This window comes from Protopterus annectens, chromosome 2.part0 (assembly GCF_019279795.1).
Source record: "Protopterus annectens isolate FY-2018-M chromosome 2.part0, PAN1.0, whole genome shotgun sequence".
NCBI classification, from domain to species: Eukaryota; Metazoa; Chordata; order Ceratodontiformes; family Protopteridae; genus Protopterus; species Protopterus annectens.
The window spans coordinates 1,353,092,210-1,353,164,298 of NC_056728.1; positions in this window are offsets into that span (position 1 = coordinate 1,353,092,210).

Here is a 72,089-nt window from a genome sequence, read left to right on the forward strand (position 1 = left end):
TCAGGTCTCCTATCGTCGCAATTGAATACCTCCCCTCCTTTCTTTGCATTCACATGCCTCCCCTATCCTGTTTTGCAGGTTTCTGCAAGCGTACTTGTCAGCTGCTGTCAATTGGCCTTCGTGGGTTAATTGGTGTTGATTGCTCATTAGTACTCCAATTACCCTACTTCCGCATTTCCTTTTCTTCCCCTGACCTTCCTGTTTCTGCTATTGTTTGCGGCGCATGCATCCGATTACTGGGTTTCGGGCATGTTTTCATCCTCGTACACATGCGCTTTTGGCCACCATGTGTGCTCTCAGCTAAACGATTCCTCCCCACCCCTACCCTGCAGCTTTGCTTAGCAACGGACAGGCCAGATTTGCAATGCTCCAATGTGCTTAGTGCTACAGTGGCACACCCCTCTGCTGATGTCATGTATCTCCTCTGAGCCACTCCTCGGTGTTATACCACTGCGCAGTATGGTACAACCTTCCTCCGGCGGGACATTTGCGATTCAGTATTATCTGCCTCATTTGCATGGCATTGACTACTAATTCATAGTTACTGCGCCGAACACTATTGCAAGCCCTTAGCAACCCTTGCACCTTGGTTGTGGTGTTCCATGCCTACCATTGTGTGTTATGCTGTAAATCTGATTTCTATTATGTTGCGATTTTATGACATTTTTATATTGTTTCTTTATGTTACAGCTTCCGCACACATGCCCTGCGGTTCTGCTGTGCGTTACTGTGGACATGACATTAAATGTTGTTATTTACATGTTGTGCATCTTTTCTTATGCCATTGGCTGTGTATTTTGCCATTAGCATGTGTTCACGTTGTGATACCTGGGTCTGGCCCTCTTCCATAGCTCCGATGTTATGTTTGGGATAATGTAAACCGTGTTTTTTGGTTTACATTTCCGTGGGCTTACGCTACGCCTGCACCACTTCACGAATCGCTATATGCCTTCATTTGCATGGTGCAACACTGCACATGGGGTGATTTGCATACCTACACCGGGGGCTGCGCAGATCTGGCGTACGCCGGTAGTGCACGTGGAATTAGATCGTACCTGAATCGCTCGGCGGCCATATTTGGCATTATAACGCCTACGCTATGCGTGCGCCTGGCGCAAGCTTCATGAATCCTGGGGATTGTTTTTTTTTTTCATAGAAGGCTTAATCTGACCAATTGTGTATTTACTGAAGAGGTTTATAGAATGTTGCTAGGTTTATAGAGCTGCACTCATCAAAGAACATGCAAACAAATTATAAATTTAACATTACTATCAATTCAACAAGTAAGAGTCTCAGATATACTACCAAACAATTCTTAGATTATGGAATAAGTTGCCACTTGAATTAAGTGCTATTGAGTAAGTAAAATTGTTCAACCAAACTTGATAGATGGATAGCTAACAAAAGATACACATTAGTGAGTCTGTTAGCTAGATAGCCTTGAAGACAGAGCATAGGACTCAAAATTATGAAACTAAGGAACTATGAATAATTTGTTCACTCTTAAAGGTTGGTTTCCGGTTGAAGAAATATTCACTATATTTCAAGGAACATTGAACATATCCTGCTAAATATTTTATTTTTAAGTATTTCCTTTTCAGAAAATTTCCTAATGGCTTAATTTGATCTCAGAGTGTAATCAGTGGCATGCACACTATGTGACTTTCATCAAAAAGTTGACTGTCAATATTTAGTCACATTTTGTGCATGAGTCATACATTTCTCTGCCAATTTTCATAAGAAGAATCAGCATTTACATCATCCTTTAATAATACAGACAGCAAGAAAGGTCCAATAGTCATTCAGAGTGTGTGTGTGTGTGTGTGTGTGTGTGGGGGGGGGGGGGTATTCTGGATGTCCAGCTGAGTAATGAAATTCACAGACTAATGACCACTCAACCTTACCTCATGTGGGAGACCTATATAACTTCACCAAGACTTAGTAGTTAGACTGTCACATGAAAGAAAGTGAAAAATAGTCTTGGTTACAAGACACAGATCTTTACAATGGTGATATATTTCCAAACACAACTCTAACTGATTTCAGTACTAGAAACTGACTAACGAGAAGAAAGCATCTTTTTTCAACAAAACACCAATCCAGGCACCGTGTTTTGTTATTTGTGAGTTTGGCACTGTAGCCTCTGGAATTCTACATTTGATCTTTTTTCAACAATTATAAGGGGCTCAGGACAGCAGGCTAAGTACAAAATGGTTCACAAAGGAAGAAAGGCAATAGAGACAAATGTATGTTCTGTAATGATGTACTGGACACAACTGTAAATTTTTCTGCTGACTGTTACAAACAAGAGTTTGCATGCTTAAGGACACAATAATATGGGAAAACAAATACCCTTTGTCTGTATGAATGAATAAAGACTTTAAACTTTTATTTTAATAAATCCAAAAGTCCCTGATGTCCTGATACTCCAGCCTTTCATGGAGACAAACAGAATTCTCAGTTAAGACAATTCTTACATGATCAATATAAATTACTTTTGACTGGCCTTTCACATTCATTGAACGATAAAGCACACAATAAGAAAAATGATTTCTAGTTGCAGTCAAAATGTCTAGATATGTTTAATATTTTAGAAGAAAATCACTTTCCTTATATAATAACCACTGTTTTAAATCTTGTGTCAAGAAGTAAAGTTTTTGTAAAAGTACCCTACGTTTTCAGTAATGTATTTCATGGATCATTTCTATTAAATGGCTTGTTAGGGGACTGTTCTGTTGCTGGTTCCTTATGTCCCCCTAGATAATATTAAAGGTTTATATAAGTAGAATAAATACAAACATAACAAGGCAGCAGTATGTACAAGAGACAAATTATGGAAAATGAAGTAATCGTACAGATTATACAAAACCTAATGTTAAGAAAACAGGAACCACAAAGCTGTATAGCGTAGTTGAAAAAGTCTGTTGTTTACTGAAACAGCCTTGCCTAATAATGACAGTGTCCTTCACACTGTGACACATAAAAGAGCAAAATATAAAGACATCCAAGTAGAAACCAGGGCACTGTGGATAAAGGTGACACAATATTTCTAGTAGTTCTGGGGAAAAAGGGATTTATAAAAATAATTTCCAAGAACCATTAAATGTGCTGTGCTACAGGTATCTCCTTGCAAATTACTAATGGAGGCAATCTTGAATATTGACAGTACAGTCAGTCAGCATTATTGCCTCACAGCACTTGGCTCTGCTGTTGGGTTTTCATCAGGATTACTTTCTGTGTAGAGTATTCATGTGTCTTTTCTTTTCATGTACTTTTTCACCAGGGTCTGTGTTTTTTATCCCACATCATAAAGGTACGCCAGTATAGTAACAGGCACTGCATTAAAACTACCCATAAGTCTAAAGGAAGAACTCAGTACCTATCTGTCCCAAAGCACTTGTTGATCCAGTGGCAGTGACACCACTACAGTATGCTGGAGGTTTAGGGTTTGAGTCCCAAATGAGATCTTATGTTATCTTTTAACGTCTCTGATTCAAACAGTGCCTAAGCAGGAGTTTTTCACTTGTATTCATGTATGTTTGTAACTTGACTTTGATCATCACGCTGGGGGGTTTTACAGCTGCAAGAACAAAGCTCTAAAGGGAAAACTCAATACCTCTCTGTTATAAGCTCTTGGTTGAGTCCCAAATGAGAGCTATTCATAGGTCTGTGCTGTGCATGACAATGTTTGGGTAGAATTCAGAGAATTTCTGCACAGTTCAAGCATGTTTATCAGTTGTTGTGCAATGTTAAAATCACTAATTTTAGATGTTTATCTAACTGGCTAAAACTACTGAGCAATCATACACTTTCAGTTCTGATTTACTGAGCAGTGTTATAAGAGAAAAACTGAGGCAAACTGCATGAGTCTCACAGTATGTAGAAGATCAGTAAGAAAATGTGGGTTCAGACACTCCTGGACAGCATATCTTAGCACACACAGAACATTCTTCTTGCAATATAAAAGCATATGATCTTGTGAATGTGATATAAGAAGTTAGGATTTTTTAAGTACTACAAGTACTGATATGTTTGCCCATTGTGGTGTTTCATGCAAAAAGTCACAGAGACATGCAAGCACAGTGTCAGAATAATCATTCTTGGGTGGCCAAAAGCATGCAGCTTCAACTATAGCATAAAAATGAAAAACTGGTTTGGAAAAGTGCATCTAGAATAGTATGGAAGAAGGTGAGAGCAAACTGAGAGAAACATACAAGGTGAAGACATGAAAGTGCAAGGGGCAAGGAGGTAAGGAAAGGTACATTTTTGTGGTTGTAGAGCCATTAAAAAAAACAGAGCAGGAATAAGATATACAAGGGAAAACTGGGTATGGAAAGAAGGTATATGGTAGTTTACAGGGGAAGCACACACACACACACACACACACACACACACACACACACACACACACACACTCGCATGCACACACACATACACACACACACACACACACACACACACACACACACACACACACACACACACACACACACACACACACATATACACACACACACTAATTATGGAGTATGACACACTAGAAAGGATTTCAGATATCACAGGGGATAGGAAGGAGTGCTGGTAGCAGGTGGGGTGTCAGCCAGGTGCAGGGGCAACCTACTCAGAATACTGACTATGTACCCCAGTGCAGCTGATGGTATTGGTCAGGTCACCCTCTGCTGGTCTGTTGTAAGAGGCTTATTGTGCTAGTGAATCTGCTATTTCCTATCGAAAGACCTTGATGTGGTGAAAGCATTGCTCACCTTAATGCTCCACTACGTCCTCAACCAGCTGGTACAGCTGTGACTGATCTATCTAACAGAAACCTTCCTTATGCAACTGTGATGCAACTAAATCCCTGGCATTAGGCTATAAGCTGCATCACTGGGCACCTGCGATGAAGCTCCCCAGGCCTCTTCTTCCTTTTCTTCCTCATGTTGATCTGCATAGTGGAGCCACAGTGTGAAAATTGTCATGCATGAACTTTTACTGAAATAAAATCAATTAGAAATCTGATAGCAATTTTTTGCACCCTGCCTTACTGCAAGCTTTTCCTGCCTCTAGTGATGGGTCTACCTCAAAGTATTGAATTACCACTTTTTTGAATCCCACATCATTGAGACGACATTGCCAAAACTGTAGAACATTGAACACCCAGAGCATCGAAAACTTTCCATTGGAAAAGAATCTCTTGACCACCATGGTGAACTTTTCCCTTTCCCCACCATAGTGTGATCTCTGACTTGGTATATTTAGTAAGGGGGGTGGAGGGGCTTTGCCTCTCACATCAGTGGGTTTGATTTGCTTTGTTTTTTTTTTTTTTGTTATGTTGGGTTAGTGGTTGTTTTCTTGGGGGTTAGTATTCAATGTTCCGGGTGTTCGATGTTCTGCAGTTTTGGCGATGTCATCTTGATGATGTGGGATTTGATGAAGTGATAATTTGATACTTTGAAATAGACTCCTTGTGACATCCCACCTGGTTGAGATTCATTTCTTCATGAGCTGAAAGATAGAAATGCATAAAGTAAAATTACCTGGTGTTCACTTAGCAAGAATGCATCTCTTTGCATCTCTGATTCCCACTCCTGCAGCAGCTCAGGCTATCAATGCTAGAATATGTCATATTTATGCCTCTTCTGCAGGCTGTGGAATGCCTGTAGCACTACCTAGCTAGAGGCCTAAGTTATCATGGTCATCCACTTTTTGGGAGGGTCCATTACAGTGACACACAGGCTGAAGTCTATGTGTAGTAGTTAAAGATATACCTGCACCCCTTTCAGACACCATGGAAAAGTTCTATCCTCGGAGGTGATAGATGTCATCTTTTCCAAGCAGAATACCAAAGTCAAGGTACAGCAAAATGGCAGATGGTGCATATGTAAGCCAATTTCTAAATCCCATTCTGTGCAATCGTTCACTGCTCAGTTGCATGACCAAACACATCTCTCATACACTATACTGGACATTGCTTCACATGATGCAGCTATCAGGTATGGGCTGTATATTAAAATGTAATGCACAGAAACATTGTTAAGCTTCAGAGGCATTCATGCTACAAGCCTTTATCTACCTATGTAATCCACAAAGTAGTATGAAATTATGGAGTTAGGGTCATTACTACTAATTTGTTCACCTTCAATTTGCAAGATGTACAATACTGCGCATTGATTTTCTAACAGTTTTCTAGCAGTATGTTTGGATTCCACTGGTAAGGTGTATATCTGATATTCTGAAAGTGGTCTCAGATAACAGGGTCACAAAAGAAATGTAGGCATATTTCCTAGGTCTAGTTGTATGTGTTAACAAAATGGTTTCTTATGTTTGCCCTGATTGTCTAAGCATTTTACTGACTACAGCTGCACTTTATGTGATGGGGGGCATTACTATCTATGTTCGTAGACTGTTTTGCAGGCTACCCTCTGGTAAGAAGTGTTATGTTGTGCTCTAGCATGTATTATAGGGCCTGCATACTGTGAATATGTGCCTCTGTGGAATAGTTGCAGTCTTTGTACATGTGCACATATCCTTAGCACTATGCAGTCATCTATTTTCTCTGTCCAAGCAGAAGTTAGCATGTCTATGGAACAAAGCAATTAGCAATGCAAAAAAATTGCATCATGTTGCAGGCCCTTTGACAGCATGTCTTGTAGCTAATGGGTAGAAGGAATGCAGACTGGGCATTGAGGGATCAGGTGAGGCAGCCCCTTTTACAGGACAACAGTGTGTTGGGTGGGCACAACTGCACATTGGGCCACTGTGCTTGTCACATGACTGACATGAGCAGCCATGCTAAGCAAAAGATCAATAAGCTTGAAACTGAAAGATCCACCACAGAGGTTAGTGCTGCAGGGTACATGAGATGGGTAGAGATGGAGAAGTTCCTGGTGTCCCTGAGAGGCATACATGTAGCACAATTGAACCCTTGCCATGGTGTGGAACTCACTGCCAGGATGGCCATCCCATCCATATCTCATTGTGTAATATAACAGGTTAGTAGCATGTAGCAGAGGTTTGCATGTGCAATTATTACACATACAGGGTGCGTTCTATCTATGTAGGGACAATATACATTTCTTTCCACAAGTACATCAAAACTACGACAGGGTGCTGCTGCCATAAAAGGTGGAGTTGAGTAACAAATAATTTGATACATTTACACCTTTGTTGTGCATTTTAAATGGGCAACCTTATAGCTTTTGTCATTATGTCCACAATTTTGTTCTGCACACTATGCATTTACAGGTAGAACTGGTGATGGGTAACACATAGATGTGGCTGAGGGTGCATTAGGTGCTGTTGTTCACATCCAGGCACAATCTGCTGCTACACCATACACAACAGGGCAGGAATTGTCTTATGTGGCATTTATAGGAATATTACCCAGCACCATCATCAGGTCTTTGAGAAAACATTATGACATGACAGGGCTAATGAGACCTGTGATGGCATGCACAACCTAATTTAGCACCTCCATGCTTATATTTGATAGTGTCATCAGATCTGCCTAGACTGGCAGTGTTATCCATGGATTAGGTATAGTTATGTACCCAGGATGGATATGTAAATGGGTCTTTGTAGGGGTGGCAACAATTACCTACCGCCACGTCTGGGTCACATCGTGTACAAACACCATCCAGGTCCAAGACTTGCAGTAGCACACTATTCCTGCCACATGAAGTCTGAAGCCCTGCCCCCCCACCAGTACTGAGACTTCAGTAATGTCATGTAGTGACACCCCATCCCCATTACAAGAGGAAATGATCACTGACACCATTTATCATTCCAGCCAGTGCAGCTCCCTGCACGGGAGCCTTGTAATATGTTTCCCTCATCCAGTTTGTATTGACAGTCTTGTGTCATTGTCTGCCATGTCCCCTGTTTAAATGATATTGACAGTCTAGTGTCATTGTGTGTCATGTCCCCAGTTTAAATGATGTTGACTGTGATCCACAGAGCATTCCCTTCTGCACTGTATTTAAGTGATGTCTGGTGCACAGTGTGAACAGATCAAGCAATGACCAGCATAGTCTGATAGCAAAACTGCTACTGTTTTGTGCACAGATTGATGCCTAGTGGGGGATATCTCTACTCATACATTGACCATCTTTTGATAAGTGTACTGCCTTCTGTCATCACTGCTGCTGTGGGGTTTGGCATCTGTTGTACCACAGCAGCATACTCAGTATTTCAGTCTTCCATCTTAATAATCATTTTATGCAGCATGGTACATATTGAAAACATCTGGTGGGACTGTGCCTTCCTCTGCCCAAAGACATGTTCAACTATATTGCATTTCTGTGTATGTGCAGTGTTATATTGCTCTTCTTCAATGATTTTGAGTTTGTTCACTGGGGTTTTGAGTCAGGGTTCAAGGGGATAGCCAGCACCACCTGCAAAATACAACACTGAAAAATCTTTTTGGCTACATGCACAGTTTGAGTATGTCAGCATTTATTTCATGCACTGTGATAGAGATTTGCTTACTAGATGACCCTGTCTGGAATCACCAGCCTCCAAGCAAACACATAGGTCATAGGTATACCATATATGATAATCATGTGAACTACCAAGGTGCACACACACACACACACACACACACACACACACACACACACACACACACACACACACACACACACACACACACATACGCACACACGCACACACACACACACACACACACACACACACACACACACACACACACACACACACACACACACACACACACACACACACACACACACAATCACACACACAGGAAATAATACCTGTGGATTGTTTATTGCCTAGCAGTTTAAGGAATAGTAGCTTTTCCTGTTTACATACCTGTATTATAGTGTGCCAAAGGCAATCTTTATTGCCACATGATTGCAACCTATGACAGCAGACTTCCTCATTTAAGGAGCCATGCATAATGCAGGCAGTTTCCAATACAGTCCTGGGGAGTCACATATGTTCTTCAACATGCATTAACGTGATGTCTAGGAGCTAACTAAGGATTCATGAGATGGATGCTTGGGTCTATATTATGTGCTTGAAAGATGTGTTCATCCTTTGTGTCAATATAATCGGATTTATGTGCCAGATTCAGAGCCCAAGGGTACAGGGTTGGTGACATCCATGTGGCCAATCAGTATGCGGAATCACAGGATAGATCTGAATTATTAAGATATAAGGAACAGGTTTCTGTTCAGGGGTCACAGACTAGGCTAGTTACTACTTATGGCAAAAATATCAAATCCTTTATGGATATTATTTCTAGACACTGGAACATTTTTTGGGGGGGGTCCCTTTATGGACATCTTGGACTATAAATATGCTTTTTCTTTTCGTAGGGGCAGATTCTTGGGGTCTTTGTTTAGCCATTATAAAAGGGCTCAGTGAGATAAAATATTGGCACAAAGGACCATCACTGGGCAGAAGTTAGTAGGTTGTCATCCGTGTGGTCATTGCTCAAGTTGCTCACACATATATAAAACCACTTGTTTTTCTAGTAAAAACACTTCAAAGGTTTATGACATACATGTTTTTGGCAATTGCAGCTCATCTTGGATTATTTACTTGGCTAGTTACTCTTGTCAGGCTTTTTATGTGGGACAAACTTCTAGGCCTTTCAGGCTTAGAATTAATGACCACTTGAGTGACATCCGGATACACAAGCAAACTAGTGCACTATATAAGCAGATTTGTAATCATCAGACTGGTTCGTTTAAATTTATTATTATTGATTTATTGTGCATAAAAACAATGATCTAGTTAGTTTACATCAAGTTTTAGACATCAAAGAAAAAAAGTGGATTGTTAAACTGAGTGGGCTTTTTCCTCCAGGTTTAAATGAACAGTTTTGATTATTTAATTTGTGTATTATTTTCATTGGTCTCTGTCTTAATTGTATGCCTATATATTTATGAGCTGCTTCTGAATGCAATGGTCTTTATTATTTTTGTTTCACTGAGGAAGGCTGTTTAGCTGAAACCGGTCTGTGTAATTTGTTTTTTTGCATATGTATATGCAGTCTGCTATTATGGTGTATATTATGTGTATTTTTTAATACACTAATTTTCCAACAGGATTTGTGCTGGCGCTTCTTTTTTTGGTTTGGTTCTATTGGTTTGAGCCACGCACTTGCCATACATGCGGGTGCTTTACTGTCTTTGGGTACTTCCTGTCATTGACAGGCATCCATTCCATGAATGTCTCCCTGACTTACATCCACCATTTGCTTGGATAGCCCCTGAATTGGATGAAACTGGTATCAGGAATGAGTGAATGGAAGAATGAATGAATGAGTGAATACCAGGAACTTTGATGTTTTCAAAAGAGCTCTTCTGAGCATTAACAAAAACTGAATCAATACTGATTTTATCTACTTTAAACATAACATAACTATGAAACGAGGTCCTTTCCTGCTATGTCACTCAAAATGACAAACATCTGAAGACATTAAATCAGACAAAAGTGATTGTTACTTGTGCAGAAAGTCAAGAAAGTTGAATGCTGTCAGGAATGGTCACTATGATGCTCATTCCTCAAGCTTTGAAAAAATAAACAGTTTTTAGAATATTAAATCCCTGCAAATTTAAAAAAAAATGCTGTTGGGGGTGTTGATGACATGTCATATCCATCAGCTAGTTAAATTCATGTGAATCTGAATGACAGGCGGGATCACATTGGTCTTTCTCCACCAAACTCAGGACATTGAATGGAGGAAGTAAAATTCATCAAAAGAAGCAGCCATATTCAGTAGAATCAAAGTCCATGTATATCCAATAGGGCCAAAAACAAATTAAGAGATACCCAATAGGATGGTTTACTCAAGAGCAAAAAGATGAATATGAGAGGAAGTAAAAATCAAAATAATTCAACTTGGTCAGATTTTGTTATGAAATCTCTCCAAATAGAACGACTGAAGAAATGTCAGAGAATGCAGATTACTTTAGCAGCACATGGTCTGTATGTCACCCACTGATAATGAAGGGCTGAGAGAAAAAGATGTTGATAATTTTACCATTTTTATCAATCTCAGAACTAACACTTAAAAGACACTAATTTTTCTGATGCAAAAGATTATCCTGTCAGAAAAACATGTCTAGTTCAGCCACATTAATGGATCAAAGGTAAACCTATTTTTCGTTCTAAAATTATCCATACCCCCAGCAGAGTATGGCAATACTATGCATATCAGCATAAATATTTAAAGGTTCCATATGTAGCAAACTTAGGATAAAGTTAAAACACTTCCACAAGTTTATATCTTTTCATCTTAAGATTCACCAGCTGGCACTGACATGTTCTCTAGAAATAAACTTTAGTGATTAAAAATGCTGTGATTCAGTAGCTTTCAGATTCACAGAGTGCTGCTAGCAGTGTCAAGTACACCTGCATATATAAACTCTGCTAAAAAATCTATATGCCATGAGACATGAAGTATTTAATATCAAATGAGTGAGTGTGGACTCTGGTGACTCAGTATGTAGGTTACATGTTGTTCAGTGAAGCCTTTGATACGATCCCGCACAGGCCGGTACTACTGCAGGGGTTAAGGTTATGGCTGACACAGAGTGACTGGGTTATAACATGGTTGGAGTATATGGCACAGAGGCTTGTTATGAACACTTCATTATCAAGAATAAAGGAAGTGATTAGTAGGGTACTTTAGGGGTTAATTCAGGGCCCAGTAATCTTCAATGTGTTCACTTATTCATATGAAAGAGGAATAGAGAACTGCATCTGACTCTTTGTGAATGACCTGAAGGCAGGTAGGGCAATGGAGAATTGTGGGAAAAAAAATCTAAAGATAAAATACAAAAGTTGTTTGTTTAGGTGGACAGAAGGAAGGCAGATGACCTGTTGTAGACAAATTTAATGCACAATTCTGTAGTGAAATAGTAGTTATGAGAGTTGAGTGGAACTAATAGTGAAAGAGCAGAAAGAGGTCCATATTTAGAATGGGCCATCAGTAATAGAGTGTTATGAACACAGCAATCAGAATGCTGGGCTCTAGGCAACTAGAATCCAGAAAAAAGTGATAAATCACAAAAGAGAAAACAAAACAAAACAAGAAAAATTTGTGGAAGAATGCTGACTTGCTTTTATGCAGTGAAATTATTTCGAAAAAGTATAATTTTTCTTAACTAATATTGTATAATAGCAATACTCAAGTTCTCTGAGTAGGTAATGCAGGATTTACCCACAGTTGGCTTTGTTTAATCACTCGAACTTCACCTTCATGATCAAACCGCAACATTTGTGGGTAAATTCTACATTACCCACGCTCATTCATGGACTATTACTAAAAATTCATATGTACATGTGAAATATATGCCAAGTATCAGATTGCACACTGATAGAATGAGAAAAGTTTCTTAAATGTATCTTATTATTTATGATATGTGATGGTAAGTAACCTAACCATTGTCATAGGAGCATTGGCAGATAGATTCAGTAAAGAGATGATCTATAAGTGCATCGTTGAAGCTTTAAATGGTTTCTAGATTTTTGATGTCTTCAGGCAGCTCATTGCAGATAGCAGGTCCCAGTCTATAGAAAGTTTTCTCACTTACAGCAGTTTTAAATGGGGGTGTACTAGAGAGAAATTGTTGTCCCCTATATTTCTGAGTACATAAGGGCTGTCTTGTAAAGGTAGTTTCACTCTTAAGGGCACAGTGGCTTGTTTTGGAACCTTGTAAATTAGAGAACTTAGAAGACAAGTGTCTCTGTGAGGCAATAAAAGGCAAATGGAATGTTTTTAGCAAATTGCAGTGATGCATCTGGGGTCTGCTAATAGAACAAATCTGCAAATTTTATTCTCAGAAGTCTATATTCTTTGAGTATTATGGGCTGTATGCATAATAATAAAAGGAAGGCCATGTTCAAGTTTTGATGTTAAAATATTTTTAACAATGGCACTGAGAGCAGTAGATGAAAGGAAGGGACATTAACTGAGTACAGACTTTATGAGTCACAACATCTATATGTGTGGAAAAGGAAACGGTAGGAACAAGTATTATGGCCAGTTGCATCACTGCTGAATTAAAAAAAAATACAGCAAGAGCTATGTGTACTGCAGGTAACCCTGATCCACACCTTTCCATTTCCCCTACACAATGATGCTGCGAAGCTGTCACAGTACCAAAGTCCCTACCTCTGCCGTCATACCTAATGAATGTAACTCTTTTATGAATCACATTTAGTCAGAATGGCAGAGTGTCTCCCTATAATAAGGTATATTATACCTTATTACATTGCTCTTCTCTGCTGGGTGTTATAGTACTGTCATGTTACACTGTACTCCCCCGCCCATCTGGAGTAATGATGCACATACTACACCACTGTGCACTGTGCACACCTCTAACTTATTCACAGACGATGGCAATCATATGCATCCACTGCTCATTACCATGACCCAAATCTAAGAATTGTGGCAGTGAATGGCAACATACTAAATAAAGTACACAAAATGCTGCTCACAGTGTTTATGAATATCCTGGACTGAGAGGAATACAGATTACAGATTCAGAATTAGAACATTTCAGCTGTCTGTAATGATACCATTGATAAGATAGATACCTGATGACATTATGGTGACTATGATTGTACCCTTCCCCAACCCTAACCCTACACCTTAACATCATTAAAACCTTCCTGTAACACTGCCACTATTCAGACAAATTGGAGGTTTGTGTTACTGTAATTTTAATACTGGGAGAGGAAATAGTTTTCCTCTCTCGATATTGTTTCTGATGTTTTTTTTTCACTATTGTGCAAGTTACTTTGTCAGTGTTTTACATTCAACATTAGGGCGGTTCAGTCATGCAGAATAGATGTGTGTGTGTGTGTGTGTGTGTGTGTGTGTGTGTGTGTGTGTATGTGTGTGAGTGTGTATGTGTGGATTGAAAGTTAGGGAAATGTGCTCAAGGTCTTCATTTATTATTTTGCTTTATAGAATATGTTACAGGCATCTTGGAGTTCCTCCATTAAGATAATTTCAGCAATGCAACTAGCCTTAATAGCTATGGGGGTGGGGAGAGAAACTAAGAAAGGAGACCAGTGATGGAGCCTACCTGAAACTAATGAGATGTGGAAAGAATCATGTAATTAGAAGTACCCTTTAACTAATTAATTTCCTGTGACATTATCTACATAAACTGTTATCAGCTGATGTTAATTAGTATGAGATGACATTTTAATCAGAACAGGACAGACAAAGCACATAGTTATCATGTGACTCAGATATTTAATACTAAAAGTCTGTTTACTATGCCTGTCAAATGCTGTTTTTTAAATAGTTAAGAATGGGACAATTCCTTAGGTGCAGCTCACTTCAGAGGTGTTAAGAGTGTAGCATATGGCTACCTAAAGAGTGCACACGTTGTCATCGTTTATTTTTGAAAATCATATATTTATTTAATTACAGATATTTTACACAGCCCAAAGATTTCACTGCATTTACTGCCATGTACAGTGTGTCTGTGGGTGAATGACCGTGAGGTTAATACCATAGTGTACAGTGTGTCTGTGGGTGAATGACCGGGAGGTTAATACCATAGTGTACAGTGTGTCTGTGGGTGAATGACCGTGAGGTTAATACCATAATGTACAGTGTGTCTGTGGGTGAATGACCGGGAGGTTAATACCATAATGTACAGTGTGTCTGTGGGTGAATGACCGGGAGGTTAATACCATAATGTACAGTTTGTCTGTGGGTGAATGACCGTGAGGTTAATACCATAATGTACAGTGTGTCTGTGGGTGAATGACCGTGAGGTTAATACCATAATGTACAGTGTGTCTGTGGGTGAATGACCGGGAGGTTAATACCATAATGTACAGTGTGTCTGTGGGTGAATGACCATGAGGTTAATACCATAATGTACAGTGTGTCTGTGGGTGAATGACCGTGAGGTTAATACCATAATGTACAGTGTGTCTGTGGGTGAATGACCGTGAGGTTAATACCATAATGTACAGTGTGCCTGTGGGTGAATGACCGTGAGGTTAATACCATAGTGCACAGTGTGTCTGTGGGTGAATGACCGTGAGGTTAATACCATAATGTACAGTGTGTCTGTGGGTGAATGACCGTGAGGTTAATACCATAGTGTACAGTGTGTCTGTGGTTGAATGACCGTGAGGTTAATACCATAGTGTACAGTGTGTCTGTGGGTGAATGACCATGAGGTTAATACCATAGTGTACAGTGTGTCTGTGGGAGAATGACCGTGACGTTAATACCATAGTGTACAGTGTGTCAGTGGGTGAATGACCATGAGGTTAATACCATAGTGTACAGTGTGTCTGTGGGTGAATGACCGTGAGGTTAATACCATAGTATACGGTGTGTCTGTGGGTGAATGACCCTGAGGTTAATACCATAGTATACAGTGTGTCTGTGGGTGAATGACCCTGAGGTTAATACCATAGTGTACAGTGTGTCTCTGGGTGAATGACCGTGAGATTAATACCATAGTGTACAGTTTGTCTGTGGGTGAATGACCGTGAGGTTAATACCATAGTGTACAGTGTGTCTGTGGGTGAATGACCGTGAGGTTAATACCATAGTGTTCTATCTAGCAGCTTTCCTTTTCTACAGCTGCTTTGTAGAAGATTTGAAGAGTAGGCTAAGAAAACAAGATGAAGTTAGAAAATATGACCAATATCATGCGTTCTAGAAAGATCTTGCTTATTTCCTGCAAAATGAGCATTTGCACTTTGTGTCAAGGACAAGGTGCCCCTTTCTTATGGGAGATCCAGCAAGCATACACTTAAAGCAGAAAACTCAGAAACAAAACATGCAAAGCAAAGTGAAAGGTGAAAGTTGAAAAGAAGGAAATGCTGGGCATCACAGAAATCATAAAAGTAAAGTGTGTTCAGTTAGAAACAAAAGTATGCATAAGGTGAAAGGAAAAAGATGACTTTACCAGATTAAAAAATGTCTATAGGTTAAGAGTTAAAGGGTTAAATTCTGTTTATACACAAGATAGGATAAGGTAAAATAAATCAGAGAGAAGGCACAAGCTGAGGTGAGTATTTTGGTTACATGAGAGGTAGGTACCAAAGCAGTAGTTTGTGCATAGGCATTAAACAAATAAAGGGACTGAGGAAGCATGAAAAGGTTAAAGGTAGAGAAAGCAGGGCACATTCTTTTAGGTGAAGCTCACTGTAGTGTCAGTAATGATTTGCTTTCATCCTCAAATAGTAACTGCCCCATCTGTAAGGTTATGTCTATACTGAAAATGTGTAGGCATTCATGGTCTACTGAAAGGAACCAGGGATGCCCTTCTACATGACTGGGCAGTAAGGAAAGGGCTCCTTCCTTGCTGAGGCACTGGCACATGCAGAAATGAATGCTGAAAGGGGCATGATGGCATGCAAAACCCAGAAGACTAGTTCAGTGCAAACTGTACAAAAAGCATTTGTTAGTCATAAGTGGGTACACTGCTATCTGTACCAAAACAATACTGAGGTATCTGGGAGATATAATGAAACCAACACTGCTATCTGTGCTGAAGATGGGCCACCTCAAGTTAACTTCTAAATGGTGCACACCGAGGAAAAGGACTGTGGTAGAACAAAAGAGGATGGTTTGTATATGAAAAAGTTGTAGATGGACAGTGGATGTTTGAAGGGAGCTGTACTATAATATCTGTCACTGCTTATGGGGATTGGATGCACCATAACATAGGGTATGGGGATTAGAAACAGAGGTAAAGAGACTAGGTGGGAATGGAACCTTGAAGTCTGGAAATGTTTGGGACAGTAATATATGGTATCACATAGTGATTCTGCCAAGTATTAGAAACACAGAAAATGAGATACGGAATTTAAATGGCAGAAGCAAAGGCGCAACAGCCATAAACAGGATGGATGTGTGATGAAATGAGCTTGCACTTCTCAGTTGGTAAACTTTTCACTTAGTGATGATTTCCAGCTTAGAGATAAACAAAATAGGCAGATACTTTTTCAGTTATGAGTTTTATTTGATATGTATCTTACAAACAACTCCAATAAAGAAAATAATCACATAAACCCATATATGCGAAAATAGCAGTATAAATATAATATTATGAAAAATATTAGGAAAAAAACATAAATTGTGATATTAGTATACTATTGCTTTACATGAGGGCTGTACTTTTTTGTGTACACCACACCTCCATATATTGGATATGCAAACTCTGTGGTTGTACTGCCTTGAAAATAAACAGAACATTTGGTTTTAAAGAAAAAGCAACAATTCCCTTTTCAATGAGACTGCACAGAGGTGTATTATACTTCCAGTTCAGGAGTGTGAGGATATAACCCCCATATGGAATACAGGGTGTAACCCATACACAAATGATGCAAAGTGCTAAATTATTGTCCTGTTACTCACTTGTCTATCATGTTTCGCTTATAGCAGTATCTTTCTCCATCTGAATTTATGAAGTTAAAAATTAAGTTTAAAGGCACAAAACACATTTTGTTTTTAAAACAAAAAAGTGTTCGTGTTCGCTTGCATCTTTATGCAAGCAAACATTTTTTTGAATGAAAAGAAAATGAAGTTTAAAAGATTGCTAGAAGGCAAAGTGGCCTGACCATGTTTACAGCATGAATATTCATGAGTGGGCAGAAGGTGCTTACTTCACTTTGGGTTCCAGTTCTGCAACAAAAAACGCTGCTGGATCCACTTGCACAAACTCAAACCAGATAACACATAATTTATAGCCTTGGTCAAAACGATGAAGGCAATAGCCACAGAACTTGAAACTGTTAAAAAAAATGTATATTTAATAAAGGTAAAAAACAGATTTAGCTCTTTTGTTCTTTAACCTGTAAGTTCATCAGAATCTGAACCATAATTACATCATTTCCTTAAATACAGCATTCTTAAAGGCACACCTATATTTTGTTCTAATAGATAATATGTTCATTCACATTATATAAAAATGAATAAAACATAGAAATATGTAAATATATATGTGTGTGTGTGTGTGTGTGTGTGTGTGTGTGTGTGTGTGTGTGTGTGTGTGTATATGAAAGTGTATATATATAAAATCATATCTAAATAAATCAGCATAAAAAAAATCCACTAAAATTATATATATATATATATATATATATATATATATATATATATATATATATATATATATGTATATATATCTAGGGACACTGATATTACATAATCTGCATCCCATGTAAAAGTATCGCTTAACTAAATTTTTAAAGATGTATTGATTGCAGTCTTAAGGCAGAGTGCATGGAAACTATCTCATTTAAGCCCGGTAGATTAATCACATTTAACTTAAGTTGCCATATTAGTTCTCTTAACTCCAATTTAGTTTCCCAATCTCTGCCCCTAGGATTATTTGGAACTCTTTCTAATATACCAAATTTGAATTTATATAAACCTCTGAAGGAATGTATAAACAATGTGTTATTAATATGTCTAACTTTAATATCATACATGTGCTCATAAAGTCTTTTACATAAAGCATGCTTCATCTGTCCTATGTAAAAACTGAAACAGCCTTCACAGATGGCAATATAAATCACCCCTAGTATTTTACAGTTACTTCATCAATCTTAACGACACTATTTAAGCCATTATCTAAGGTGATTAGTTCTTTGACTAAAATATGCGGGCATTGCTTACATGCACCACATCTACCAGTACCTCAGCACATAGGAATCCCTCCTTGTTTTTTGTTATTCCATTCTAGGATTTGTTTAAAATTAGACATTTTAAATACAAATAATGGTCTAATGCCTAAAGTGTCCATTAATAACAGGCACATCTAATAAGGTTCCAGTTTATATTAATAATACCTTTAATTTTTGTGCACATTTCATTATATTCTATAATAAGAGCTCTGTTGTATCCCAGCAATGCAATTGATGAAATATCCCTCCCATTGACCACTGATATTTGTTTCTGTCAAAAGAATCTACACCCAATAAAGGTTTATACTTAGAACCCCATATTTCTAAAATGGAATTACTGATGTCCCCTCTTTACATGAACATTTGTTCCAAATTTTTAAATTAATTCCTACCCTTATGTGAGGTGATATGGTCTACACAAATGTATTGAAGCACAAAAAACACACCAAGCACCAAAGGGTGATAGAACTACTCCAATTTAATGTGGAAGTTACAGCAAATGGTATAAAATTTAAACTGTGTAAGCAGACCAGTTTCAGCAAAAAAAATAGCCTTCCTCAGTGCAATAACAATAGAAAGCGCACACAAAACATTTAAATAATCATCCTAATCACAAAACAAGCATCTCATTGGATGAGCAACTTAACTCATTAAGGCCAGGTTTGAACAAAGCCCCCAACCTAATAATCCAACTGGATTCTTTTTTATTTATTTTTTATTTTATTTATTTTATTTATTTTTATTTTACATTTGTTGACCGAGCTAGTCTAGCTGGATACATGTCCTTTTTCAGTAGAGGCCTGGGGAGAAAAGCTCCAGAAGAAAAGAAGGTACATATCATATACAAGCATAAGTAAATGTTATTAACATAAGGATATAGAAACAATTGGCTTTACATACTGTTTAAAACAGGTACAAAGCTTATGTAGATAGTCTAACATGGTTACATTGTGAAACCTTAAGGGAAGAAAGATCACTCTGGGTTGGGTAGAGGCTTAGGTGGTCCTGGACATTTGGTGTTAGTCTGGTTTAGTACAGGGGCATAGCCAGTGGGACTTAAGGAATTCTTTGAGGTGATTTTTGAATTGATTAAGAGAGGTCATGAGTCTTAGGCTGTTTGGGAGAGAATTCCAGAGTTTTCCAATGGAATTGGCATAGAGAGCTTCACCTCCCGAGTTGTTAGATTTAATGGTCTGTACCTGGAGACTTTTAGATGATCTGAGGCAAGTTAGGTTGGAGTAGGGGGTAAGTATTCTGCTCAGTGAGGGGGTTTTGTCTGGTTGGTTGATTATTTTAAATGCCTCAGTGAGTTGGTTGAGTTTGAGAATATTGGGCAATTCTAACCATTCAAGTGTCCTTAGGTTTAGGCAGTGGTGGGTTCGATAAGGCATACCCGTTATAAATCTGGCTATATGGTTATAGGCTGTAGAGAGTTTATTGAGCTCTCTCTTGTTGAGGAAGGAAAGTATCGGGGAGGCATATAGGAGGGTGGAGAGGAGGTGGGTGCGAGCGATAGTTAGTTTGGTGTGTGGGGTTAAGAAGTTCTTTATTCTATACATGGACCCGAGTTTCTTGTTTACAGACTTAATGGTCAGGCTGACGTGCATATCAAATTTAAGCTTGTGGTCAATGGTCACACCTAGTAGTTTGGTGTGGGAGACAGGTTCTATAATGGTGGAGTTTTAATTCTGAGAACCATTTTTCGACTATGGTAAAGCAGTTCTGGGTTGTAGCTTGGAGTTTGGTGAGAGAGACGTCAGAGCAGATCAGGGTGGAGTCATCTGCATATTGAATGCAGGTGGCTTTGGGAATGACTGAGTGAAGATCATTTATAAAGACAGAGAAGAGAAGGGGACCGAGTATAGAGCCCTGGGGAACACCAATATTATTGGGGAGTAGGTCCGATAGCCTGTTTTGCCACTGAACAGCTTGTTTTCTACCAGAGAGGTAAGCATTAAACCAACTTATGGTTAAGTTGCTAAGATGTAGGATTTCCAGGGTATGGAGCAGCTGCTGGTGATTGACCATGTCAAAGGCTTTCGAAAGGTCAAGAAAGAGAGCGGAGGATATTAATTTATTATTGCGGTTGTTATTGACTGAGTCAACAAAGGAGAGAAGATCAGTGGTTGTGCTATGATGGGGGCGAAAACCATGCTGGGTGTTAGACAAGAGGCTATTAAGGGTAAGTTGGTTTATGAGTTGTTTGTGAACACACCGTTCCATAATTTTGGCTAGTGGAGACAGTATTGCTATGGGTCTATAGTTGGATGTATCCGTGGGGGTCCCTCCTTTGTGGAGAGGGATGATATAAGAGATTTTCCAAATTGAGGGAATGGTAGCTTCAGTTATGGTTCGGTTAATCAAGATTGAAACGGGATATGCTATGACATCAGATGCTATTTGTAAGTATTCGGCTGGGAGTTGGTCAGCCGCTAGGGTGGTTGGTTTGAGTTTTTTCAAGAGAGTACGAATATAGGAGGTAGATGTTGGTTGTAAGTTAAAGGAGGGGTGAGTAGGGTCTTTAGTTAAAGTTACAGGTGAGGGAGTAGAGGTAAGCTGACTGGCTAGGGACTGAATGGTCTCGGTAAAAAAAGAGTTAAAGGTGTTGGCTATTTCTTCTGGATCTTTCCCTATGAGTTTCTCAGGGGTGGGGGTGGTAGATTTGCCTGGATGAAGGAGGTTATTAAATCCAGCCCAAAATTTCTTAGGGTTATGCTTGTGTTTATCCTGGAGGTGACAGAAATATTGTTTTTTATCTGAAGTAATGGCTGCTTTTGTTGAGTTTCTAAGCTGTAGAAACTTGGTGCGATCTAGGGGAGTTTTAGTAGCTCTCCATTTGTTCCAGGCCTGGTCTCGGAGTTTAATTTTGGTTTTAGTATCTCTTGTTAGCCAAGGTGCGATTCGTTCCTTAGTTCTGATTAGTCACTTTGGGGCATGGGAGTCAAGTATCTTGAGGAATGTGTCATTAAAGTATGACACATTCTCATCTAGGGGTAAAGTTTTTAGGATGGGCCAATTACACGATTTGAGTTCTGCAAGAAATTGGTCTGGGACAAATTTCTTACTATTTCTAACTAGTCTGGTTGGGGGGGGTTAGTAGGTGGACATTTATGTTTTATAATAAAGGTAATAAGGTGGTCACTAAGGTCATTGGGAAGGGTCCCTGTGGTATAGTTATTTGTACCCTTGTTCGTAAGAATCCAGTCAATGATGCTCTCTTTTTGTTGAGCATTTCCAATTCTAGTGGGAGATAGAATATTTTGGGAGAAACCATGTAGGTTGATGGGGTGAGGATTTGTGTGCTCGGAGCAGAGGGACCAGTCAATGTTGAAGTCCCCTAGTACTATGGTTTCTTGAGGGTAGTTGGTGGCAAACCAGCTGAGAGTTTGCTTTAGGTTTTCTAAGTTCTTGCCTGGTGGTATATAGATTACTATAAGATTGATACTTTTTTGGCTGTTTAGGCATAGCTTTAGGGCAATCAGTTCTAGGTTAGAGACTTTAGGAGGTTGGAGTGGATTCCTTATGATACTCAATGAATTCTTGAACATGACAGCTATTCCCCCGCCCTTTCTAGTTGTCCGATCAGCCCTAAGGATATTATACCCGGGTGGGATAATTTCTTCATCCTTAGTGCTTGGTTTGAGCCATGTTTCAGATAGACACATGATGTCAGGGGAATGGGTAGCTAGCATAGCATGTAAGTTGTGAACCTTGTTATTAATGCTTCTTAGATTGAGGTGGAACATAAGGAGGGAGCCAGCAGAGCTTCCAGCGGATTTTGAGGAGTTAGGGCCTGGGACAGTGTTAGGACCTGGGTTGGGGTGGATGTCGCCATCTTTTGTGATACATTTTTTCAGGTGGTCTAGTAGTTTTTGGAGTTTAATTAGTAATTTAAGATTAGCTTTAGTTATGGTTGCCTTAGGGTGGCAGAGGGTAGGATGTATTATCTTGGAGCCCGGGTTATTAGCAGGGTAGAGAGAGGGAGAGATAAGATTGGAGGGATGGTTAGAATGTAGGGAGGTGTGACCCCTGGGGAGGTGAGCTCCTGAGAGGGCTAGAGTTTCATATCTGGTTAGAAGATAAGGAATAAGAAGGAGTAGTACTATGAAGGGGATGATAGAATATGAGTTTCTATCCATGGTATAGTGAGAGGCTAGTGGGTGTAAGGACTAGGAGAATTTCCTTGGTAGAATGGGAGGGCAGGATGTGGGAGGGGGAAGTGACAGAGTGGAGATGGAGAGAGGTTGGTGGGTGGGAGGACTAGGAGAGTAACCTTAGTAGTATTGAAAGTCAGAAAAGTGGGAGGGAGAAGTGTCAGAGTGAGGGACAGTTGTGATTGGTCGGTGGCAAGTGGGATGGGCTGGGCGACCTAATAAATGTAGAGGTAGTGGGGGCGGGTGGGATAAGGGGGTGGGTGGAGCGCGGAGTGAGCCCGAGCGAAGCGAGGGTGAAGCGGAGCGGGGAATACACCACAAGGAGTTTTGCTGGATCTTAAAGGTAACCGGCTATAGTTTCAGCAGACAAAGATTTAGAGTAAATGCTTGCCGTTTTTGCTGGACGTAAATCTTAGCAGTATAGTAACAGAGCCTGATTTTTAGGGAAGATACTGTCTGATTCCTGCCAACGGAACGCTTCCAGACTAACAAACTTTAGCTAGGATGTATATTTTACCCTGAGTCACTTTGGGTGTTACACTTGAATTACATTTATTAATTGGAAGCTGGTCTGTGCATTCGCACTAGGAGGGAGTCCTTCAGTTCAGCGACGATAACCTGGGTGCCACGCGGTGAGCAGTTAGCATAGGGGGCTATCCTGAGTCACTTTGGGTGTTACACTTGAATTATAGTTATTAATTGGAAGCTGGTCTGTGCATTCGCACTAGGAGGGAGTCCTTCAGTTCAGCGACGATAACCTGGGTGCCACGCGGTGAGCAGTTAGCATAGGGGGCTATCCTGAGTCACTTTGGGTGTTACACTTGAATTACAGTTATTAATTGGAAGCTGGTCTGTGCATTCACACTAGGAGGGAGTCCTTCATTTCAGTGACGATAACCTGGGTGCCACGCGGTGAGCAGTTAGCATAGGGGGCTATCTAGAGGCAAGGAGATGCGACCGGGCAGGAGGGCAGGGCAGTACCTGTACTTTCCGTTGATCAGGAAAAGGAAAACATAGTATGCCAGCCTGTCTGGAACATTCTTTTCCCTGTGACCTTGTCAATAATGATAAATTTAAACTGAGCAGTGATATGGGTCATTGTATGTTTAAATAATGAACTGGACATTCTTTTATTTCTTATGTCACTGAAATGCTCGAAAGTACGGACCCTCAGTGACCTAGAGGTTTGCTCCACATAGAAGGCAGAGCAAGAACTACATATATGACCCAGTCAGTGCAACAGTTCCCAAAACACAAAACATCATATACCTTGGATGTGTTGCTGCTTGTAAATTGTTTACTCTTAAGTATGTGACTGCATGCTGAACAGTGAATGCAGGGTATGCACCCCACCAGTTTGTCCACAAGTAATATAAAGTGCTGTGTATTGGAAGGCATCTTATGTTCATAATGATTAAAATAGGAGCCCAAACTGGGACCCCGTTGATAAGAAAAAAGACATTTTGGAGAAAGAAGTTTAGAAAGTTTATCATTATCCATAAGAATGTCCCAATGCTGATCAATAATTTGCCTTAAGGTGTTGATGTTTCACCCAAAAGTGGTGACAAAATGGACCAGATCAACTCAGTTATTATCCCTAGAAGTATGCTGATATTGCAATAATATTATCAATGTCATATTCTTTGTTAAGAAACCTGTTTTTCATATTTTGTTCATAATGATAATATGAGTTATCTGCGGAACATATACACCTTATCCTGAGAAATTGGGATTTGGGGATGTTGTGGATGATGTGTCATGGGTGGTGACTGCTGGCATGAAGTAAGGTGTTATATTGTGGATGTTTACAGAAAACCTCAGTCCTGAGGGTATGGTCTAACTCTCTAATAATAGTGACATCCAAGAATGTAATCTGATTGATATGAAAATTTAACGTAAACTGGATGCCCCACTTATTCTCATTAAGATGCTGGACAATTTCCTGTACATATGTGTCATCCCCCCTCCACACCATCCAGCAATCATCCAGATAATGCCACCAGATGTCAATCTCATCAAGATATAAATTATGGCCAGCATCATAAATAATCTGTTCCTCCATATAACCCATAAAAAGCTCAGCATAAATGAGGCAAAAGAAGCCCCCATAGTGGTGCCTTTCATCATGGAAATAAAACACGTTCTTGGTTAACACATGTTTGGTCAGACAGACAAGTAGGGTATTAAAGCCTGGTGAATATATGTTGGCCTTATCCAGCCAAAATCAGATAACCTCTAACCCAGCCCAATGGGGGATATTAGTGTAAAGGGCAGTCACATCCAATGTGCACATTAGCCAACTAGGATCCAACTGTGTATCCATCATAATGTGTAAAACTTGAGTAGTGTCCTGAATCCTGGCCTGACCATTGGTAATAATTGCCAATAAATTAATAACCCGAAAACTCAGAACCACAACATAAAACCCCTCTGGATCCACTTGCATGAACTCAAATGAGCTAAGAAATAATTTAGAGCTTTGATCAAAACAATGAAGACAATAGCCACAGATCTAGAAACTGTAAAAAATATGTATGCTTAATAAAGGTAAAAAACAGATTTGTAAACTCAAAAGACAGGCATAGCAGATCAGCAAGAGATGTTTATTTTCACTCCATGAACAAACCTTTCTCCTGACAGATTTGTTTGCTTTTCAATTGAATTGTACAGGTTCTAGGTCACGTTAAAGGCGGGAAAAGTTTTGCAATGATTTATTGTGGTCTAATTTTTTATATCACAAAAAGCTGGCATTTTAACAGGGGTGTGTACACTTTTTATATCCACTGTATATAGTGATCCCACATGTATTCCCTTCCTCTGCTTGCTTTCTCTCCTCCTTGACCCATAAAGCTATTTTATTATTATAAATGTGACACATGACTTTAGCCCTCACAAAACAAGCCTTGGCTGCAATTTGTAATTGCTCAAATTTCAACCAGTTGCCATTTTGGGTATCATAAGTTTTCGCAAAATCTCTATGTTCCCTCAAATATCAATGACCATGTTCCACCACTTCCTTCTTTAAAAATGTCTTCTCACTAAAGACCCTCCCCTTTCTATTGTTTCTAATTCATCTTCCCTTTGATTTTTATCTCCAGGTTATTCCATAAATCCATGTCAAATAACTCATATAGAAAGTCCCTCTTTGATCCACTTATTGTTCAGAAACGTCATGCTGTTTTCCTTTGCTCCTCTCCTTCCTGAGACTAATGCATCTCTCCCAGAAGAAATGAGGCAGATGCTGCTACTGTATATATCTTAAAAGTGAAATTACCTTATACTGTTCATCTGCAACCTAACCACATTCTTTCTTTATTTTGCAGTTCTGCTACCTTCAACCTGCCCCCCCAAACACACACACACACACACACACACACACACACACACACACACACACACACACACACACACACACACACACACACACTTGTCACAACATAACTGGATCTTTTGATCCACTCATCACCAATGACTATTGGTAAACTTCTGTAAAGATATAAAATCCTGGGTAAAATTGTCATTTGTATTATATGCTTTTTCTCTCTCTGCCATCCCATTGGCCTCATAAATCTATCTGTTTAATAAGATGTAAATCTGATGCACCACTACCACACCCCCCTTCGTGGAGGCTCTCAATAAAAATCTACCCAAACAGCAGAGACCTCCAAGGCAGAAACACACTCACCCACCACAATACAACACTAATCACAAGGCACATAACTCTCCTAAACAGTGTGCCACTCAACCAAAGCCCCTAAGGCAAAACATCATGCCCAGCACACTAGTCATAGGTGACTTGATAGTGAGGCACACTGATGTTCCACTCACTAGGTTGAATAAGGAGAAAGTAACAGTCAGCTGCCTGTCAGGTGCCAGGATCCACCACATAACGCATGCACTCAGGTCCCTCAACAATAGATACAGATATGACTCTGTCATGGTGAACATCGACATTTGTGCTGCAACAGACACCTGGTTCAAGGCAGCAGAAAGCAGCCCTGCACTACCAGGCTATAACTCATTCTACACCTTTCGGCCCCAGAACTTGGACCGAAGCTCCAAAGGTGGTGGTGTTTCCATATTCATAAAGGATGCGCATACCTCCAGACTGGTAGCCCAACATAACACATCAGAGATACTTCACGTGCAGCTAACATTGGGTAAGACAGTGATTCAGGTCATAGCCTGTTATAGGTCCCAAACCATGTCCCAAGACTCACACTCCATGTTCCTAAGCACCCTGGAGAATATTAGGGTCCAACCTAACATTCTCATACTGGGCAACTTCCACTATCCCTCCATTAACTGGGAAAACTACTCATGTAAAAATACACTTGTCAAATATTTCCTGGAATTCATTAATTCCAATGCCCTGGACCAGCTCATTATTACCCCTACTAGAGTTAGCAACAACCTTGACTTGGTCATTACTAACATGGGCGACCGTTGCTCTACACCAATAGTCAGTTCCTCCCTGGTGACCACAAACTAATCACCTTGGAAATCTACATCCCTCCCACAAAGGTAACCACCATAAAAAACTTCTCCAAAGCTAACTTTCAGGTCCTAAAAACAGAGGTGGCTAACTTCACGGCACCCATGCAAATAGAGAATAGTTGCATGACCACCGAATCATACACCAATGCACTGTATGGACACGTACACAAATGCATGGATCTCGCCATATCCAATAGAACCAAGATGCTCTCCTCCAAAAAAAAGAAGCCAATCTGGTGGTTCCCTGCCATAAACAAACTCTACAACAAAAGGAGGAAACTGATGCGGAATAAGGTGAAGTCCCAAGACTGGAAAAACTCCATTATCAGCCTCAACAAAAAGTTGAGATCCCTCATCAAATCCTCTTAAGCTAGCTATGAAAACAGAATTGCAGCAGATAGTAAAGACAACCACAAGGCCTTCTATAGTTATGTAAAGAATCTCCATGACAATATCCAGATATGCTCTGAGCTACTGCACAATGGTGCCTCCTATACCAAACGAAAAGAAAGAGCCATCACAAATGCTGTGCACTTGCCGTACATGCGAGTGCTTTTGTGTTTGGGTGCCTCCTATACCAAGCCAACAGATATTGCAATATACTGACCGACAGATTTAGTGCCAACTTTGCCCCCCCAAAGGACCAATCACAATACCAGTAGATTGCCAGGCACCCAGTATTACTGCTACACAGGTTAAAACAGCATTGTCCAAGGCCAAGAATACAGCTTCTATGGGACCTGACAATATCCCTGGCTGTGTTCTACATGAACTACAGAGTGAACTGGCACCTCACCTGTGTGCCCTGTTCAATTACAGCCTCACTTCAGGCTTTGTCCCTACTGAATGGCGCACTGCTATAGTCATCCCTCTCCACAAAGGAGGAGCAACTACAGACCCTGGGAACTATCACCCCATTAGCCTGACAAGTCTGATATGGAAAGCTATGGAATGCATCATCATGGATATAATAAACAAGGATATAGGGAATCTCCAATCTCTGGATCTCACACAGTATGGTTTTGTGAAGGGTAGATCATTCCGGTTCAACTTGGTCGACTTCTTTGAGTCAGTCACCAGAGCTGTGGATGAAGGCAAAGTGGTTCATACAGCCTACCTTGATCTGGCCAAGGCCTTTGATACCATTTCCCACTTAGGAATCATAGAAAAACTCACTAAGCTAGGCATCAACCCCTATATCACTAGGTGGGTTGCAAACTGGCTCACAGATAGAACCCACAGTGTGAAAGTAGCTGGCTCCAAGTCAGACTGCTGACCAGTCATGAGTGGAGTCCCACAGGGATCGGTCCTAAGTCCTCTCCTGTTTGGTATCTACTTCTCAGAAGTCCAGGCTAACAAGAAGGTACTCTGGCTGACTAGCGTTCGCAGATGATTGCAAGTTTGGAACCATTATTAACCCCCTAAGTGATGTTGACATCCTACAGAAAGGCCCCACTGACACCAATGACTGGTGTTAGAACCATGGCCTTAAGCTCAATGCCAAAAATGTGTCATCATCCCCTTTGGGAAAAACCCAGTTCCCATGAATTACCACATTGATGGTAATCCATTGAACAAAGAAGGCGTTATAAGAGATATGGGAACACAGGTTGACAGTGACTTCTCTTTTGACCACCACATTGCCACTGTGGTCAGAAAGTCCTTCTATGTGGCACATCTCATTACTAAGGGTTTTGCATCCAGGAAGAAAGAGGTCATTGTCTCCCTCTACTCTTCCCTCATTAGGCCAGTCATCGAGTACAATGCCCCATTTGGCATGTACCTCACTAGACACCTGCAACAACTGGAAAGGGCACAAAAGTACCTCACAAAGAGGATCCTAGGACTTAAACCCTTGTCCTATATGGACAGACTCAAAAAACTCTAACTATTCTCTGTCTCACATCACCTACTTAGAGGCGATCTCTGCTTGACTTACAAAGCCATGTCTGACCTAGCTCTGTTAGAAATGCTACATCTAAAGAAATCCCAGTCCCTCTACACCCACACCACATGCTCCAGAGACCTCAACCTCATTATCACAATCAACAGAACATGCTGGAGGGACAGGTTCATAACCCAGAGACTGCCCATGCTATGGAATAGACTTCCCATACATGTCAAGCAGAGCACCTCACTTGGCCTCTTTAAGAGATATCTTGATGAGTGGATGGGAAATAGATTTCACCCCAGGGATCACTGAAGTGGCTCTACTCGACAGAGGCACCGGGAACTAAGGTCAAGTGGCATGATGCCAGGGTAATCCTATGGACTAGGCTTGTAAAGGCTCCAGGGCCATTACCTGGTACACACCTATGAACCTATGAACCTATGCAATAATGTCATATAGTTGGACCTGATAATTGCATCCATGTTTTCTCACATCTTAATACCAATACAAATCATATTTCTTCTACCAATTAAATCTTCCTTTATTCTTCCCAGCAGCAGATCTTCTCTCAGCTGTGTTGTTTTGGACCAATTACTATCAAACACTGAATCCTTCTTGAAACTATCAAAAATATCCAGCATCCCCTTAATTCCCAACTAAAATCTATACAAAATTGGCATAAAGTCATCTGCAAACAGCTTTAAAAGTCTCCCTTTACTTAGTGTAGAAGATGGAAATGCAGTTACCTTCTGTATAATAACCTCTATTGCCAACAGAAATAGACTGAGGGAAAAGGGACAGCCTTACCTCATCCCTTTATCAGCTTATGCCTTTTTTGTTAGTTCCTCATTAACTATCAATTTCCCCTTAGGTACATTGCATAGGCCAAATATCTAACCCCTAAATCTTGTACCACCCCCAAGCTCTGCCAAGAGTTATATAAGAGCTTTTACTCTGCTCTATCAAATGTTTGTTTTATGTCAAACATAGTGCAACCTGTTCCCATCCATCCCTGTCAGCTACTTTTATGAAGATCTTCAATGCCCAAACGCTTCCTTCTGTTGTTCTCCCTTGTAAAAAACTCTCAATGACATTTACCAACTCTGTCCTTTTAGCTAACACCATTGCAAGGATTTTTGCATCCGCAATAACAACAGATATAGTACTATAATTCATAGGGTTTCATGCATCCTGATTATTCTTTGGAACTCCCTTGATTTAGTAAAATTTTTTGACTAAGGCCATGTCTTGACCCCTTAATTATGCACCTCACATACATACTGCCCCACAACCTGTCGCACCTTCTTGTAAAAATCCCTAATAAAACAATCCTCTCCAGGTGATTTCCCCCTTTTAACTCTTAAACTGCCTCCAAAACTTATTTAAATAATTTGTAAATTCTCCATAATTTCACAAACCCTTCCTTCCATAACCTGGCTTCTTCCTCTCTACCTTTTCTAGCTAGATATTGTATCTGAGCAGTCCTACATATCCATCCATCCATTCACAATCCATTTTTCCCACTTTTGAACACGGGGTCAGGAGGAGTGTAACTTCTACAGTGACAATCATAGATGCACCTACAAAAATCTTCCAAAACTCTCTTAATTCCTTTTATGACCCTGTATGTCTCATGGTTATTTGCTCTCAGATGTAAGATATATTCCATTATCTTTTCTTCCTCAGTTTGATTGTGAAAGAAACTTGTCAGACCTATTTAATTGCATCCACCAACTATGCTGTTTACTGATGATACACCTTCCAGCTATCATATATTCAGTCACTTCAATCTGCACGTTAAGGGTCAATACCTGAAACTTTCATTCATCTTCCTCATGACTCCATCACTATGTGCTTCCATTTCAATCATTTTTAATTTCTTTTCCAGTCCTTAATAAGCCTTTGTCCTGCACTTTTCAAAAATTCTTCTTGTCCTATTAGATTATCATTTTGTTCATATTTTATTGGACTGCACTGTGTCCTTGCTTCTTCACCATCCCTTTTCATATTCTCATATACTAGTTTCTCCATTATATTCTGCCTTTCTTTCTTTTCCCTTCCCTTTCTTCTCACAACCGAAGTCATAGTGTTGGGTTCCATCATATTTCCTCCACTTCTTGTCCCACCCTAATTAAAGGTTTTATGTGGGGAGTGATCAGAGAGACACCTCTCCCCACCTGATATCCATGCTACCTCCAGTCCTCTGTGAATCTGTGTAGTCAGTTCACCTGCCAATCCATGCCTATTAAAAATGTGCATACCCTCAGAATGGGGTACCTTACCCAGCATGCAACCCCCCTTCCTTCTGTCCTGCTGTAACAAAACCTCCATAATTTATATATGTGCCTCTCTCCTTTATGTTGTGTATAGATTCACTTACATATGTAAATGCCATGTTATTAACTCAAGCTTTGTGTGAAGACCCTTCCGTTGCCAAACTTCATAAAAATTGTGGAAAATCCTGGGTTATCTTCATTCAGTTCATACAGAAAACCTATCTTCTGACTTTTCACCCCCCTGTCTACTCCAACAATCACCCACCATCTCATTTTTCCTCCACAAATTCAACCTTGTTCTTAATGTCCTCTGTATTATTATTAGTGCTGTTGTCTTCCTATCTCTCTAAGCTGTATTATGACCCAGGCTTGATTCTCCCCCCATTTTTAACACTTCATTCTATTTAATTTAGTCTCTTGCAATAAAATAATGTTTCTGATCTATTTCGTTTTCTTTTAAATTTTCCCATCTTCTATGAGTGACAAAGCTCGCCTATATGCTCTTATATAACAGTGAAAACTTTGACCTTAGGTTTACTCTTCCTCCATCCATTACCCTCTCTTGCTCCCTTCACCTCTTGGCTCTTCCTTATTCTCCCCAAAGACTGGGTCCATTATGACTTTAGAACCTGTTAATGATCTACACCCAGCCTCAAGAGACCCTCAGTACATAGGGGTGTGTAGTTCTGACGGCTTGCAGAACAGCATATATCCTTGTCCTTCTACCCTATAGTGGGAACACCTACACGGGTAAATAGTAGTTTGCTCTTTCATGTTAAGAGGGTCTTAACCAAGATGTGTAAACTGTTAAATATACAGAAAAATCTGGTGCTTCCATCTTTAGATATAGAGTTTTAGGTTGTATAGAACCCTTTATAATCTTTTCAACTAATTCAGCTTAGATTTATAATAAGATCTGGGAACTTTATTAAATTAGTAATGTTTGCACAAAAGCACATCATAACCATATTTACCTAGTATGACAGGATGATAATAAACAGAACACCATAACAAATAATTCTAGTTTAGAGTATCATATCCATTAACTTGGTTATCCCCACCTTACCAGATTGCAACAGACTGCCCTAGCATTGTAAGCATTGCATCCATTTAACACGTACTACTCAGCATTTCTAAATATCATTTTGATAAATCTTTTCATTTTTTTTTGAGGGATCAGTTCCCTTAGCAGAACATATATCCACTGTTTTTATGTCACAGAGTAGTAATCTTTCTTCCACATGGCCACTACATCTGTATTCACATGTTATCCAGTCCCCCCATTGTTACATCTGTAACTCACTTAAAACATGCAGCCAAAAACAGACGCTTCATTAAACATTGCAAAATTGTCGATAAACAACTTTCCAAGCTACAAAACATTTTAATAATTGTCTAAAGAGTAAATATATCCATCAGTACTATAGTCCATTGAAATATTTACTATTAAGAAGGTCAGTATTGAAATGATACATCTGATACATACGTGCACTAACACTTTATCATGTAATTGATGTTTACTGCCCATAAAATCCTTCTCAAGCCTGTAAGACAACTACCATTTCATTATGATGTCCCCTTGACTTTATATGTTTGGCCTAATTGCTATCACTTTCAATCAAAGGTTACACAGCTGCGAACTGAACTGACAGTTAAAAATATCTATGACTTTAAATTCAATATCCCCAAAAGTGCACACTTTCATATCTCTGGCTATCTCATACTGACCTCAAGAGAGTGTGAGGAGGTTATACTACTTATGTTTGTCTTGTTGAGCTACTGTCATAAAGTCACTAATCTTTTTCTAGGACTGGCATCAGTACAAAAACATCCACTTCTGTATTTATACTTACCCACTGCTCTTTCATGGCCCTGCTAAGAAGACCCCAGGTCTGTTCTCTGTAATGAAAGAACTGATACTGTCAGTCCATCTCCTACAAATGTGCTCCTTGTGACTGATATGCCACTGCCATACTAAACTAAAGTCTTTACCTCTTCTGTCTCTTCTGAAGGTTCCAGTGGCACTATTCATCTCTCTTTGAGATGGGCACGTCTCAACAGGCTCGATCTCTTCTAGCAACTTGCTAGGACCTTCTCTGGGCCATTCAGGTACTGCACGTCATGTACCTTTTTTAATTAAAAGAAGTGGTAGCTTGCATTATTTCTTTGTTGCTCTTCATCCTGTGATTGGATTACTAGTCCATGCTCTCTTTGAGACTTCTTGGCAATTTACGGGTGAAAATAGACAGCCCTTCTCCGACAACACTGTGGGGTACTGTCTGGCATTCTAGGACTGGTGTCTAAGTCCAGCAGCAATGAACATTCTTTGTGCGGGTTTCCAGTCTCCTATGCCCCTAGACTACTAATACCAATGCCGCATGGTAAACAATCCAGGATATCAACGAAGTTGTTTGCACTTGCAGAGATCCTCACCATGAACTACACATCTCTGAAAGAATCTTTGAGAGTCATTCTGAGAGATTTTTTACTACAAAGGCTTACATTCTATCAACAGAAAGCAGGTATAAATGATTTAACAACCAATCTTTTGCTGTGTGAGACTGCAGCTTACAAATGTCTTATCTAAGATTCTGCTGTTCGGACATTTCTACCCCATTCTCTGCAGTCCATTAATTTCTGAGTCTAAGTCTCTTGTGTCATTAATAGCTGTAAGAAACGCCATACAGATCAGTCTTTATTTTCCCTGGAACTCCTATCAGTCATATGTACTGCTTTCTCTATCAGTTCTCCAAATCATCAACGTTACTTTTAAATGAATATAGTTCTTCTTCCAAGGTTTTATTTTTATTTATTTATTTCAGTTTTATAAACAAGTAAGTGGACTGGTTGACATACTCTTTTTAACCATGGCCCAAGAACCAAGGTGTAAGACACAAAAAAGAAAATTATACATAGAATACAGAATACATTTTAAATACACAGCTTGTGTTCTTGTACTACCAAATCTTGTTTTTTTTTAATCTTGATATGCATATGGTGCACCTCTGACTTCAGAGTGAGGACAACATTTCTTACTGGTTCCTCAGCCAAGTTTGGAGACCCTTGGTCTCCAGTGAAACAGCTTCTCTCATTCTCATCATTTTTCTGTCATTTCCCCCTTCCCCCAGTGGCACATGGTCCTCTGGAGGAGGTGTACACTTTCTAGAGTATTCTCCACTGCTCTTCATACTGAAAAAAATCTACATTTGGATGAAGGAGAGTTAAAGGCATTTACTCCTCTATATTAGGCTCTATCTAAAGAGGTGTTTTTTTTCTGTGATAGGCCACTAGCTACATTCCCAACCAACATTTGTTTTATTTTGTGGGAATGGAGAAGAAACTGAATGACCCAGAAAAACACACACAGACACAGGCAGAGTGTACAAGCTATACCCAGCTAGTAACTAGAAGTCAGTATTGACCCCCAGACTCCGCAGAGATCTTACTTCTGAACCAACATGTTTTTACATAACGTTGGTGATGCAGTGAGGTCAAATGAAAGGATATGTGGTATTTGTCAGGCATGGTATTGTCCCTTACTTCACACCCATTACAATTAGTTGAGCAATCTTCTAATTAAAGAAGTGAAATAGGAAGTAGTTAAGATATGTGTAGCGGTACACATCTACTTCTAAAACCAGACTATAGTTCTTAAGAAGAGCACCTGTCTCCTTAAAGTAAGTTGTTCAGGTTAAATTCATTGTCTGCATTTTGATGCACAGCGTTTTGTTACCTGGTGAGATCTGCTAGCTGATGATGCATTTATTAATGGTTTTGGAGTAGAACAGCAATTGTTCTAATGCGTATTACATTTTTATAATAGATGAGATTGTTCATACTTTTAACATGTATCTTCTGCATGGCTTGTAAGTATGTGGTAAAGTCCTGACAGTTAGTAAATGCAGTATTTTTTCAAACTGTACTGTTTAGAACTCATCCTACTAGTACAAATAAATATGCAGAATTCAGTGGCTGATCTTATTACCAAGTGCAGGCAAATATCTGTTTGGAAGTCAGTGTAAGTGAGTTTACTATGTAAGCATTAGTCATTCAGTACTCCTGGCATCTGCCCAGTTTTTATCATTTCACATACAGTGTAATGCCAGTTTTTTGCTAACGTTTGGAGTAGAAAAAGTAGTCTCTGAATGAGACATGTTCTGGCAGTTAATTTGTAATGGCACTAGGGGAGGGTGGAGCTAATGAGCACATCAAAGCAATTATTATATCATCTTCAGCTGTTTAGATTTCTACCTTAGCTGATGTCTGTCACTGCTGCTTGCCCCAGAGCTGAATTTATTCCAAGCTGTGAATCTGAAGAAACAGTACCTGCCAACTATTTAACTGCTTAACAGAAAATAGACTGCAGCTGATGGAAAACATGTTTCTGTGATTCTACTTTTCTCCATTTTCACTCTATATACAGACTCTTTGACACAATAGTTGGCATTCCCAAAATTCATGATTAAGTTATTAAAACAAAAATGCCTCAAACTAAACACAGTTAGCATTTTCAAAACCAAATGCTATGCTGTGTGTGTGTGTGTGTGTGTGTGTGTGTGTGTGTGTGTGTGTGTGTGTGTGTGTGTGTGTGTGTGTGAACATATGACTGACAGGAGGTCCAGAGAAAACAGAGAACTATGATCTGTATGGCTTTCCTAGAATAACCCCCAGATTGATTTGTAATATTTTTAACTCACTGTAATTTTTTTATGTAAGATTTGTTTATTTTTATATGCATGTTTGTATGTAACTATGAAATATTTTGCCTGACACATGTTTTGCCTAATTATCCTGCTGTGTCAGTTATAATGCACTTAAGAATATTTTATGTTATGGGGCTTTTCTCACTGGGCCTCCATTGAAAATGGGTCTTGCATAGCCAAGTCAGACAATCCTGGTAAACAAATGCAATAAGTAAATAAAAAAGTTCTACAAACCATATCTGACAGACTGAGTAATGATAACTTCAGTGAAATCATTTCCAGAGCCAGCTTCACGAGCATAGTGGCTCGTTACTAGTAATCAAGGCACCAGAGTGAGACCTCACCAGAGTAATAAATGCAAGCACCAAACTGCCCAAATCCCATGGCAAAGAAAAGAGGAAAACAAGTCACCCTGCTGCATGGAAATACATGATTTTTTTTGTATACATATACACATAAATGCACATGCAAGTACAAATACAAGCATGCATGCACACACACAAACACACACACACACACACACACACACACACACACACACACACACACACACACACACACACACACACACACACACACACACACCACAGCATTTGATTATAAAAATCCTAACTTTTTGTTTGGGTTAAGGCATTTTTGTGTCAATAACTTGCCATGTCATATTCTTCCGGCTGGCATAGTTAAACAAATTAAACAATATATACCAATCATGCTTGAGTTCAGTATGTCTGCAAGGCTGTAAATTAGGTCACAATGCACAGAAGTTGAAACAATGTTGAATGTTTTATTCTCTGTTCTGTAAAAAAGTGTGCATAGATCAACTGGCATTGGTGGGTTATTAGTTTGGCAGCTAGCACAGAGGGTTAAGGCTATAAGCTTATAACGAGCTGCTTCCTGAGGTACATGGTGTGTGATTCCCTCAAACTGAGCAACTTTGAGAAAGTCACCTAACCAAACAATGCTTTGGAGCAATTGGGAAATTATGTTAGGCTCCTCAACAGTATCCTGGTATGCATGCCTAGCAACTGCCTATGAAGAAGGTGTGGGTTGATATATTTTGTTTCCTACACATGGGGGGAAAGGGGTACATGTGAGTTTCAAACATGTCCCTATCTTTTGTTTTATGTAACTAACAGCATTGTTGAAAATAATAGTTAATGTACACTAAATGTTTAATTCACTGCTGCAAACTAGTGTTGCTCTATTGTCTGTAAGATATGTTTTGGTTAAGAGCCCTGATCTGTCAAATGTACATGTTCTCTCTGAAACAGTTACATTAAGACTGTCCCTCTTCATAAGACACCAGTCCAAATAAACAAGACAGGCAGGTATCAAGGCGGGTTTATGGATGATCAAGGAGGGGATGTAAGATTTAGCTAATTGCAGACAGTTGTAGTGGAAATCAGAATTAATAAGTAAGTAAGTATGTAAATAAATAAATAAATCCACAAATAAGAGTTGGAGACAGTATTATGTTCTGTAAATGTGCTGTTTGAGAGAAAGACAAAAGGCACGGTAGTCCAGAAGCGAGGAAGACCAAGGCACTAGTAATATTCTTTTCTTAACGCAAATTTAATCAAGACAGTAATAAAAAAGTTACAGCGTTTTCGCTACTGACACTTCAGTAGCTTCATCAGAGTGATACAAAGTGGCGCCAAATGTAGTTTAAATACTATGAAGTGATGTCACAAATGCAAATGCCAGTACAAACGTAACTTCCTTTTTAAAAGACTATCTACCACAGCATGAAATTACATTAAATAAAAAAGTACATAAACAAAGAATGCATTAAGTAAAAAACTTTAAAATAAAACATTATTCCAGTTCTCCAATAGTCTTAATGTTTGTACAAATTAACAGGAGAATAAAGGTGTATATATATCAATTTACTAGACCTATAATAACAGTGACATCTCACTATAATTAACTGTTTAGGACACCAGTAATTAAGTTAAAAACATTTCAGAATCAAGGTATAAGAATGTAAAAATATAATAATATTTTATAAGTTTTATAATGTTATGAAATACCTGTGTCTGCATGTAATTCTTAGATATCTATTACTATAATCTAAGTAATCTATTTAAAATAAGTAATATATTTATTTATTAACCAATTATTTAAATAATTGTTTGAGTGTATTATACCAATTTTAATTTGTGTAAATGTATTAAAAATAAAAATAAAAATAATAAAGATTAGAAAATTGTTGCATTACAGCTAATAGTTATCTCATGTAACTTTTAAGTTTCAGGAGACAGGAGATGTTACACTGTTCATTTAAGCCAGGACTGTTAAACGCCTCCAGTTTTATTTGCCATTCAAGTTCCTTATTTTCTAAAATCAGTGCACTAGGGCCTCCCCTGATGTTATGTGGAACATGGTCTATGGCCATAAAGTGAAAATTGTCTCCCTCATAATTAATGATATGCTTAGCTAGAGCGTTGTCATTTTTCTTTTTTCTAATAGCATAACAATGCTGGTAAATTCTATCTTTGAACTTTTGGTCCGTTTTACCAACATAGTATGCTGGACAACAATCACAGAAGGCTAAATAGACTATTGATCTAGTGTCACAATTCATTTTGTGGTAAATGTTGTATTTTCTACCCCTAATTTGGAATGTAGAACCTGTCCTTAAATATTTACACCAGTTACAATGACTGCATGTAAAAGTGCCCTTCCGTTTAGAAAAAAAGTCATTGTTGTTGTTTCTCTCCAGGAGACTTTTCAGGTTATTGCCTCTTCTGTAAACTATTAAAGGTTTACTACCTAATTTCTCAAAAAGTTGGAAGTTGCTGGTAATAAAATACCAGTTCTTGTAAATAATAGATCGTATTAAAATGGAGTCTGTATTGAAAGTAGTAATAAAGCTAGTAGTGAACTTGGAACTCGTGTCAGTTCTATTACCACTATCACTGTTTTCAAACATACTTAAACAAGTCTCAGAAGTGTCCAAGGCATCATTTGTGTCTAAAACACTACTGTTTAACAGGGGGGCATATAAACCTGAGTCTCTTTTATTTCTGACTTCATGTATTAATTCTATTATTAATGAGTCAGGGTAATCCCGGCTAGAAAACATTCCAGCCAATGTGAGACATTCTTCTTCAAAGCTTTCAGTTGTACTACACATTTTGGCAGCCCTAATAAGCTGTCCTTTCACTATTGATCGTTTTTGTTTGTAAGGGTGCAAGCTCGAAAAGTGAAGAAATGAATTACAGTAGGTTGGTTTCCTGTAAATAGATGACAGGAATAAACCCTTTGTAGTATCCTTTTCGAGCTTAACATCCAAATAGTCAATCCCTGTAGTCGAGAACTGATAGGTGAACTTAAAGAAGCTGGTGGTACTATTCAAATATTCTACCAAAGCCGCAGCCTCCCCAGTATTTCCTTTAAATAAAATGAAGATGTCGTCCAGGTATCTGGTATAATACATTACCTGGTGGTTGAAATCGCTGTTATGTAAAATAAATTGTTTCTCCCAGTGTGTAACAAATACATTTGCTACACTGGAACCACATGGTGACCCCATTGCAATACCTTGTGTTTGAAGGTTATATTGTTGGTCAAAAATAAAAAAATTAGACGATAAAATAATGTCTAATAACTCAGAAATAGTGTCAATTTCAATCGATGGGGCACCCAAGTCAGCAAGTGTGTTACTTACACACTCTATAGCCTCAGTATGTGGAATTGAGGTATAGAGGTCAACGACACCTATAGTGAGGAAGTTGCAAGCTTGGTCGAATAAAATGTTGTTAATGTCTCGAAGAAATGACCAGGAATCTTTGCAAATATGAGGAATAAGCTTCAAATATTTACTCAAAATTTTGTCCACTAACCGTGCACAGGGGTGGGTCATAGATGATCTACCATCCACCAAAGCCCTCATAGGGGGGTTAAGTAGATTTTTGTGAATTTTTGGGATTCCAAAAATCACTGGTATCTTGGGGAACGTGATATCAATATAATGGTAGGTGTCTAGATCAATTTTGCCAGAAAGGAATAAGCCTCTGAAGTAACCTCTATTTCTGGAATAAACTGTGTTCATTTCATTTTTAGATGACAGGGTGTATGCTGAATTGTCCAAAACAGATGCCATTTTGTCTTTATAATCATTGATGTCTAAGATAACTAGGCCACCTCCTTTGTCTGGTTTCAGTACTCTGACTGGCAGACTACAGAGATTTTTCAACAAGGACATTTGTTCCTTAGACGTATTGTTTTTCTTAAACCCTGAATAAAGCTTATAGTTCTTGTTTAAATGTCTAAAGTCTGCCTCACAGGCTCTTTCAAACAAAGCAAGATCCGGGTGTAAAACTGGGTTAAACACACTAGGCAATTTAAGGTTACAGGGTTGTTGTAATAGGGGGGTAGGAAACAAGATGTCTAGGTTCAATTTACGCACAAAGCTTTTTAAATCTATTATAGTTCTAGTTAAGTTAAAGTTTTGACTAGGCACAAAGGTGTTACCAAAAGCTAGAAGGTCTGTTAAGTCTTGGTCAAGTGTAATACTAGAAAAGTTATAAACTTTAAAATCCCCTCTACTGTTAAAGGTAATCTTTAGGTTGTTATCATCAAGTTGATCAAGATCAATGTTGAAACTCAGTTCTGATGCTTGCTCCAGTTCCTCGTCTTGCGATTGAACTGGCGGTTGTTGTTCTGATACCCTAAAAAATTACTGTTGTTACTATTACATTGGTTAGCGTCTCCTTCTCATCGATTGTGCGAAATAGGATTAAAGTTATTATTTCTATTTGCTTTTATTCTACTGCTCCGTCTAGGCCCCTGACCAAGTTCAGTGTCATGTTCTTCCATGATGTTGTCTAAGTTAGAAACACTATGATGACCAGGGACTTCTTCATTTCTGGTAGTCATACCTTGGATACCCAAAGTGTCAGTACAAAACCTAGGTAATGTTAACTTAGGATAGGCTTTTTCTTGCTGGTACAAAAGTCTGTCTCTACTAAGTTTCTTGGATTTATTGGCCTTAAGTTTGACCAATAAAGCATCTATACTGTTAAATATACAAGTGTAGTCATACTTGTATCTGATAAAATCAAGGTCAAGTTTAATCAGATTGTCCAGTTGATTAATCTCACCTGTGAGAGTTGTTATACACAGTGAGTAATGTTTAATTATAAGTTCAAGTAACTGTGTCCCTTGTTTATCAAAAAGAGTCTTTAACTCAGTTAAAAATGCTTCATCCATGAATAACCCTGTAGGGACAAAATTACTTTGAAGACCTTTAGGTATAATGTTATCTTGTAAGCATTGTTTGAAATAGCACACCTCCAATTGTAGTTTTTTAAGTTTAACAAGTTTGAAGTCTAGTACCTTTAAATTGTCCGCTATGTTGTTGGTTCTCATAGTAGAGATGCCCGTTCTCGTTGCCGGTGGTTCCTGCAGTTGTTGTTGAGTGAAAGTAAATGTGTCCATTTCTCCAATCCACTCGTTAAGTATAGGAACTCCAATAAGCACTGAGTTCGGGTTATCTGTTGAGATGTGAGCTGCTGCTGAAGTATTGCCCAAAATAGCTGTCTGGTTTACATTCGCGGAGGCAGGTGCTGTAGTTTTAAAAGTTGGATTAGGTAGTACAGGTTGCCCTGCTGGTATCAAAAAACAACTGGAACCATTAGAAAGCAAGGGTTCACCTTGCTGTGAAGGTGCTTTATCACTCTGTAATTGGACCGGTCTGTTGGAAATTCTTTCGTCCAAGGAGTCCAAGCGTTTATTAAGAGAGTCAAGGCGCTGTGAGATAGTCAAAAACAATGCCGACATATCGCAGTTGTCTGAAGAGCCGGTAGGGTTAACAAAACCCAAAATGTTTGGGCTCCCTGGGCTAACCAGACCTCCCGTAGCCATGAGAAAAAACTGACAAACTGAAGCTTGTCACATGATTCTTAGTATAGAACTGGGCTGAATAATTTAACCCAAAAACAACCTGGGTGGTTTAGATTCAGGTTGCATTTTGTATATGTTGGCATGCAAACATAAGATGTACAAATGGCCCATTTGAACTCACTCTGGGATATCTATCTTTAGATTTTTAAAAGTTCATTGTTCAATCTGTGAACCACTGGGGTTCAAAAATTGAAAACTGCTCATCTTGAACTCCTGGAATTAGTCTAGATATCATTCTTATCAGACAGTTAAAATAATAACAAAATTAAATTTGCAAGAAGGGATAACCGAGGCTATGTAGGGTAAATAGAAAATAACCAACTTGGTTTTCCTGCAGATAGAACATGCTTTTCTAGAGTGCTCTGAAGAGAATGTGCTCCTGTTAAGTGTCCCGCAGTGGACACCCAGCTTGGAGACTGGGAAATTCTATATTATTTTATTTATTTTTATTTGTTAACTGGGTGAGGAAGCAACTCCAAAAAACTTTTTCAGTCATGACCTGAACCTGTTAGGCAAGAGTACAGATAGTTGAACTTGACACCAGAGTTCAGGGCTGGCTTTTTGGGGGCACCCAGCAAGTGTCAAGTTGGGGGCCCGCAAACACTTTCCATCTATGCATTGCCCTGTCACTGCCAACCCCCAAGCAACTTTTTAGTTCATGTAGCAAACTTTTAGCAGTAGTATACACAGAATGACCTGTAGCTTCAGTGCTCTTATATTACAATAGGCCTGTGTACCACGCTATGTTGGTCCGTCTCACAAAGGGACATTCACAGTTACTGGCATTTAGTTGCAACGATGACTTCATTGCAATAACTCTGGGTACAGCTCTCCTTAGGTGAAATTCCACCCTAGGCACTTCCTACTGTTTCAGCACCATCCCCTACACTCACACACACACACACACACACACACACGCACACACACACACGCACACACGCACACACACACACACACACACACACACACACACACACACACACACACACACACACACACACACACACACACACCCTCCAGTGCTTCCCTCTGTTACCCCCCCCCCATCTTAGGCACCCCATTCTATGCACATTACTTTTTTCTTCTTTTTCTCACATTTTGCCTTACTCTTCAGCTTTTTTAAGAAGCCATAACTTTCTATCTGCTCTGATGTGCGTTTTAAGTTTTTTTTGATTTTTGCACAATCTTTTCATCCAACGATTGCTTGAATGAAAATGATGATAAAGGAAGGAAATTCAGTGTGTTTCAGTTTTAGTTTTCCATGCATTCTTTCAACACAACTTTCTTGACCAAGACAGAACAGTAATAACTATTTAGGAAATAACTCAATTAAGCTGGTGCACGCAGAAGCTATAGGGGGTATAGATCCTCTGGGGTGCAGTTTAGAACATTTTCCCAACCTTTTAGTCCAACATTGGTCTAAAGAAAACTCATGAGTAAGAAAAGAATTTCACTCTTGACCTAAGTTGTGCCCAGGGCTTAACATTCAAAGCTGTCAAAATAGGAGCTCACAATAAACTAACAAGACAACGGCTGTGAGGATATACAGGACCTTTCTTGGAATACAGCTTGCCTCCTTAACCCCCACCCCTCCAAAAAAAAGACAGTAAATGTGCATGCATCCCTCTGATGTTAGATTGGGACTCCGAGAAGAGGTAAGTGTCCAAATATTCTGTGATATATTTTATGCCTTACTGTTGAAATGTAATTACTTTTTAGCTGACTTCTTTACTGATACTCAGAAAAATAATGTGTGTCTCAGCATTACTAGATGTGTGCACAAGGAAAAATCTGTGATATTTTTACATACACACACACACACACACACACACACACACACACACACACACACACACACACGCACACGCACTCACACACACACACACACACACACACACACACACACACACACACACACACACACACACACACACACACGCATAAGCCATAGTAATACTAGTTTTGTACTTATTTCAGCAAATAGCAATATATTGTGTAACACTAGTACAGGAACACCAGATCAGTGACTGCCATTTAGCAGTCACAAAACAGCAGCAGGGATAAGTCACTTTTATTTACCTCACTGAGGAGTAATGCAGACCTGTAACTCTCCCTGATTTCAGAGATCTTCCCTGATTTTGCCTCATAATTTTGCTCTGTCTTTCTTAAAAAGACTGATTTATTGGTAAAGCATTGAGGATTACAGACAGCAAATAAATTCAGATATGAGAGTTTTATATATCTTATTATCCCAAAAAGCATGTTGATGCAAAAAGTGTTTTTCTGCTAAAATTTGAGGTGAATTAGAGTAATTCTTAAAACGTGTTGCTGATTTTGAGCCTTTATTCTGCTATTATTTTTTGGCATTGCACAGAATTCTTCAGCAAAGAACTTGAACGCTAAAGTATCTTGTGTTCTGCTGGTATTTATAAAACTCCCTGAAAGAGAAAACCATCCTTGAAGATCAGAAGCATCAGCTCTTCTAAAAATCCAAGGTTTGCATTGAGATCATTCACTCTGGGCTGTTGATCTCTCTAGTGCTTACCTTGCTCAGGTTCATTACCAGCTTTATCTTAAAAGGGTCGTATCACAGCCCTGTTAAGGTAAAAGAGCATAATCAGGAAATTAGTACATTTTTATCCTCATTTTTCCACAACCAGCAGCAGTTTTTGTGGGGCCCCCACACAGTCAAGGATGATTAAGGGGGGCCATGCATCCACGTGTACTGCAGGTACCTGAAGCTGGCTATGTTGTTAACTTTAGTGGACAGAATGTCCACCAGCGGAGTTTAACTAAGCTAGTGCCACTACATCAGTGTTACAATATTTCATGGAATTGTGAAGCCTGTTACTTGACAAAATGCTGTTACTGTAACCAGAATATTTTTGAATTTTAAAGGAGATATAAATAAGAGTTATTATTGCCCACCTGGTTTAGTAAGTATACTGGATTGCTGTACTAGCTTTTGTTGATTTGACTGGCATGTTATAAAATATCAGTTTAAGATCACTTGCTCTGGTTGGGGGCCCCAGTAACAGGCGGCCCCCAGCAACTACAGGGTTCGCTGGTACATAAAGCCAGCTGTACCGGAGTTATATAGATATACACTTGTTTAAATTATACAACAGAGTTTTTAGAACTGAAATTTTGAGTACAAATCATATTCACATGAGAGTAATAAGACTGACATCACAGTTAACTACACTGAGATAAGAGTGGGGTACAGATCATGTTAACATAATGTTGTACAGAGCAATTTAAGCATTACTAGTAATGCCTAAGACCTCTATACATTGCTACATACATTATATAGCTGATGTGTGGAGCTTAAGAACTGTATATATTATACAGGTAATATGTGATATTCATATACTTACTACTGCAGCCATTCATTCATGAAGCAAAATATCCTTTCAGCTTCATAAATCAATGTCAGTGGTGGACACAAGCAGCACCAGCACCTGTTGATCATATCTTCTTGTACCCAGCAGCACCCCTGTTTGTCCTGCCCTGCTCTAGTAATAGGTTTGCATTTCAGAGTGGAGCTTTTATTCCCTGAATCTCCAGTGAAAAGGGGCTTTAAGCTCAACTGGATTACCCCAATTCACAAATGGAAATCAATATCCTGGTCTTGACGCACAGGAGGATAAAGCCCCAACTGCACCATAGACAACCTATGTCCAGTTAACAGCGAGGGTGCTGGAGGGACTGGACAAAGGAGGATGGGCGTGAGACGTGAGTGGCTAATTACGGTTCATCCATCCTGGGCAGAAGGTGGCACCTTGGCTCGCTATATTTGTGACACCTGGAGGAATGTAAATGTATCACTGCAGCATGAAGAGCTTAATGTGCCTGAGCTGAAGTTGGTGCACTGATAACTCAGGAGGGTAAGCGGAAGCATGAGCTATAGTGGAGCTTGCAAGGCCACCATGGTGGTGGAGATTGGCCTTACCTAGATGCAGGAATGAATCAGTCCAGGTGGAGATTGGCGTTACCTAGATGCAGGAATTAATCAGTCCAATTGTATGCGGGAAGGGAATTCATTGGGCTGAACATGTGGACTACAAAAGAAAAAATCTTGCTAAGTAACTAGCTAACTAATTAACTAAATACATTTCTATTGCATTAATGCTGAACCATTTTTATGTTACCTGACGTAGTGCATTATTACAAAGACATGCATCTGGAGCATTTCTCCCCGGGCCTCCGCTGAAAATTGGCTTTGTTCCAAGTCAGACTTTCCCAGTTAACAAATATTAAATAAAAAAATAAAATAAAATAAATGTTACACTGCATTTATTGTTCTCCTGTTTGTATTAATTTGGTATTATATGTACTAAATTCATTTACACATGGTTGATGTTACATGATAAAGGGTTTGGCACAGTAGGGTTAACTTGACAAACAATACACAAACAAAACAAGTAAATAAATGTTAAACATTGTGGCCAAGGAAAAACAAATGACGCAGTAAATGTAGGTCTTTCCTCTTCTCCCCATTCAGATCATAACTCTTTTGAGTCTCTATGGATTCACAGCTTTTTAACTATGTGCTGCAGTTTATGATAACAAAACATTTTAGTGTAAAGCGGCAGAAAGAAATTAGGTAGTAAAATGGTAATTACAAATAATTACTCTCTAAGAGTTGCTACGCTAAATTGTGGTACGTACCATTAAATGAGTTACTGAGATGAGAAAGAAAAGAGTCTGAAGACTGGGCAGGTAGTAAGTGCATCCAGCAAAGAATGAAGACAAGTTACAAAGATTGCCTAGCCGTGTTCTTTTAAAGAACTATGGCAGTGTGCAAGTTTACAGCTGTGACTGTGGAAAAAACTACCAATGTAAAATTACAATTCAGTCTCGGAAGTAAAATACAGCGTGACAAAGCTTGATTGTCCTTTGAACCAGGGATGCTTCACTTGATGAGGACAAAGCTCACCGATTTAATGCAGTTAGGATTCAACCAGCTAAATAACATGAAAAGCAAGTGATTATTTTTTGCCAGGGGGAGGGGGGAGGCAAGCTAAACCCCCCCTTCCACAAATTTATATATCAATTCCATGATTGCACAAATAGGGAGGCTACCCAAAACAAAAGAATCAATGCCAGAACATGCACAACTCATCCAGAAATACCAGTCAGAGAGTTCAATACTCAAGCTGAACACAAAAGGTTGGTTTTCACAGGGATTTGGGACTGGGGGAAGTGCAGAAAAGCCAGTAAAATTATAACTGTACATACTCGGGTCAGGGTACAAGCTATACTGTGCTATACACATTGCAAGATAAAGTTAGAGTTTAAATGCATTTGACTGAGGTATAGGTTGTGCAGTTTCCAATGCTAGATTGTTTGAAGAGATGCACAACAGAGGAGCATCTGCATGGAGAATAACTTACTGCTGGTAAGTCAGAATATTCTGCTAATATGTAGTCCTGATATAGGAGAGGATATTCATTCCAAGAACTTATGTTCTTAACATAGGAACACCCCATTACTCAACCCTACTAAATCAGCTCCTTTACAATATATGTAAATAAACTCCAAAGCATGGCATTTTTCTTTTAGTATCAAGTGATAGGAACCTCTACACATCATCTCATTACCACAGTCAGGTTAGTTTCTGGGACAGCACCAGATTATGCATTCCAGTAAAGACTTTATCACATCATGATCATAGTGATGAAAAAAGAAATTAGGTGTTATACAGTAAAACCCAGACCTCACCAATACTTATTTATTTAACATTTCTACCAGGAAACTTTAACTGAGACAGAACCCATTTTCAGCAGAGGCCCGGGGAGAAACACATGTCTTTGGAATGTGGGAGGAAACTCACACAAATGCAGGGAGGACATGCAGACTCTGCACAGAAGGCACCAATCCAAGAATCGAACCAGAGAACCTCTTGCTGTGAGGCAACAATGCTAACCACTGCACCACTCCATCACCCAATAAATCTAGTATAGTCCCTACTACTAACAATGTTAGCCTTTTTAATATAACTGCACTAAACACATGTATCATCATTAAACAATGGACAGTGGTAAAATATCAGATTGACCAGCACATCTTAACATCTTAACTATTACTGAACTTTTTTCTGTGTTATTTTTTCCTGTTTCTCTGATGATGATCAAGCCCCTCTTATCAGTCATGAACCTACCCCCCCCCCCCATTTGATAGTCCCAGCATACAGACCAAAGCAAACTAGAAGGGCCATCACACAGGCAGCTACAGTGGTTATTTTGTGCCCTCACCTGTATCTGTTTTTAGAAACATACCAATGATGGCCATCATCACTAGCTTCATAAAACCACTCCCATTTCTATTTGTCTTATGCTGCTGTGTTGTCTACAAGTCTCTGCTTGCTGCAAGCATAGGCAGACTGGGACCACTTGTCTCCCTTCAGGATGGGAGAACCAGCAGTGGCCAGTAACTACCATCTTGCTCCCATTTAACTCCTCTGGAGTCCATGTTTCCACTTGAATTCAGATTGTATAGGTCATGGTCATGACTTTATCCATGTCCATCATTCAGATAGGAAGCTATTAATGAAATGTGGTCAAAAGGCAGACATTGTTATTCAACTTCAGTTTCATAAAACTATGAGAGTAGGCGAGGTCCTCAGCAAAGATGAGTCATCATGATCCTAAAACACATAGAAACTAACATCCAGCCAACTCTGATCCATGGAAATAAATCAACATCAGATAATGCCCCCAAATTAAAATGAATCCAAGTTTTGTTAGGAAGTCATTCCAATCTGCTATTTAGAGAGCTATGCATCTGTCCTCTGTCATCCATTACTTTACTGGACAGCAGCATTCAGGAAATTAACCAACTCTGTGGTCATAAGAAATTAATATTGCTAGGGAAACTTGAGATGGACTGGCTAACTAACCATAAAGGCTTTTTACTACATGCAACAGATCCCACTAACTCAAACAGCAACAGATCTCTCAAGACGTAACCATACTTTAGGATATACTACCTTATTATATTTATTCATATCTAATATTCCTGATTACTTCAGACAAACCAGAATCCTGCCAAATACTCTTACTGATCATTCGCCATTCCATTCTAGCCACAAATTTCCTTAAAGCCAGGAAACTATTTCAAGTAGTGGCTAAAACTAGATAATTTCCAGAAATAGATGAACCCATACTCTTGGCTGAAATGGAAACAATGGATTGGTTCCCCATATATATATATATATATATATATATATATATATATATATATATATATATATAATGACACAAACTCCCATTTCTGCCCTTTTTATCTCTATAACCTCTAACGTCAATTCAGGACAGATTATTCCCAATTTTGTGCAAGTCATTTAATTAACAAAAATATAAGGTTAACCACTCTACTGAAGAAAACTGGAATTTAGGGAAAAGTCTTGGTATAAATGCAAAACAGATCTCTCAATGACAAGAACACTTCTTGTTGTGTAAAACAAAGTCTTGCATTTTGTAAAGCTTCCAGCAAACGTTCTTGGGACACCCTAAATAGTTCTAGATGATTATTAAAGAACTTGCAAATCATAGCCTCATAAATGCCTGATACAAAAAAACATAGATTAAGAAACCTTGTTCAAAATTGTTAACTAAATTTGAAAACCACCTATGCAGAATCTTCAAGAGGATAAAACATTCACCAGTATGCCACTTCTTACAACCCCCCCCCCCCCACCCACACACACACTTTCATTTAAAATAAGTCAGTCAGGAACAAAATGAAAATTTGTAGAATATAGCAGCTTTCACAGTTCTTATGACTCTACCCTGCACCCCACTTTTCTGAAATTAAGAACATCCTTCTTAACTAAGCCCCCTCATTTTTATCCAAATTACCCTTACATTGTCATCATCTCTTTTAACTTGAGACACCCCTTAATTGGGATGTCCCTAAAATTGTTTCCCCACCTTTGGCAGTAGTTTTAAGCCAATGGCATATAACTGTCCACTAGCAATATTACCAGAAAAGACTTACATACAAACAAATGCTAAACCATATTGATACTTATACTGACAGAACAAAATCATGATTTCCACTGTAAATATAATCCAGTTATGGCCATTTTATACACTAATTAATTCAGTGTTGTCCAATAAGGAGTTTTATTTGGAGATTTAAATGGTTTTCAGAACTCTTGAACACAACTTACTAATACAGAAACTTGTCAGCTGTAGATTTTATGACTGTATATTCATCTGGTTCAAAAACTATCATCCAAGCAGTTCCTTCAATGTAGTCTCTGGTAATAACAGAAAATCCAGTATTATTACTGTGATACCTGTTTCCTGGCCCAGCAATCAAGGAGCCTCAATCCTCACCACTAACACCAGAGAGGGCATCACATATATGTAGGAAAGGATAACAAATACACACAGTAAAGTGCAATTTCCCTTAAGAGCACACAGAGATCACAGTCAGTCTGGGGCTGGTTGCTCCCTTGCTCTCCAGGTCCCCAATAAGACTCCCCACTGACACAGCTACAGGGTCCAGATCTCAGCCTAGCTGGGCAAGCTAAAACCTCCAGCACCCTCTCTGTCCAACCAGTGCTTCATGTCCCTGCCCAAGTAGCTGACACACACACACACACACACACACACACACACACACACACACACACACACACACACACACACACACTTTGAGATAAGAATGTATACAACCACGCAGACACTCTTGGGAAAGGCTGGCACAGGTTCTCCAACTGTGCCCCTATTACCCAGACTATATGGTAGTACCACCTGCCACCACCCAGCTAATATTTATCAGCTATTCAAAGGCCCTGAAAAGGCACTCTATATGGGGCCTGACTAATAGGCCTTTGGGGTCCTGTATCCACCTGGTGCTGCCCCAGGTAGGTGCATCCTGGTTTCCCAGTGATCATGTCCCCAAATTTCTGCAACACTGCTTGGATTTCTCGAACCTAAGTAGGAGATAGTTGCCGGGACATTGCTACCCCTTCCACTGAGGTGTCAGCCCGAGCCTCACTGAGGAGATCAGTCTCCAAATCTCCCTCAGACTCCTCCTACAATCCACTGTAAATGCTCAGCACAAGGGCCTCCCTATCATGATAAGGTTTCATCATGTTAACATGGTACAATTTGTGCCCCTGCCTTCTGCCTAGCAATTCCACCATGTAGTTAACATCACTTACCTTTCTTACCACCTTGTAAGGTCCCTCCCAAGCTGCTTGCAGCTTGTTGTGCCTGACAGGAATGAGAACCATTACCTGCTGCCCCACAGCATACTCTCTAGCTCGAGCATTCCTGTTATACCACATCTTTTTCTGTTATTGGGCTTCTGCCAGGTTCTCCTGGGCCAAGCCCATGAGTTCCCTGAGCCTTGCCCTAAGGTTTAGGATGTATGCCACAACAGACTCCTTGTGAGACTCACACTCACCTTCCCACTCATCTCAAATTAAATCTAGAGGTCCCCACACCCTATACCCATACACCATCTCAAAGGGTGAAAAACCTGTGGATTCCTGGGGAACCTCTTTGTAAGCAAACAACAGATGGGGCCAATATTTGTCCCACGCCCTCTTAAACTGATCTGCAAATGCCTGTAGCATGGACTTGATTGTAGAGTTTAACCTCTCAACAAGGCCATTAGTCTGGGGATGGTAGGGGGTGGTCTTCATGTGCTTCACCCCATAAGACTTCCACAGACAAGCCAGCAGTTCTGACATGAAATTGGCACCTCTGTCAGTCAGTATTTATTTTGGGAAACCTATCCTGCTGAAAATCTCTAACAAAGCATTTTCCACCTTCTCTGCCTCAATGGAGGACAAAGCCATCACCTCAGGGTATCGTGTAGCATAATCCTCTACCACTAGGATATACTTTTTCCATGTGGAACATGGGGTACTCAAAGGACCAACAATATCCATAGATACCCTCTGAAATGGTTCCTCAATCACAGGCAAACGCATCAAAGGAGCTCTCACCTTGTCTCCTGCCTTGCCTACCTTTTGGCACTGCTCACAGGTCTTGCAGTACCCTGTTACATCTCTGGAAATTCCAGGCCAATAGAAGTTCTGGATTATATGCATATGACCTGCAAAGGGAATATCATGGGCTATGGCTAGAAGCACCAGACGGTAGGCTCTAGGCACTACCAACTGCTGTACTCTCTCACCTTCTAGCCCTCCCTCAGGGGTCCACTCTCTGTATAGTAACCATTTGTCCCAGTATACAGATTCCCCCTTTCCTTGAGAATCAGGTGCCTCCCTAGCTATCTCTCTCAGGCCTTGCAATGTAGGGTCTGAGAGATGAGCCTGTATCAACTCTCTCCTTGTAACCCTTCCCAGCTCCCTTTCCACAGGAAGTCTGGCATCTTCTGACAGTGGTGCCTCACTGTCAGCTTGGGTACTACAACTCATCTCTACCTTTGCAGTCACTCTGTCTAAGGGACCATCAGTAACCACAAGCAGCTGTGGCTCACATTCAGTCTCACTGCTACAGAGTAGATCCCTCCCTAAAGTAACCACCTCACCAGTCCTGGCTGCAAGTATGCAGTCTGTCTGGGTCTTCCCCAGGCTACCAGACCCACATGCTTGTCTCCTAGCCTGACTGCGTGTAACTGCATAAGCACATGGCACTGCCTCATCCAAATACTTCCCTCTCAGGACATCTGCAGGATGGTAGTTTAGTACCCCTGTTATCTCAAGACAACCTACTATTGGCATTTTGTTTTTCCCAATTACTGGCTCCCTCACTTTTTGTTACCCACCTTGCCTCTGTGGACACCTGCATGCCACATGGCCCCACTGGTTGCATTCAAAACATTTAATCATAGCTCCTGGATGTGTACCTGGACTTGTGGCTTCTCATGCTACTGGCAGACTCTGTTGGGGCAGTCAGTGGTGCCCACCATGGGTTCCTTTGGACCCATGAACAATACTGGGGATCCCCTTCCTGTGCAGGGCTGCCCTGCTTGCCAGGTATAGATCTCTCTTCTTCCCCAACTCATCTGAAGTAGCACATTGTCTATCAGCTAACCAGATCCTCATGTCCTTAGGCAAAGTGCTAAGGGCTTGTTCCCTCACCAAAAGGTCTGCCAGCCCTTCAAAAGTGGTGACCTGACATCCACTCACCCACCTATGGAAATAAGTGCTCAGTTCAGCAACATATTCACACACACTTTCATTTGCCTTGTGTGTATGCTTACGAAACTTTTTCCTATACGTTTCAGGTGTTAGCTTAAAAAACTCTAATAGACAATTTTTTACAGCAGTATAATCAAAACATGCAATGCCAGACATTTTAGACAATACAGTTATAGCTTTAACATGGAGTAAGGGGGTCAGGAACTGCACCCAAAGATTTTGGTCAGCACCAGTTTGCATTTCAAAATTATCCCCCTCTTTAAACTGCAGAAGAAATGTACTGACCTGTTGTGCTTCTGGGGTCCAGTTACTCCCTTCCCCATTACCTCCATGACTCTGGCTAAGAGTCAGCATTTCTGTCTCATGCTTCCTCTGCCTCTCCTTTTCCTTGGCTTCTATCTCCAAATGCCTGGCCTCCAACTCAGTTCTCTTTAGCTCCAGATGGATGTTAAAGTCCTCTGCAGAAAGGTTGAGCTGTCCATTCTCTGAGGGTATTATATCTCCACTGCCAGTCTAATTGTCCTCCTGGTTGCTTTTTTCTGATGGAGCTGTAACCAAGGCTCCATCAGGTCTGCCTTAGTCAGGTTTCCATGCACCAGTCCCCTAGCCTGGCACATCTCCACCAGGTGGCTCCTTGTCAGCTTTCCATACTCCTCTGCTGACATGCTGCCTGCTTACCCTGACTAACTAAGCTAACAAAAGAAATAAAACAATTGTGATCTGAACTCTGAGTATTCACTGTTTTAGAGTAGAGGACACCTTCAAAGCTCACTGCACACAAGCTACAGGAATTCACTCTACCACACCACTACAAGCCAATTAGTATTTGCCAACTAATTAATATGTGGTGTGGATATCCCACCTCTGCCAAGCAATTAATATGTGAAGCCCGTGCGCTGGCCCAGCAAGAAGCCTCAATCCTCACCACTAACACCAGAGAGGGCATCTCATATATAAAGGAAAGGATAACAGATACACACAGTAAAGTGCTATTTCCCTTAAAAGCACACAGAGATCACAGTCTGTCCAGAGTTGGTCACTCCCTTGCTCTTCAGGTCTCCAATAAGACTCCCCACTGACTTAGCTATAGGGTCCAGATCTCAGCCTAGCTGGGCAAGCTAAACCCTCCAGCACCCTCTCTGTCCAACCAGTGCTTTGTGTTCCTGCCCAAGTAGCTGACACACACACACTTTGAGATAAAAGTTTATACAACCACACAGACACTCTTGGGAAAGGCTGGCATAGATTTTCCAGCTGTGCCCATATTACCCAGACTATACGGTAGTACTGCCTGCCACCACCCAGCTAATATTTATCAGCTACTCAAAGGCCCTTAAAAGGGTGTCCAATTATTACTGTGCAATATTTTTATCCAATTGGTAGTATAACTAAACAGTCAAGGCTCATTAGAGTGACTTGGTACAGTAATCACTATAAATATGCGATGTACTCTAGAGCTTAAATTATCTCTACACAAAACATCTACAGTTGAATGGTTTTAAAATATTTAATAATAAATAATAAAAACACAAGACAATACTTAATACACAGTGCTAGTCAAGAGTTCAGAGATCCCAGAGAAATACTTAAAATAATTCAGTAGCACAGTTCTGACATCACAGAAAAACACGTAGTCTAATCTTTCTAGCTTCTAGCTATTTCTAAAAGAAAACACAAATCTAAGATAAACTTACATAAGAAAACAGGCAGAGTGCTGATGAGTTGGATGGTCAAGACAAAAATGCTCAATAATCTCTGGTTCTCTCTGTTTAAATTGAAATTGCAGTTCTGATTCACATTACATCATTCTTCACACTTTTCTGGGTTTCCTAGGCTACACATTACATTATTCTTCACACTTCCATGGATTCCCAAGCTAACAGAAACTGCATTTACATTCTTAATATCTCCTTTTGTTATCTTGCAGCTGGTCAGGAAGCAGAGCAGTAAAAATACATTTGCATGTTTAAATCTAGCAATTTAACTCTTGGTTAAAACAAAAGCAAGAATTCCTTCATTTAGACTCTTTGGCACCACTGTCGACATCAAAGTATCACCACATGCTTTACTTTGGTCAGTAGAGTGCACTGTTGTCACGTTTTTTGCAGTTCCACGTGTAACGCTATTTCTTTACATTTAAGACAAGCCTGTAGTTTACATTCATATTTACAAATGGCAGAATTATAAAATTCTGTCTGGCTAGGCTGGCAGCCTTCACAACAACATTGACTGGTGGGTTCAGTTCTACCCCCTCACATACTTCTATTTTTTTTTTCTGTAGTTAATTACCTCTCCTTTGATATTCCTAACCTAAATTGTATTCTGTTTACAGATGTCATTCTTTTTTATATATTTTTTTATTTAGTTTTCATTCCGCACCAGACCTTCCCTGTTGCTCCACTACCTTTACCCAAATGGCTAATTTATTCCTTCAAGGAAAAGAGCCAGGTATCCTCAAACAGATAAGAGTCCTACAACCCTTTAGTAACTACATGGGGTGCCTCATTAGCCCATTCATTCCTCCTACAGCTAGAGTCAGATAGGTGGGTGGGGGCCAGATTCCAAGTCTAGTAGGTCAGCCTAACCGTCCCCCAATGCAGCACCTCATTCCCTCACATCAGCTGTCTGAGCTCCACTACTGCTACCTGCCACAGGGAGTATTCCGAGGCATCCACTTTCAGCTACACAATAATTCACATCATGTGTTTATAGACTGATGCTCCCCATGTGCAGCTCCTAGGACTTCTGCTAGGTGTTACCCAAGTGTAAAGCTATAGTCATCTCCCACCCTCTAGGATGAGCAAACAGACAATGGCCACTCACTCCCATCCTCCCCTGCCTCACCAGCAGGCATCTAAGCTGCTAATCAAACTCCGACCACCTGAGCCATAGGCAGGGGTTTTGTCCTTCTGTACCATTAAAGCTATCTCAGATGACATTTTTTAATAAATTCAAAAAAACACAAATAAAGGGCTTCAAAACTCCCTTCAGAAAGACTTCAATCAACTATCAAACTGTTTAAACAACAATAACAGAAGAATAAGCTATTCCAATTTACAGTCATGCTTCTAAGCACTTCACAATGAATAAAGTCTTCTCTGAATACTACCAATAAAATCATGTTGTAAAATATCTGACAACAATCACCAAAGTATACATATATGGGTGTCTGGGTATCCACCATACTGTATTCCTAGTAGACCCCTAGTACACAAAGTTTAAAACCACTGAAGCTTTCCTGCATACTTTCTCACCTCCTAACAAATGACACAGAGGAAGACAATGTCCTCCATCCTCACCTGGACTAAATTCAGCATACAATATGTTTCTCTATTTTAATTCCAAGACCCATGATGGAATGTTCTAGAATTATAAGAAATAGAAGAGAACAGCATATGCTAATGGTCTCAGTTCTCTTTCAAAGCTATATTTTGCAGTGGGACAAGCGATCCTGCCCCCCCTACCCCATGTAGGGGACTGCACCCCTCTCACCCTGCTACTTACATATAGAAACTCTGAGATTACCATATGCCAGAGGAAGAATAATGATACACAGCTGTCTCATACATAGAGTATGTAATTCCTATTTTCAAACAATCAGTTTTGCTCTTGTAGAACTTGTACTTAGGAGTAATACAATATAAAACTGTTACCCCAAAATACCACATTAGTTCAAACAACAAAATACTAAGATTTATTTTCCTTGCCAGCCACAGGATATAGTACTGTGACTCCTTTTCTAAAGCAAACTGGTTAGCAGTTACTGCCAAACCCACATTTTTTTAACTTCCTAGCCTTTAACTTACTTCTCATTGGACTGTTGACCCCTCCAGCCATCAAACTAAAATTAGATAAAGTACATACCCTTTTGCATAACCATGAATGGACACATTTGTTCAAGCCCTATTCCCTTTCAACCTAAGCAAAGGAAAAAAAGTCTTCTATAAAATAGTTTTGGCAAGCTGAAGTGCTTTAACCAAAGGCAAAACATGTCTCAAGGAAATCAAAAATTCAGGTGAAGGCAAGAAAGGAAATGTAATAGGCACATACTGGCTTGCCTACTTTTTGGCACTGCTCACAGGTCCTGCAGTACCTTGTTACATTCCCTGGAAATATCAGGAAAATAAAAGTGATGCATAATACATCTCCTTGTACTCTTTATGCCCACGTGACCTGCAAAGGGAATGTCATGGGCTATGGCTAGAACTGCCAGGTGGCAGGCTCTGGGCACTACTGACTGCTGCATTACCTCCCCTGTAGCTCTCCCTCAGTGGTCCACTCTTTGTAAAGTAACCCTTTGTCTGAGTATACAGATTCCCCCTTCCCTTGAGAATTGGGTGCATCCCTGGCTACTTCCCTCAAGGTTTGTCATGTAGGGTCTGAGAGCTGAGCCTGTTTCAACTCTTTCTCTTTGTAACCCTGCCCAGTTTCCCTTCCCCAGGAAGTCTTGTATCCTTTTGTAGAGTTGCATCACTGTCAGCCTGGTTACTACTACTCAGTTCTGCCCTTGCAATCACTCGGTCCAAGGGAACATCAGTACCCACCAGTAGCTGTGGCTCACCTTCAGTCTCACTGTTTCAGGGTAGCTCCCTCCCTGAAGTAACAACCACACTAGTCCTGGCTTGAAGTGCGCAGTCTGTCTGGGTCCCCCACAGGCTACCAGACCCACATGCTTGTCTCCAAGCCTGACTGCATGTAACTACATGCACACAAGGTATTGCATTAACAAAATCATTCCCTATCAGGACTTCTACAGGGATATCCTCAAACACACGTACTTGCTTGCTTCTTTTACCACCCTCCCAGTCAAGGTGAACCCTAGTCAAAGGTATTTGGAATAGAGTCCTTTCTAAAGCTCTGACTGGAGTACACTGCCTAAGTAAGTGGTGCTCCTCTTTAACCATTGCAGGCTTCACAATGGTTAGGTCAGAGGCTGTGTTTCTCTTAGTAGTGGCCTGTTTCCCATCTACTAAGACAGAATATAACCTCTTGTAGTAGTTTGGTACCCATGTTATCTCCAGACAACTTATTGCTGGAATTCTGTCATTCCCACCTACTGCCTTTCCTATCTTTTGTTCCCCACCTTAGCTCCATGGACATCTATATGCTGTATGGCCCTACTAGTTACATTTAAAACATTTAACCTTTGATCCTGGTGATGTACCTGAACTAGTGGCTTCCCCTGTTACTGGCAGATTCTGTTGGGGAGTTTACGCTGCCCACTATATGTTCCCTTAGACTCATGTGTAGCACTGGGTATCCCTTTCCTGTGCAGTGATGCCCTATTTGCTAGGTATAGGTCTCCATTTTTCCCAACACATTTGCAGTATTGCAGTCCCTATCATGTCCCCTGACAAAGTGCTAAGGACTTGTTTCCTCACCAAAAAGTCTGCCAGCCCTTCAAAAGTGATGACCTGACACCCACTCACCCATTTATGAAAAAATTGCTTAACTCAGCAACATATTCACACGCACTTTCATCTGCCTTAAGTCTATGCTTATGAAACTTTTTTCTATAAGCTTCAAGTGTTAACTTAAAACACTCAAACAACTTTTAATGGTACTATAATTTAAGCAATAAGTATCAGACAATTTAGAAACAGCAGTTACAGCTTTACCATGGAGTAAGGGGGTCAGGAACCATATGCAGCACTCTTGGTCAACATTATACTGTTTACAAACCCTTTCAAACATATGAATAAGACTATCAAAATTATCACGCTCTGTAAATTGTGGAATAAATTTACTGACTTTTATTGCTTCTGGGGATTGGTTATTCCCTTCACCATTAATTCCATGACCCTGGTGAAGAGTCAGCATCTCCTTTTCATGTTGCCTCTGCCTCTCATTTTCTTGGGCTTCTAGACATCTCAGTCTTTCTGCTGAATCTAATTCCATTTGTTTCTGTTTTTCCTTTTCTTCAGCCTCCAAACACTACAGTCTCTCTGCTGATTCTATTTCCAAACGTTTCATCTCCAGTTCAAGTCTTAACTCCAGACAGATTTTTAAGTCCTCTGAGGCTAAGTTTAACTGTCCATTTTCTGAGAGTTGTAAATCCCCAAGGTCAGTCTGGTTGTCCTCCTGGTTGCTGGTCTGTGGTGTAGCTGTGACTAAGGCTGCAATCATTTCTGCTTTAGTCAGGTTGACATGCATCAGTCCTTTGGCTTGGCACATCTCAGTCAACTGGCTCCTTGTTAGCTTGCCATAATCCTCTGCCGACATATTTACCTCCTCTCCCTGACTAACTAAGCTAACAAAAAATAAATAAGACTATTGTGATATGAAACTCTGAATGTCTACTGTGTGGCTGCTTGATAGTATAAACACCTTCTTTAGTGACCACTGTTTAGAGGCTACAGGAGTTCAATATCTACACCACTAAATCCCTGTATGTGATGTGGTGTAGTGATCCCACCATTGCCAACCAATAAGTGATGTGGATATCCCACCTCTGCCAAGTAATACGTGATGACCCACCACTGGACTAGTAATTAACGAGTCTCAATCCTCACCACTGGCACCAGTGGGGAAGTACACAGAGTGGATGAGAAGTGCACACACAGTATTTCCAGATGCAGCTCTGTGCATCAAGTGCAACTTCCCTTAAGAGCACACAGAGACCACAGTCAGTCCAGGGCTAGTTTCTCCCTCTTTCTCCAGATCCCTGATAAGACTCCCCACTGGCACTGCTATGGGGTTGAGTCTTTAGCCAGGGTTCCAAGCCAAGTCCTCCAACATTCTCTCTGTCCAACCAGTGCTTCGTGTCCCTGCCCAAGTAGCTGACACACACACTCTTGGAGATTTGTTTTACACATACACACACACACACACACACACACACACACACACACACACACACACACACACACACACACACCTGGGAAAGGCTGGCACAGGTTTACTAGCTATGCCCCCTTCTGCCCGGACTATAAGGTAGTTTTCACTGCCACCAAAACCCCTTAGATACTTTAAGGCCTTTAACAAAGGGTTTCCAATTTTACTGTGCAATATTAATATTTACACAAATGATAGTTTGACTAACAGCAAGGCTATTAGGAGTGTCCCACACATAAACATGCAAGTACTCTCAAAACTTAAGTATCTCTACACAGATCAGCCACAATGAAAGGTTTAAATATATTTAATAATAAATAATAAAAGAACAAGTCAATACTAAATATATATTCACAGTGACATCAGAGTTCAAAAACCACAGGAAATATTTAAAACAACATTGCAGGACAGTATCAAATAAATAAAGAAAAATATCTAAACTAAACTTTGCTATATTCCTGACTATAGCTAAGAGAATTACTATTCCCTAGAACCTTACTCCATTAGAGCAAGGCAGATGTGGCAAATGGATCTTCTAGTTGTTGTCAGGTCCAAGACAGAATACAGAATGCTCAGTCTCACTAAGACACTTCTCAGATTAATATCTTGAATATTACTGCTAGGATAACTTGCAGCATGACATAATTTCTTGTCATCTGACTGCTAGTCCCCATGCCCAAAACAACTACTGATGTCAGCTGGTAGCATTTATCATCTACCTGTAAAAATACATAGACCTTAGATCTTTGGCAGAAGCTGGAAGTCAAAAAACAATTGCATTCCTTCACATTTCAAAACTAGTAATTAGTCCACCCTAAAGACAATACAGAAAGCTTCTTGGCACAGAGTCTGAGTCTCTAGCTGCAATGAAAACTGAAAGATACCATCTTTTATTGCATAGCCTATAAAGTAATTTAATTTCAGCTATTTTCCTAAATTTTGCTGGACTGAAGTTAACCTCCTGTATTCCAGTTTCTGCTGTTAAAACATATATGTTTAGACAGTTAAAAGAGTGCTTGTGGATTTCTGTTTTCCTCGAGCAGGGCATGCTGTGGATGCATCTCAGACAGAAACACTTTACAAAATATCCCTTCAACACACATGTCTGTGCAAACCAGTTTGATATACATATGACATACAGTTCTAATACATTTGTAAAGCAAGCAACTTATATAAATAATTTCAATATTCACAAATGACATATAATTATTCACAGAATTCCAGCTATCTGGGCTGACAGAATCTCCGTTCTTCACACCTCCAACTCTATTCACATGGGGTCTGTCTGACAGCCAGCTAGCTATCCACTATACCTCATAAGAACTGATATTTAGATTTACAAGTTTGTCTGTAATGCCTGCAAGGGGAAGAGTGGCCAGGTCCCGATACACTGTATGTACTAAGTAAGTGCTATCCACTGCTTTGGTGACTTTTTCAGAGAAACGTAATCAGGATAAAGAAATAGGACCTTCCTTTCACATAGCTGAATTGATGAGGGTCCAGGGTTAACAGATTTTCAATACCCGGATTAATGAGATCTGAGATGATATACTCCACACTTTTATATATGAGGCTACTGTGACTGATGGGTCTGTAGTTACCTCATGTAATGGCCTTACAATTTCTGTTTTCTGGGCTTCAGGAATGTAAGCATTGGAGTGGCTTGGATTATAAAAAAATCAGTAGAGGGTCAAATAGGCCATATTTGGTATTATTAATCAAGCAATCACGTATGTTATCTTGGCCAATGGATGTAGTGTTCTTTGTTTTTGAAAGAGCTGACAGGACTTGCTCCACATTAATTAAAGGGGGTTGCTGTGACTATATATTCTGTAGAATACCTCTAACTATGAGTGGAGTAAAGTTTGCACTAAATTTGTCAGTGAGGATGTTAGCAATTTCTTTTGGGACAGAGTGAGCAGTATTATTGAGTACTAACTCTGAACATTGAGTGTTAGTTCTAAACTTCCTGACATACTTAAAAGAAATATTTGAAGTTATTCTGAATTAGCAAAGGGTTGACTAGAGAAAACAATGCTGTTGCATATCAAACCCAAGCAGAAACTGTACATTTTTTAGAAACAAATTATTTCACAGTCTGCCTTGGTGGAAAGGCTATCATACTCTTGTTTTATATTTACTGTTGTCTGTTCCTGTTTTCATGGAGTCTTCATTTTGACTGTTAAGATTTGAAGATCTTTAGACTAACGATAAGGATACTTCACAAATGGTAGTGACATTGACATATTTCCTGTTTGTTGAAATCCCTTTTTTAGTCTATTTTACCCTACACAGTAATTAGAGAGAGGATGTAAGGGAACAGCACTAATCCAAGCATCTGCTTAAAGCTTTGAGCAGTTATCTGCACCCACTGCCAGACTGTTACTCTTTAATCAGTAGTCATTGTTGCTGTTCCTAACTTACTGAGGAAACTGACATTTCATATTAAGTATCTTTCATGCTGTTGATTTGCTTCTATCGTTTAACTTATCAGGTTCAGGAGCATTAACCTGACAGTTCTCCTCACTGTGTTTTTCCCCTTTTCATGTATTTTACATCTAATGTTTAGTAAAGACTTTATCTTCTAACACTCCAATAAAATTTTATTTGCTGCAAGACTGAAATAAGTTTTATAATCTCCTGACATTTTAAGTAACTATTATGACACAATAGTAAACCGACTGACAAATCAAAGCTTGTCAGCAGGATGTCAGTAAAATGGCTGACAGGTATTTCTTTTCTGTTTTATTTTTTATAAAGTTCTATTACTTATGACATTCTTTTGGTATAGGAAATGACATATTGAGATTATTTTCTTTTAAAATCATATTTTTAAATGTAATTCTGCAATGTCTCATTCCTGCTCAGCAATCATAAATAACATTCTCTAGTGAGACTTATTAGGTATTTCTCTAGTTTTTTGAAGTCACTGTTCATCCTAGCTAACAGGGACGTCGGGAGGCATACGCATTGTACTGATTTCAGTACTTCTTAGAAGAGGGGGTAGCATTAAAAAAAAAAGTACGTATTTTTAAAGGTTGTTGGCTCCTTTAAGGGGGATACAAGCCATTCGGAAGTGAGCTCACGTCATGTCCGGCTGGCTGAGAGCGGGAAAGAAGACAATCGCAAATGGATTATTTATCGCGAGCGGGAAATGTGAAGATGGAAAGCAATCGAATGTCAGGAACAGATTATCAGGTAAGGTGTGTGTGTCTGTGTGACATGCCACATGGAAAATGTCAGCTCTGGAAAAAAATCATTACAAACACATGCACATCTACAATACAGAATACAGACAGTGCTTGAAGAAAAGGAACACACTATAAACTTATAATATATAACAAAGACTTGTTAAGCAGTAAAGACAACCAAACTATAACTTTATAGTTGATGAGAATGCATTTTAGGCAACAAAACAGCAAGTTATCTGACTTTACCTTCATTACAGAAGTTACTGCCTTAATGATGAAAGCAAAGTAGCACAACAACTTTTGAATTACAATGTGTGCCCAATTTGTTCCCTATGAAAGGGAGGCCTGGAAGTTGTAGAAAATGGATCCAATGCAAAAAATGGATCAAAAGCTTTAGATACCTTAGCTGCTAGAGCTGAAGAGAGAGCTGAGGAAGAACAGCGGTCAAGGGAATCACTTCCTAGACTTTTTAGCCTTTTCTTTTTGTTTATCTCTCTTGTCCCCTTTGTGCTTGTCTGAAAGCTTCTTTCTGGATAGTGACACACCAGAAGCAGAAGACAGAGCAGGTGGAGGGATGAAACCTTTGAGGACTGGTTTGTTCTGATGTTTGACCACTATCCTATGTGCAAAGGAAGTGCAGATGTCATAACCCTCATCTAAGCGACAAGCCCACAAACAATAAACACACTTGGCACTGTTGTTTGAATTGGGCATTTTATTGCCACAAGATGCATACTTCTTGAACCTTGTAGGTTTATCTGCCATGTCAAAAGGGAAAACAGCCACAATAACAAACATGGCAAAAAGTTCAAGGACAGTTGGAAGAATAATACCAACTGTGGTATAGAGAAAACCCTATAGAGCAGAGGACAGCAAAAGCAGTATACCATCAATGGGGATACAAGATATCAGGTAAAACACTGGTAGGAGAAGTAGAAAGGGCCATGTGACCAAGAAAAGCAACAACAATTAACTAAACTCTTTTTGAGGGGGGTGGAGAAATATGAAACATTAGAAGATATTCATCGTGTTTCACTGTTGCAGTCCTTGCAAAATGGATTATTTAGTCCCCAGTAGCCCGCTAGAATACCAAAGTCCTTGTGTGTGTGAAAATGCCCCCACAGAACACACCTGCTGGCTACAGGTGTGTGTTCAAATGCCCCCACAGAATACACCTGCTGGCTAATGTTCAGGCTCAAACCCTGCACCTTTGCTTCAGGGTAAGAAGAGCCTAAAGTCCTTAACCACCACCATTTCTGAACTTTGTTCAGATTTGTTTTTCTAATGGTTGTTAGCTATGGTGAGAAGTGAGAACTGAAGTTGTATTTCCCCCATTATAGTTTTTGTTGTGTGTCCAGGTTTTTTGTGCTAAGGTGTGAAGTGAGAACTGTATTTGTATTCCCTCATTATTGGCTTTGTTTGTCCATGTTTTTTTGTGCTAAGAGGTTGAGAGCTATCTAAATGATAGCCATTAAGTTTGTCTTCCTATTTTTCAAACTGCTGATTTAGCATAGTGGTATGTTGCACTGACTGTAATGCATATGGTTCTGGGTTCAAGACATGCATGGTGATAACACAGCATTTTATTCTAGCAACTTTCCAAAATTATACAAGGAATGTTTAAAATGTGTCCCTGGTTTTTGGGCTTTTGTCCCCCCCCCCCAATAAATGTTGACTTTTTCCAGATTTCTTGTGCTGCAAAGTTCAGAGATACAGTTGAGTGCTGACATTTTACAAGGAGCTGAGAGCTGCAGGGGAACTAAAGTTTAGTACTGCTTATGCTGAGTCTGCTTGTACTGTTAATAGCACAACAGGTAGTGTACTTGCTTTTGATGCAGAAGGCTATGGGTTCTTCTCCCACAGTAGGTAGATGTATTGCTGATACTGTACTGTGTTGTAAAGGGGGGGTGGGTGCTGTAGTCCGTTTTGGCGAAGATATCTAGTAGTAACTATGAACCTGTTATCAGTTTGTCATCCATTCCCTATTGCAATATTACTAGCGTATCATTGTTTTTAATGCAACATAGGCAATTTATTCTGATACTTAAAGGTCCAAGGAGTCCAATCACCCGGGTATCGGGTATTACCACAGCAAACTCACTGACAATAATTCCACGCTGTAGAAAATGAATGAATTCACAGCAATAATGGATAGTTTATTCTTCTAGTAACACACACAACAGCAGCACAATTTATTCCTCAAGGGCAACAGGCACTTTATTTGTAGATGAAACCATGAAATATAAAGTTGTTTGCTAGCAGCAGCCTCTTCATTAGTTATAGATTTCTTTAATGTGAATTATGTAGATGGCTTTTACTAGTTCAGATATTGTGCATATTTACTGATACTGATGGACTGTAGAAGTTTGAGTAGACACATGATGGAAATGTTATGAATTGGGCTGTTTTGTCATTATTGGTGCATGCATTTTGTTTCATTGTTTACTGGAAAAATGTTCAAACCAATAAATTTAAAACACTCTCTAACAACTATACTGTATTGTACAAGGAATATAATTTAATACAATCAGGAAGGTGTATCAAAGAGCACGTGTATGTTTCATGTGCAAGGGCCTATGATTTGAAAACAGCCCAAAGTTAATCTTTATCTGCCACTGGCAAAATGTATTTTCTTTGAATGTGGGTTTCAATGCTGTTTCAATGAATGTGAGTTTCAAGGGCAGAGAAGTTTTAATGCTAAGTCTAGTTTCATTGTGAGACTACATTGCTTTGTTTAGCAGATATTTATTGGTGTTCGTGCTGTAAAATGCAAAATAAAACTTTTCTGGCAAATCATTTAGGAATGAAGTCACTAAATAATGACCAACATTAAGTTTCAGAAGTCACAATCTTCAGAAAAATGCATGCTAAAGCAAGACCTGTTATTCTATCAACTGTCTTATGTTTATACAAGATCAATTTTTAGTACTGTTTATATGTTTCCCCAATATATTTGGCCTTGTCCAGATTTCATGCATTAAGAGGTTGAGAGGTATCTGCAAATAAATCGCTTTATAGAATTAGAAATAGCCAAACCTCTCAACTGTCCCCAATTGTGGCTCAAAATGTTGCTCTCCCCCTAATAATCTCTCCGCAAAATAGCAATTTTGGAAGAAAACATGGAGGGTTTACAATTATAAATAACTGTAATGATCAGAGTTATACATTACTTTTATTTCAGAAATGCATGGAGATTCTCTAATTTTGTCAGCTGCTCAAGTTAACAGTGCTCATATTAAAATGGTGTCCCTTCTTTGACAGGTTCCCAGCTGTATTGTGTGGCAATTTTATATTTTTGCATCACATTTTTGATCCGTTTTTCATAAAATTGCATTTTTCTGACAAATTAGTGGCAATTCATTAAAGACTGACATTAGAAAATAATGCAGACGTTTGAGTTTCAGATTTCATACCTTTCAGAAAATCCGTACTAATGCAAGACCTACTACTATTCTATTATATTTCTAAGTTTATAAGAGCAATATTTAAAAAAAATGTCTTTATTTTTGGGCCTTTGCCTAATTTTTATTTCTGGGTTTGTTGCTCTAAGAGGTTGAGGTGTGTGTGTGTGTGTGTGTGTGTGTGTGTGTGTGTGTGTGTGTGTGTGTGTGTGTGTGTGTGTGTGTGGTAGGTAGGTAGCATACCTCTCAACTGTCCATATTTTGCAGAATGTCCAGATTTTTGCCCCATATTTTTGTCTGTTCCTCATAAATTTTGTGATTTTCTAGAAAATCATTGAAGGCTGAAGTTGCTAAATAATGACAGACATTTGAGTTTCAGACTTCATGCCCTTTAGAAAAATTCATACTAGCACAAATCCTGTTATTTTAGCAACTTTCTCATACTAGCACAAATCCTGTTATTCTAGCAACTTTCTAAGGTCACGAGAGCATTATTTAATATCTGTCTCTGTTTATTTTAGGCTTTGTCCATATTTCTTGCACTAAGAGGTAGGTGGGGTATGTGTGTGAATAAAACACCCTAGTTAGGGGTAGCAGGTAGTTAGTAATTTACTCAAGCTCAAAACTTGTACCTTAGTTACAGAAAACAAAAGCATGAATCCTATACCCGAACTACCTTGCTGCATTTTTCAAAGAACTGACTTTCAAGTTCATTTTCAAGTCAAGGAATCGAGTTTGAGTGAATCTATATTATATTACTGAAGAGGCATTACAGCGAATGCCTGTTCATTGACACTAAAAGAGCGAACCGTGAATTACGGAATGGCCGTAGCTTGGCTGGGGAGGGGTGTAGCAGTTTGAGAGCAGTGAGTACAAATTTGAAAATCCTAGCTACACCCCTGCTAGCTAATAGAACTACATAGCATCTACACTGTTATATGATTTAATGCCTTTCATGATAAGTGATAGCGTTCCTTCCAGCTCCATTATAATATCTTGCTTACATAAAGGAAAATAATATATGCTAGCACTAACAACTTACTTATTTATTATGTATTTAAAAGCATTTGTTAACTGGGATTTTATGGGTGTAAGTCCCATTTTAAGTGAAATGGCAAGGATCTGTATTTGGTACTTTTTCTCTCAGTATGAACACTGTGTACTATGTTACTCTTTTGACTGTGCTCTTACTAGTTTTTCTTATTTATTTATTTATTCCGAACAAAAAGGACTGGGTGTCAAGTTTCCCCCTTCCAATTTCCACAGATATGTTTGGAATCAGAAGGGACCTCACCAACAATTGGGACATCTTGAAAGGAGAAAAAGGTCTGACAAAGTTACTTGGGACATCCTCGAACTTCTGTTTTAAACGAACCTCTTCTTTTGGTGGTGCGTTCGAGAGGAATAAAAGCCCATCCCCACAGAGCGAAGTATCGACAGAACCTGGAATGTCTTACTGCGGCAAGTGTGTCGCCTGTGTACACATACGAAAAGGCAACAACATCACTTTCCCAAACTGAAACAGAACTGTCAGTCTACATGACCACTATAACTGCAACACAAAAAAATGTAGTCTACTGTGCTTTCTGTGAACACTGCAGGAATTTCTATATTGGCAAAATGAACAGAAAGCTGAGTAGCCATATTAAAGAACACACTGCAGCAATACACAAACAGGACAGTTTGAATGCCTTGGCTAAACACAGTGCTATTTGCCCAAACTTCACAGGATTCAAATTCACAGCGCTGGAAAAAATAACAGAATGTGTAGGGGACATGGACACATTCCTGCAAGTCCGGGAATTAAAATGGCAGATAGAACTGAGAGCTGATGTATATCCAGGTCAACGAGACACTGAACATTAAATGTGCACTTAAATGGTATAGAGATTGAAATGTGATAGGGTTTGAAGAATTGTGCAAGAGGGTTTGAAGAATTGTGCAAGTGGATTTAATGTGTTTATGGATTTACAACTGTGCATGTGAATATAATGTGTTTCCTCTCTCTCTCTCTCTGACATTTGCCCCCCCCTACCCCATACACACATGCTCCCAGTCACCAGGCTAGCCCCCGCTGACCCCACCAACAAACCCCCCCGGTCTCACTTTTCACGCAGCCATTTAAGGGGTGATACCATCCGAACCAGCCCACGGGCAGTACCATCCGCACTGACAGTCTTCTGGCACACTCTATTATTCATATGTTCCACACTCCTTGTCATGGGTGGTCCCCTAACAGCCCCCCCCCCTCAAGTCCACACTGCATTCCTCCCACTCCCCCATCAGGTGGCATACCCACACATTTCTCTACACACACACTGATACCCAAGCATAGTAGGACTCTCTACCTGACTCCTCCACCTTTCTCCGTGCCCTTCTTTACTTACCTTTGGAGGCAGGGACTCATAAGTTATGTGTTTATATTAGAATTATGACAGCATGACTCTCATCCTTCCCGGTTCCTCCATATTTTTAATACATTTTTTTTTTTTTGTTTTGCACACAATCCCTTTTTGCACACAATCCCTTTTTGCACACAATCCCTTTTTTGCACACAATCCCTTTTTGCACATGATCCCTATTAGTATGCACACGGCACCACAAGGCTATTACTGTCTGATCAATTTACCTTATGTAACTGCTATTGTAATGTTAATGAAAATGTTCACACTTTACTATTGGAAAGGAACTGTATTTAATTTAAATGGCCTGCTAGAACTAATGTATTTAAAGGAAGTAAAAATGGTTGCTCATAGTTATGAAACATGTCTTTCTGAAGAAGTCTTGATAATAAATAAGATGAAAGCGCTAAAGTACTACAAGAGTTGTTGGTGTAATTTACTATTTTTTGAATGCTGTTATTGTCACGAAGTTCATTTCTTAGTCTTATTTATTTTGCTTCCTATTTATCTTACTGTGATGTCCCCACTCTGGGCCAGTAATCAGGGACCCTGAATCCTTACAACTGACACTGGAGAGGGACACTCACTTGGAACAAAAATGGATGCACCCAGTATTTCCAGATGCAGCTGTCTGCATCAAATACAATTTCCCTTAAAAGCACACAGGGAACACACTCAGTCCAGGGCCTAGATTTCTATATCTGTCTCCCTCCAGATCCTCAGTAAAATGCCCCACTGGCACATCTATAGACATGAGTCCTCAGCTGAGTGTCTAAGTCAAGTCATCCAGGAATCTCTCTATGAAACCAGTGCTTTGTGTCCCTGCTCCAAGTAGCTGGCACAGTAGCTGACACACACACACACACACACACACACACACACACACACACACACACACACACACACACACACACACACACACACTCTCTGAGATTTGATTTGCACACACACACACACACACACACACACACACACACACACACACACACACACACACACACACACACACACCTGGGAAAGGATGGCACAGATTTGCTAGCTATGTCTTCTCTGCCCAGATTATCAGGCAGTTATACTACCACCAGACACTCCAAAGCCAGCTACTCTAAGGCTGTTGCAAAGGTGTCCAATTATACTGAGTAAAATTACTGTTAATACACATGGTAGTTTGACCAACATCAAGGCTTCCAGGAGCGGCCAGAGCTGTCACCAAATATATATAAGCACTCTCAGACATTAAAATATTCTTTAAAAGACCAACCACAAAGAAAAGTTTAAAAATATTTAATAATAAATAACAAAAGAACATGAAAGTACTAAATACCTATTTACAATAAACACCAGAGTTTCAATCACATGAAATATTAAAAATAACACAGAAGAATAGATTCACACAGATACAGAAAAACAATACTTAACTAATCTTACTATATTTCCTGAACGATCTAAAAAATTACTATTCCCTGGTCACTTACTAGAGCAAGACAAGATGAAGTAGGTAAGGGGTTCTTCTCTGTGAGGTTCCAAAAACAGACTACAATGAAACTTCAGTCTCACCTAGTATTAAAATATCATTTTTAGTGATGAATTACAGAATGACATCACATACATCTGATCATATGACTGCTGGTTTCCATGCTACCCACTTGGCTAGAAGCCATCAGGATTTAGCACATGTATGTCAATAATGCACGCACACAGAATCTTGCTAAGATCTGCTGCAGCTCCTGGAAGTCATAAAACTATTTCAAACCTCCACTCTTCCAGAATAGCAATTAGTTCACCCCAAAGACAATGCAAAAAGCTTTCTAGTACAGTCATTTTGTCTTTGGCTGCATTGAGAACTGTAAGATGCAATATTTATGGCTTAAGCCAGGTAATTTAATTTCAAGCTACAGTGGATATAAAAAGCTCACACATCCCTGTTAAAATGCCAGTTTTTTTGTGATATAAAAAATGAGACCACAATAAGTCATTTAAATTTTTTCCCACCTTTAATGTGACCTATAACCTGTACAATTCAATTGAAAAACAAATTTGTTAGGGGAAAAAATATAAAAAATAAAAAAACATACAATAAGCTGGTTGCATAAGTGTGAATACTCTTAAACTAATACTTTGCTGAAGCACCTTTTGATTTAATTACAGCATTCAATCTTCTTGGGTACACACCTGCCATTAATTAAAGACACTCTGCTTAACCCCAAATAAAGTTCAGCTGTCCTAGTAGGATTTTCCTGACGTTTACTCAGTTACCTGCTACAGCAAAAGCCATGGTTCACAGAGAGCTTGGGCTAAAGCAAAATCTATGGTTCGCAGAGAGTTTACAAATCATCAAAGGGATCTCATTGTTGAAAGGTATCAGTCAAGAGAAGGGTACAAACAAATTTCCACAGCAATGGATATACCATAGAACATGGTGAAGACAGCCATCAAAAAGTGGAGAAAATAAGGGACAACAGTGATGTTGCAAATAACTGGATGCCCCTCCAAAACTGATGAAAAGACAAGATGAAAAATGGTCAGGGGGCTGCCAAGAGACCTACAGCAACACTGAAGGAGCTGTAGAAATTTCTGGCAAGTACTGGTTGTGTACTACATGTAACAACAATCGCCCATATTCTTCATATATCTGGGCTATGGGGTAGGATTGCAAGATGGAAGCCTTTTCTTACACAGAAAAGCATCCAGGCCTGGCTAAAATTTGATAAACAATACATCAAGTCTCCCAAAAGCATATGGAAAAATGTGTTATAGTCTGATGAGACCAAGGTTGATCTTTTTGGCAACAATTCCAAAAGGTACATTTGGTGTAAAAACAACACTTCACATCACCAAAGAACACCATCCCCATGGTGAAGCATGGTGGTGGCAGTATCATGCTTTGAGGTTGCTTTTCTTCAGCTGGAACTGGTGCTTAAGTCAAGGTGGAGGGAATTATGAACAGTTCCAAATGACAGTCACTTTTGGCCCAAAACCTTCAGACATGTGCTAGAAAGCTGAAGATGAAGATGAATTTCACCTTTCAACATGACAATGACCCAAGCATACATC